At 46.9% G+C, this 72,089-nt stretch overlaps 1 protein-coding gene across 1 annotated transcript; it reads left to right on the top strand.

Annotated features, from left to right (window-relative positions):
* Positions 1 to 12,774: 12,774 nt before the first annotated feature.
* On the top strand, positions 12,775 to 31,426 carry LOC119394374 (antimicrobial peptide microplusin). Its single transcript, XM_037661675.1, has 5 exons — positions 12,775 to 12,933; positions 14,402 to 14,463; positions 21,436 to 21,525; positions 26,855 to 26,881; positions 31,211 to 31,426. The coding sequence occupies exons 1-5, from the start codon at positions 12,855 to 12,857 to the stop codon at positions 31,334 to 31,336; spliced, it is 384 nt and encodes a 127-aa protein (XP_037517603.1). The 5' UTR covers positions 12,775 to 12,854; the 3' UTR covers positions 31,337 to 31,426.
* The last annotated feature ends 40,663 nt before the right edge of the window (positions 31,427 to 72,089 follow it).

Genomic DNA, 72,089 nt, shown 5'->3' with positions numbered 1-72,089 from the left:
TACACGCGTTCTTATCCCACCGTGTGCCTTGTCTGCTCTCTCCCCCTTCACCTCACTAGGGCGGAGGAAGTCGTGCTTAGGAGGCTTCAGGCAGGGGTGGCTGTTATCTCAACATGGAACTGGTCGCATTTACTAGTTGGTGCTACATGCCCGTACTGTTCTGTTCCGGTGATGCAAGCAGATGCATACCACCTCATATGGACATGCCAAGGATTACAGTCGGAACGCTCCCGTCATCTCCTGCAAGCTGGTCTTCGCTACAGTGACACAAACAGTTATGACCAATGGATACATGACAACACATTGCACAAAAAACGTCTTCACTTCATACACAACACCGGCCTAACGGCGCACATTTAACACATATATACACAACAAATATTATGGCTTAAGGGCAAGTCTATGTCGCAATTAAAAAAAAAACAATCACGAAGCAAGTCCAAACTCGAACAAATATATCTATGGCTTTACATGTTCGAAACACGATATGATTATGAAAAACGCCGTGGATGAAGGATCCAGAAATATTGACCATCTGTTGTTTTTTAATAGGGGCTTTGAGCATTTCGACTCCATCCAAATGCGAATGCCGCGGAATTCATACTTCTACGCCCTCACCGAACTACTTCGTCTTCCTTTTGAGCTGGCTCCCCATTACCAGTTCATGTGACAAGTTTTTGTGCACCAGAAGAAGAAAAGTCTGCCACAGGTGCCCCCTCCCCTCCTGCGGACAAGTCATGGGCACTTGAAAAGTGGGTCAAACGGAGCTGTTGATAGTGGGCGCCGGCTTGATCGCTTCCATTGCGATTGTTTTTTGCGCATATTGCGCAAGATTGTAAAATGATGTTCAGAACGTTTCATGACTAGGAAAAGAACGTCATAGCGGGCCTGAAGAGCGCGGCGAGGCGCCTCAACACGTATGAGAATGTCTGTAGGTTTGAGGGCAGAAAAAATTTCACGCCAGGCCTGCGCGGAAAGCGCAGCACAGTCACAGCGAAAGCTGGAAGTGCGGCATTTCTAGAGTCCGTTATAAATTCTGCTGTGGCTACTAATACAGGTATATTAGCAACGTACCCACTACGCCACAAAGCGTAATTTTTGGGAAGTTGGGAAGCACACAGCACGACATTATTCGTTGTTCTGCGGAGAAGCGAGGTACCATATGCAAGCGATTATGTGCAGTTTGTTGATGCGGCGGTTGATGACGATGAATAATTATGGTTGCGCCCTTTGTAATGGGTTGGAAGCTTTAAACGACCCACTGGTTACGTAATGCATATTGTGTGACGCCCGGTCGTTATTTAACTGTCCCACCACGCTTTATAACATACGTTAACCGGAGAAACGTAGAGCGAGAGAGAGAGAGAGAATTGACTTTATTGAGACTCTGAGGAAATGGATCATGGGAGCCTTATGGGCTTCCTTGGCAACCAACAGAAGTGCACATGCGAGGAACCCACTACGCTATAAATCATTGTAATTTTTGAGAAGTAGAGCAGTAGGCACTGTGCCATTTTTCGTCATTCTACAGACAGCCGTGGTACCTGCTAAACGCATGTAAGGCATTATGCGCACTTTGTTGATGCTGTGCGTGATGACGATGAAGAATTATGGCAGAGCTCTTTGTAATGGGTTGGAAGCATTCAACAACCTACTCGTTGCGCAATTCGCATTGTGTGACGCCTGGTTACAGAATTCGCGTTGTGCGACGCTTGGTGCTTATTCTACTCTTTTACCACGCTATATTGCATATGCTAATGTGGTTCGTTCCTGACATGAAACCTGTATAGGACCTTTTTGCAAAGCAGTTTCAAGCACCGGCATGGCTCAGAGGTTGAATACTGGGCTCCCACGCAGAGGGCCCAGGTTCGAACCTCGTTCCATCCTGCCATTTTTTTCTTATTTAGTTTTTTTTTTCTTATTTCGAGCGATACTGGTTACGGACACGGGCGGCGGCGGCGGCGGACAACTACGGCACCAAAAACGGCTGGTGAAATGATCTCATAACAGCTTTCGCTGTAAAACGTCGTGCTTTTTCGCGTGAGCAGAAGTTGGCGATGGGCGCAAGTTTTGCACGAAGATCCGCAGACGCTGGACCAAAGAAGATGCCCCCAAAACAGCCTGCGTAGGTACTGGGTTGACGAGGTCACCTGGAAAGCGGAGTGTGCAGCCATACACCATCTCATTTACTGAGCCGGCGAGTTCTGGTCGGAGTGTTGATCGAAGGCCGACAGCACGATGGGGAGGCGTGATACCCAATATTCGGCTTGAGGCTGAGAGGCGAATGCTGCTTTCAGGTGACGATATCATCTGTCTACGATGTCATTAGATGTAGGATGGTAAGCAGTGATGCGGATGCGTGTACAACCCAGATGAGATGTCGCAGAAGTTTAAAGCGCCGACTAGAACTGTCTGCCTCGATCAGTATTTACCGCTGATGGCACGCCGAAACGGCTAATTCAGGTAGACAGAAAAGTACGAGCGACTGTCTCCGTCGTTATGTGAGGCTCTGGAGCTGCTTCAGGCCACCATGTGTGCTTGTCTATACACGTAAGAAAATACGTATATCCACGGCATGGTGGCAAATGTCCGACGATGTCCGAATGAATGATGTCGAAAAGTGAATCAGGAAGGGGGAATTTTCCCCTTGGAGGCTTGGTGTGTGGTAAAACCTTGATACGCTGACACACTGTGGAACTGCAAGTGCAAGTGGAATGTGAGCGCGTATGCGCGGCAAGACAACGTTGGCTGAGCAGGTGGTGTGTGGCTCGTACGCCTGGATGGCAGATTAAGTGCAGAATATCAAACACAGCACGACGCAGATTTGAAGCAACATAGATGCGAGTGCAGTTGTATGAAACGTCGCACCAGAGCGTGAATTCGTGGCCGGGAAAGTTCACTTGCTCCAGTTGGTGGGATGCAGATAATCGGAGTCGTGGAAGCACATCATATAATGCGTGTGACTCCGCAAATAAAGGCAAGGGAAGGTCGATGAGGCATGTTGTGGCGTTGATAGTAATACGATTGAGAGCGTCCGCTGCGTTGTTAATGCTGCCTTTGATGTAGCGTATGTCTGCGGTAAATCAGGCTATGAAAGCAAGGTGCCGGAGTTCTCGAGGAGTATGGGTGGCATTGCACAAACGTACTTCGGAAACAAATGACTTGTGGTCGGTAAGAATGGCAAGTTCTCGCTCTTTAAGGAAGTACCTGAAATGCTTCACCGCAAGGTAAGCCGCGAGGAGCTCTCACCTGATATTGCTGTATGAGCACTCAGTGTCGCGTAACTTTCGGGCAAAGCAAGAGATGGGAGCCCATGCACCATTAATCCATTCATGAAGGGCGGCTCCAACTCCTTCTGAAGAAGCGCCCACCATGAGGCTAGTGGGAGCAGTCGGTGAAGAGTGGTGCAGGAGGATGACTTGGGCGAGTTCGGCCTTAAAGAGGGCGAAGGCTTCATCAGCGTCCATACCCAGGAAAGTGCGGCCGAATCAGCTTTTGAAGTAGATAGCAATGCTTAGACAGTATAGAGCATTACTGCCGAAGTAGACAGTGTAGAGCATGTAGGGATGAAACAGCGATACAAATTTACGGGTCCGAGAAAACGTCGCCGACTACTTGCGGACTTTGTTGGCCGGTAGTCGATGATAGCCTGATAGCAGGTGGAGGAGTGAGGCCATCTTTGACGATGTGATGTCCGAGGAATGCGACCTCAGAGACCCCAGACTGATATTTTTTCAATAATAATGACCAGATCGTACTCATGGAGTTGATTGAAAAGTTGACGTAGATATGCATTGTGTGTTTCAACGTCCTTGCTGGCGATGAGAAGGTAGCCTGTATAGACCAGGGCTGGGCAGAGATACTCGGAAAAGTATTCCGGAATACAGATATCGAAATGCGTGCGCTGGAAGTCTAAAATACAGATACTGAGATACATTTCTTTTTGACGTAACGGGATATTTCGGAGATACATTTGGGAAAGACGAAAAAATATTCCGGAATACAGATACAGGAATACAAATACAGTTACTGGAATACATTTTATTTCGGGGATGCTGTTACTTCGAAAAATACATTTATTAGATGCAGCATAATATTGTGAATAGTGTAGCAGCGTACTGAAACTTGCCAGTAAACCATATCGCCCGAATCACTAACGAACATCGGTATATTGAGAGAAAGCATAGATTTACTTAACACTGAAGGTCTCTTTAGCTGAAAAGGTTGTTCTGTTCATTGCATTCAGGCAACACCAGCTTGTCAGTCTATCTACTAGACAACGTTGGTTTGGGTTCAACACTCGTGAACTCGCGAAAAGCCTGACCGCCGAAAAAAGTTACGGGTGCTGCACCAGCCTTGAGCGATAGCGACTTTGTCGGCAAGACTGACAACATTGGTTCCGCGTTTGTGCCATTAGCGGCGCCGGGCGCTTTACCACAGGGGTCATTCTGTGCATGTGGGGAAGCCTTGGCCACCCTCTCTGTGTCGCCGAGCGGGTGGCGCGCATTTCCCTTGCTTATCACAAAATAGTGTCCGATTCCATTTTGCAAACACGTGTGATCATTTCCGACAAAAAGTAACGAGATACGAAGAAACTTGTGTTTCCGCGCGAAAAAGTAACGGGATATCCGCGGCCAACGAAGTATCGCGTTATAATCGATACATCGTACAATTATTTTACTACTGAAATACAGATACATTTTTCAAATGTATCTCAATACAGAAACACAGATACTCAATAGTATCTCTGAGATACCATCGCGATACCCTTGTATCCCGATACTGCACAGCCCTGGCATAGACGAAGCAAAACGGCAAGTCTCTGGTGACTTCGTCTATAAAGCACTGAAATGAAGGAGATGAGTTGACTTTGTAGAAGAGTTGTAGAGGAGCTGACTGTGCGCGGAGACGCCAGTCAGTTTTGGAAGCAGGAATTATGCTGACGTCTGCTCCAGTGTCCACCAGCAAACGCAGCCCTGTGGTTCCGTCGGTTATGTAGAAGAGGCGGCTTGATGATTGGCCCTGATCGCCCGCCACTGTTATTGACAATCGGCCTGAGCGTTTCCCATATGCCACGAACAGGGTGACACATCGACGAGCCGCGGCACCAAAACGTCGGCGATAGTAGCATGGGTTATGTGTTGAAAAACTGCGCTCAGATTGGTGAAACCGTTGTTGCATAGATGGCGACGTGAGAGCATGATGTCAGCTAACGTTGCCATTTTATAGGAACACTTTCCCATATATCATGTATGGGTCATTTCTAAAAGGCATTTGGAGTCAGGATTCGAAATGCATCGACACCGATCTGCAGAATGACTGAAATCTGGAAGCCGATTCTGAAATTTTACAGCGAAAGCTGTTATGAGATCATTTCACCGGCCGTTTTTGGTGCCGTAATTGTCCGCCGCCGCCGCCGCCGCCGGTGTCCGTAACCAGTATCGCTCGAAATAAGAAAAAAAAAACTAAATAAGAAAAAAATGCCAGGGTGGAACGAGGTTCGAACCAGGGCCCTCTGCGTGGGAGCCCAGTATTCAACCTCTGCGCCATGCCGGTGCTTGAAACTGCTTTGCAAAAAGGTCCTATACAGGCTTCATGTCGGGAACGAACCACATTAGCATATGCAATATAGCGTGGTAAAAGAGTAGAATAAGCACCAAGCGTCGCACAACGCGAATTCTGTAACCAGGCGTCACACAATGCGAATTGCGAACGAGTAGGTTGTTGAATGCTTCCAACCCATTACAAAGAGCTCTCACGCACAGCATCAACAAAGTGCGCATAATGCCTTACATGCGTTTAGCAGGTACCACGGCTGTCTGTAGAATGACGAAAAATGGCACAGTGCCTACTGCCCTACTTCTCAAAAATTACAATGATTTATAGCGTAGTGGGTTCCTCGCATGTGCACTTCTGTTGGTTGCCATGGAAGCCCATAAGGCTCCCATGATCCATTTCCTCAGGGTCTCAATAAAGTCAATTCTCTCTCTCTCTCGCTCTACGTTTCTCCGGTTAACGTATGTTATAAAGCGTGGTGGGACAGTTAAATAACGACCGGGCGTCACACAATATGCATTACGTAACTAGTGGGTCGTTTAAAGCTTCCAACCCATTACAAAGGGCGCAACCATAATTATTCATCGTCATCAACCGCCGCATCAACAAACTGCACATAATCGCTTGCATATGGTACCTCGCTTCTCCGCAGAACAACGAATAATGTCGTGCTGGGTGCTTCCCAACTTCCCAAAAATTACGCTTTGTGGCGTAGTGGGTACGTTGCTAATGTACCTGTATTAGTAGCCAGAGGAGAGTTTATAACGGACTCTAGAAATGCCGCTCTTCCAGCTTTCGCTGTGACTGTGCTGCGCTTTCCGCGCAGGCCTGGCGTGAAATTTTTCCACGGCTATGTTTCAGCACATGGTGACAGCTTGGGTTGCCTCCTAAAGAAAAATTCTTGATGCCTGTTCATGTCTGTGTAGTTCGTGAACATACTTATTCCGAAAATAAAAAGAAAAAATTCATGAAGGCAGTCATGTGCGGGACGGACTGTTAGCTAAACGTTCGCGGGCCGCATTTTTGAAACCCCTGGCATAGACGGTCTTACCCGCGCAATGAACTTACACGGTTACTTCATTTCACAAATAGCCCTCCCGCCTTTATTAAAATTTTCTGCTTACAAATGGTGTCTAAGAATGATAGGAATGCATTTCAAGGAGAACAGATAAACCGCTATGCCGTGTTTTTGTTCTAACGTAGGCCAAGTTGCTGAAGCTTCTATGGTGTTGTAATTTCTATTACATCGAGCTCCTTCAACTCAACTTGGTAATGTTACCTTCAAGCACATTTGAACAAGCCCAAACGTGTATGCTGAACTAAAGGATTTGCGTGACACTCTGTTGCATTTAAACATGCCAGACATTAGTAAAGTAATGCATTATGAAATGTATTTATTTCTCTTTGTTTTTGCCCTGGCTGCGAGCTTCTGTGTCATAGTGGAAATTATTACGAAGCGTATCTGACAGAACATAAATTTCGGCTGTCGACACGAAGTCATGATAAGGATAGCCGGCCCAATAAAGGCGGCTGCCCAAATGAAAACATGCTTTGAATGTTTCTGAATGCAAGGCAATGAAGAAAGTTTCGTCAGCCAGAATCTTCAATCGCTAATCAGGCTTTTATAAAAGTAGACGCATTCATTGAGCAATTGTGGATTTACTAAGCTATAATTTACGGGTGAATGACCAGTGAAGAAGCACTTCAATGGCTATTACGTACTGTAATTTACTTTTCAGTGCGCAGCGATCTTTAGAAAATGTGGGATCATTTGCCATTGCAAACAGCCCATTGTTATAAAGGCTCAGCTACTGTAAATCAGATCGTTTTACTGTTTCCGTTACAATATTCGAAAATAGCATATGACTGAAAGCATTGTATCGACAATGTACCACACCTTCTTTAGCGTAGCAGTGGTTTCCTCCCACAGCTTATGAACCCTTTCCACACCTAACAAGAGCGGTGCGAAAGGAAAGAGAAGGTACGAGATAGGAGCCTTATAACACGCGAAATGCAACGCTTTAGAAGGAATGTGAATGTGGTTTACAGTAATTTCCAGGGGCATTATGGGCTGTGATCGGGGCGCTAGTGCTTCCAGGCGCAAGCAAAGACTAGCAGTACTCATATCTGGACAGACATGGAGAAAGCAAAAATAAGGAGAGGTTCTGATGTCGCATTCATGAAGCGACCACATCTCAAACACCCGTCGCGCGTCCTAGCTGAGGAGCACCTAAACAAGCAGTGATTTCAGGCACGTTGTCAACAAGTGCGCACGTGCATCTAGCGAAATTCGCAAAACGTTTGTAGTCGTTTTCGCCACTCGGTGAGGTCCATGCGCGCAAGGTCCATTCTGTATGTTTTGTAGGAAAGGAAGGCGAGGCAGCAGCAGCACCAGTAGTAGTAGTAGCAGTACTACCATACGAGTTTCCTTTTAATTTTTTATTTGTGAAGTCCCAGAGGCTAGAGCGCTCAGTCCAGGACCCCATTTGCTGCTGTTATCCGGCTGGTGATGCCACAACTCTTCGCTGGTCATTCAGGGCTGTGCCGGTAAGAAGGCTCCCCCTGACAGGAGGGAGGCAGGGGCGTAGGGAGACATTTTTTTTGGGGGGGGGGCACCACCTTGATCTGAAGGGGGCCGGGCAGGCCGATGTGGTAGAATGTAAGTTTGAGCTCTGTGTGCCATAGCAGAAAAAAATTTCGGGGGAGGGGCACGGGCCCGGTGCTCCCCCCCCCCCCCCTGGTTACGCCGCTGGGGGGCGGATTGGGTATTTTAGGCCGGCAGGGCGGTTCAGGCCACTTCCACGTGGACAGGTGCAAGCTTGGGTATCTGCAACCGAGAGAAAATCTGCAAGAATATTTATTTATTTATTTATTTATTTATTTATCGAATAATGCAGACCAAGAAATGGTCCAAGCAGGACAGGTACAAGAGGCAGGATATAAACAAAAACACATGTGATAACATAAGAATATATCACGAGAAATGGAATCGAAACACATACTAACGGAACGTATAAAAGATAACGTGGCCAAAATATTACATTAAATGGATGCATAACACATATTAACAGTGCATGTTTTAGCTCTAAGCAACAGAAAATTGGCTAAGATCAGTTAGGCAGTTCTACACTGGCACAGTACGCGTAAGAAAGGAAAAATTGAAACGCGTTGGTTTTAGAAAAATATGGGGTTAAAAAATGGGTGTGATGATCGCGTGTATGCCTTGTAGAGAGAGGAGATACATAAGCATACAGGTCAAGGGCTAACTTATGATTAACAAGAAGAATATCATGCAGGGTAAAAATCCACGCATCTCCGCGAAGCGAATCATGGCGAGTAGGCAGAGGTCTGGGTATCTTATGGGTGAGTAGCCATACGCTACCCGAGCGTTGCCCCATTGAGTGACACAGTGACGTAAAGAGTCGACAGCAAATCTAGGTCCTAAGGTCCATAACGTCTACGTTGAAGTCGCCGATTAGTATAAAGGGTTTGTGCTTGTAGGTGTGTTATTATGTTCTGTCACAATTATGATTGACGTTCTTCTATTGTAAACCTTTTTTATTCACATACACACATAAATGTTTCGGCCATAGCAACGGTTTTTTATATACCTTGACAGCGGACAGAGAGAGTCGACGACCAAGCTGGGTGCTAAGGTCCACAATCTGCACGTTGAAGACGCCGATTAGTATAAAGGGTTGGTGCTTGCAGGTGTTTTATAGTGTCTTGTCACAACTATGATTGATATTTGTCTATTAAACTTGTTGTTTCAATTTTACAAGGTGCTTTACACGGTGCTCTGCACTCTTAGGAAAGAAAGCGTATACGCGACTCTTTTCGGAGAGTTTTGACTTGCCACTTATAGGACTTTCTTTAAAGAGTCACGGTGACTCTCTTGGAGGGTCAATGTCGGCGCGCTCTAGGAGAGTTCCTTGACCCACAAGGAAGAGTGGATGGAATCTTATCCGAAGGATCACGTTACCACTTATAGGGAGTCAGACGACTCTTGCCGGTAACACTCCTACGGGTGTCAAGTGACCCACACCGAAGCGTCAAGCGACTCCACAACTATTTTAAGCTACTCATTTGACCCTTCCTTTACTTTAGCGCGACTACTGTTGAAAATAGTGAAGTATTCATTTTAAGCAAGTTCAATAATACTAGCCGTTCTGCTAGGGCTCGAGTGCTACACACACTACTCTGTGCTTTTCAGGCTTCGCGAACCAAGCGAAACCAAGTGGCTTGATGAGCTCGCTCTTTGCATTACTTGGCTTAATTAGGTTGGACATAGCATGTCCGTGCAACGCGCTAGAATGTAAAGGCTCATCATGATGATGATACATGTGTCCTCGACGATAAGCTAATCTCGGAGACCCCGGAACTAATTATTCCAAATAACCTTCAGTGCAGACATTAAACCCTTAAACATGAAATTTAAGAGCCCGTGCCTCTAAACAATGCAATTAGTACAAATTTCTTACAATTGCATGCGTTCACTTCTTCACTGAGTGGAACAACAGACGAATGAAAGAAGAGGCGGCTGGTATGAAAACGTTGCTGAGTTTTAAAGACGATAGTCTTTCTTGGGAACTTAAACGCAGAAATTTTGGTCTGTCTTTCTGTCTGTCTTTCTGTTTGTCGGCACGTCCCTCGATTCAGCCACTCGGCCAAAGTTGAACCACTTGCACAAGGGCCAGCCATCGTGAACGACTCACTAGGTTCATACTTGTGTACATGGTTGATCAGAAAGCAAACATTACGCATATCTGAGGCGCAACATCACTAGGTAAGTATTAGGTGGTGTGTTCCTTTAATAGAAAATACATAGATACGTAATTCTAGAGACCCTAGTTTCTTAAGCTGCGCTGAAAATGCGACTGCGCCGAAACTTGGCTTCCTCCGTGCCCTCTGCGCGAGCTCATTGTTGTGTTTCGGTTTCAGTTCAGTATTGCACTGTACGAGTGCCATGCGGCGCCGCTCTGGCATTCCTGCTTTACCCAGGCGACGTGAATATAAAAGAGTGTGTGGAGAGTACTCGTTGAGTGCGGACGTTTCTTCTGCTTCGGCGCTTCGTGCCAAACCGCGTGTTCGTGCTGGCTGGCGTCTCCGCTGGTCGCGTTGGTCACCGCCGGTCTTGCCTGCTGCTTCGCCGGGACTACCAGCCCGCAAAACAGCATTCACGTTTCCCGACGTATTGCCAGATGGCGTTCATATCTCACGCAGCGCCTCTTCTATCGTCTTTAGACGACATTTGCAGCGAAGCACGCAGATACGCTGTCAATTTTTTCGACTGCCCTTCACGCGACGCCGCGTTCCATCGTGGAACGCGGCGCGCGCTGAGCCCTGGATTTGACTTTTCCGTAATACTAGTACGTTCGAAAGGGGGTGTCGCGAGAGCTCGGGGGGATTCCGAGTTGAGCCAAACTCGGGCTATCCTGCATAGCACCAGTGCTTCCTTTTTTATTTGCAGAATCTTTTCTGTTCGAAAAAGAAACATTAGAGTGCCTTATTCCAACGATCCTGCTTATTTCCTTCCTATATTCAGGGTCTTCATTCTTTGCCAGCAACAAAATGCAAGATGCAATATTTGTCTGTGCGGAATACACTTCTGTTCGCTGTCTCCTCTATGCCAACGGCGGCATATGCAATATAAAGAACACTAAGAACGCCAAGAAGCCATGACTTGTGATGCACAAAGTAAAGCTCTCTGGAGCTGTCGTTTAAACAAAAAGAAAGATATCTCGTGATGTATTTTTTTTTTCATATTAGGCGCATGTACGCATCATATCTAGACTGTCATTTCGGAATAACCGCTATCGCAGACTGAATGAGTTATTATGTGGAAAACTACGCGAAAAACGTAGACGGAGGAAGAAACGGATGACACAAGCGCGTACTAACAACTGAAATTTTATTGAAAAAACACTGAATATGAGGAGCAATAAAACCACGTGTGCAAGATTAAACTGCAGAGAGGAACTACATGTGCACATCAAGATACGCAATCGCCGCCTCGTGCAGTGCCACAGATGGCCTGGCAACACAACTATCTCCAGCTTTGAAGATAAAATAGCCTTCGACGATCTCACGTATAGTACGTCCCTTGTGCCATGCCAGAACTTTTGTTCCGCGGAAAACCGGGCTGCACTTACAATCACGACAGTGTAATGACAGATTTGACAGATAAGGACAGTATGAGTTATGCCGTACCTATGAGCACATCTGCGGCTGTAGGTTAGTGGAGGTCATACATTGCGTTTCAGCGCTGCACTGTACTGCGTTCTTCGTGTCTTTCACTTTAGCAAAAAAATGGGAAAATTGCGTCGTACTGTCGAAAATAATGTGTAATGCGAAGGGATGGATAAAGTTTGGCTGATGTATTCACCTATAGCCAGGCATATTTAGGTACGCCTGATTGAAATTATGGAATAAAAACAAGATCCCTAATTCATGAGCTCCATTGTTTGCACGGCGTAATATTTCGGAAGCACCTCTCGCAGATTTGTGAATTTTCACAGACAATTAGTACGCGCATTCCAAATCAGCAGAAACAGACGTGTGAGATACAGCAGAGTTTCGACGATATTAATGATGTGAGGGATATTCGAAACCCTAAAAGTGTTTCGGGTATACAACCGGCGCATTACGAAATTGCGTTGCGTCTTGCACGTTGTAAATTCACAAATAAAACTCTGCCCTGTTCTTTCAACAATACAATATTTCTGCAAAGCAGGAGATATAAGGATGGCTTTAACGTTATTTTAACAAGGGAAATACATTCATTTTGCTGCTCATAGCATATTTACTGAATGACGTACCGTCAAGGTTAACCCGATCGTACCCACTTAGGCGAGGCTGTAACAGTATTAACTGGGCAGGAAGCCGCCCAAGAATACGCTGACGGAAAAAAATTCAGCATATTTTTCAGTGCTCGTTTATTGTACCGCGCTTCTCTTGTTCAAATCGTACAGCGCTGCGTTCCTGTCCGCTTTTTTACTGAAAAAATTGTCCAAATCAATGTCCTGCTTTTAGCAGTGCGTCTGAGAGGCCAAACAACGGAGCGAATTGCAGAGGCTGAGCGCGGTCTCGTTTGTCTACGCACAAGAAGGTAAAAAAAGGTATCTTGTGTAGTTATGTAGGCATTGTTTTTTTTCTAAAGAGCTGAATTATTTCTTTTGTTCTACATCCTACATTGTTGTCTTTTTCTTGATGCGCAGACAGCACCACAGGTAAAGGTATATAAGACATTGGGAAAACAAGCGTCGTGTCAGTAAGAGTTCCCTTGTTCATCACTCAATATGAAGTCTGTATTCGCCATCTGTTTTCTCGTGGTCATCTTCGTGACTGCGGCTTCGGCCCATCATCTGGAACTCTGCGGTAGGTTACGTGGTTATGCATCTATACCTCTTCAGCGCAGCTGTAGAATAATGGGTCTTGCGCAGAACATGGACCGATTTCAAACTACAAACTATTTTGTTCCTAATCCTCTTGTGCTGAAATCTTATCAGGCATCACAACCTAATAACAAGCTGACACATTGTCTAGGTAATGCGCATATGTAATGCGCAGGTAATGCACAGCCCCTATTCATGCTGCAGTTACATGTACGCAAACACGCAATACTATTTGTTTTGAGAGTTTTTAAGAGCTCCTTCTTCGGAATGTTGTGCTTAGGTGCGGCGTACTTTGAAGTCAAAGAGAGAGGTCGTAAAGCATACGCATACAAAGCACAAAACGTAAGCCACACGTCCGTGTATGAATATGTCGGGTTCGTCCTTTCTGGACCTTACAAGCGCACACCACCTAAGCTATTGTTTTCAATTGTCACAGAAGCCGTCTCACCGCAGAAGCACTAGACGCGTGGTGCGCATGAACGTTACCATTTTGCTTGATGCGCAGCTGGAAGGCATTCTAGCTCCATGATTACACATGTGCACAAGGTGTGACCAGATCCTGCCTATAATAGGCGCGCATCTTATGGAAGTCAGTAAAATGCACAACAAATATACCTCTCATGTGTGCCACCACACCCTCTTATGCCACTTTTGAGAGCGTGGAACGAAAGTAAAAAAGAGTTCCGTCGATATCAGTAATTTTGCTTTAAGAAAGCTCCTAGCTAATGCGTAGTTGAATCACGTTTCTTTATTACACCAACAAACAACCTTGCATTGATATATGTCGCTGAGAAGCAGCGAATTTTTATACGAAGTCAGCGCTTTCCTTGCAGGAATCTAGCTAAGGGCATGTCAGCGTTATATTTAGTAAGGTCGCCTTCGGTATAGTGTTGTGTTGCCAGTTCTCAGCTCATTAAATGTGAGACTAGGATTTCCTTCAATCAATTCACCTTACAATAATGTGTCCCATCAGCGAGGGGGCATTCACATAAGAATTATTCACTGCTTTGCTTGAGCGTGCTTGAATGTAGTATATTAAGTGATTAGCCACTCTTAATACTGATCATAGTTTCAATGCTAGTCGGTATGTCAACAAGGACGCGGAAGTCGCAACCCCGAAGAAAGGACGAAAACTAGCGAGAGACACCAGCGCTCATTGTTTAATGATCACGGGTGTCTCTAACCTTGCCACATACACGAGAAACAATTTCCTTTTAACTGTCAGCTTCCTTTTTTTCGTGCCGCAATGACATATTATTATTCTGCTTCAGGCCTGCAACATTTAAAATTGGGAGATTTGCTTCACAAATTAACAGTTACTCATGCACTGGGTTTGTCGCTCGAGTAGATCGTTGATATGGCACTGAAAAAAAATGGTGCAATATCATGTCACATAGCAGTGCTATTTGAATAATGTATTTCTTCTTGTGTTTTACTCTTGCGTGTCCCAGGCAAACCTGACTGGCAGCTAGTGAGGGAGCTGAGCTGTATAACCAGCCGTCTTTCACGACGGGTGAGTATTACAGCGAAAGCTGTTATGAGATCATTTCACCGGCCGTTTTTAGCGCCGTAGTTGTCCGCCGCCGCCGCCGCCGCTGCCGCCGCCGCTGCCGCCGCCGCAGCCGCCGCCGCCGCCGGTGTCCGTAACCAGTATCGCTCGAAATAAGAAAAAAACGAAATAAGAAAAAAATTCCAGGATGGAACGAGGTTCGAACCTGGGCCCTCTGCGTGTGAGCCCAGTATTCAACCTCTGAGCCATGCCGGTGGTTGAAACTGCTTTGCAAAATGGTCCTATACAGGCTTCATGTCGGGAAGGAACCACATTAGCATATGCAATATAGCGTGGTAGAAGAGTAAAATAAGCACCAAGCGTCGCACAACGCGAATTCTGTAACCAGGCGTCACACAATGCGAATTCCGCAACGAGTAGGTTGTTGAATGCTTCCAAGCCCTTACAAAGGACTCTGCCATAATTCTTCATCGTCATCAGGCACAGCATCAACAAAGTGCGCATAATGCCTTACATGCGTTTAGCAGGTACCAACGCTCTCCGTAGAATGACGAAAAATGGCACAGTGCCTGCTGCCCTACTTCTCAAAAATTACAATGATTTATAGCGTAGTGGGTTCCTCAGACGTGCGCTTGTATTGGTTGCCAAGGAAGCCCATAAGCGCATGATCCACTTCCTCGGGGTCTCAGTAAAATTACACTGATTTATAGCGTAGTGGGTTTCTCGCAAGTGCATTTGTATTGGTTGCCAAGGAAGCCCATAAGCGCATGATCCATTTCCTCGGGGTCTCAGTAAAGTTCTTCGCCCCCCCCCCCCCGTCTCTGTCCCACGTCAACGTATGTTATACAGCATGACGGGAGAGGGAAATAGTGACCGGGCGTCACCCAATGCAAATTACGTAACTGGTGGGCCGTTTAAAGATTCCAACCCATTACAAAGGGCTGAGCCTTAATTCTTCATCGTCATCAGTCGTCGCGTCAACAAAATGCACATAATGCATTACAGACGTGTAGCTGGTGTCTCGCTTCTCCACAGAATAACGAATAATGGCTTAGTAGGTGCTTCCCAACTTCACAAAAATTGTGATTTATGGCGTAGTGGGTACCTTTCTAGTGTACTTGTATTGTAGCCCCAAGAGAGCTTAACGGGCTCTAGAAACGCCGCTCTTCCAGCTTTCGCTGTGACTGTGCTGCGGTTTCCGCGCAGGCCTGGCGTTTTTTTATTCGTTACTTTGCTGCCCCAGCTGTCCAGCCCGTCTGGTTGCTTAAAATGAAACACCATTGTTCGTGAACTTTTGCGGAGTCGGAGATCCCGTTTGATATTACAATGTAGATTCCAGGAGATAAGCGTCGTGACTATTTTTCAGTGTGAGGCTACAAGAATTTCCGAAGGGATAAAATATAGCCGGCTGTTTTTGACGTTTTCTGTTGAGCACAGGCGGGAATACGTATATCTCAAGATACTCATTGGAGTCACTTAGGAACGGTGTCGAGACGCAGCACGTTCTTCAGGCGAGGAGCAGAGTCGCTTTTTTTACACAGTGATACATTCAGGAATTTCTTGATGTCAAAGCCTTTTTGGCCAGCGCGGAAGCAAAGCAACTTGTTCGACAGTGTTCTGCATAGTGTATCATACTACTTTCTTAAAAAACAAGAAAACAAACGAATAAACACACGCAAAACTTATGCGGGGACGGGTGTTCACAACCACACTGTACGCCCCTTCCTAGTTAAGGAATCAGAGTGAAAACAGCACGTATGTCGCGCCCGAATAAAGTTGGTGAAATCAGCCTAAAGCAAAACAAAAGTCTGCCTTATACTATTCTACCATCTGTCGGCAAAATTCCACATAAAGCATCACGTACCATGTGATAAAAAGCCATGAAACTGCAAGGCTGTTTTCTTGCAATTCTATGATTCTTACATAATCTGAGGGTGAGGGACTAAGTGCCTTACTGGTAAAATACGTCACGTAAAAAAGCGATAACGGAATAAACTTAACAAAACAAAAACTTCAATAGATTATTTAACGAAACATAATATAGCTGCATCCATCAGGAAAACGCTTAGTGTTCTGGAATAACGCTGAAGCAAAAAAGAATTACCACGTTGAATTTTTTATTACGCAGCTGGCAATATTATATCCATCAGTGTACATTACGCGTCGGGATTTCTTTGCTATAATAGTTTGTCGGATGACTTCAAAATTCTGAAGCAATTTTTGGGGTCAGCGTGACCATTTATAATTTTTTTTTCTAATGATGTGTAATAATACCCGCTGCTTCATCCTTTTCTATTTTTTTTTCTCATTTGTAACACTTTATCTGATACCATCACAAAGCTTGGGTAATTGAGAGTTCATCATCTAAATTTTAACTAATTAAGCAAATGAATCAAGTAAATTATTTGCTACGATTTGATGGGCAAAGATGGCGTTGGTATTGAATATGTTCTATCTAGACCATGCCTTGCCAACTCAAGATTACGAGGGCAAATAAAAATTTCTCGGGGAGTCTGATGAGCCGCGATGTCCCCTGAGGAGGGTTTGGGAGGTTAGCTTGGACAAGGGCACTCTACGGTATCACTGGATTTGTTTTCTGGTGTCAGCACGTCGGGCAAATCACTGTCAAGTATATCGGCTCACAGCATGCAAGTGCTTCCAAAAAAGGCGTAGTTTAGCCTTCTGGCGTCACGAAGAAATGGGTCGCGAGAAATATGGTTTCTGTAGTTCTTATTAATTTCCAGGCGCCTGCAAATATTAATTTGCAGGTGCTTCTTCAAGTTCTTGATTTCGACCCCGAGAAGTTCCTGAGGCTCAATTGTGAGTCTTGCCAAAAGAGATTACTCGTCTTTCGAATAAAAAGCTTTGTCTGAGCTAGACATTAGCCAACAATGAAAAATGCCGATTCAAAATGACGGTGCGCGACGTTGCGGCTTTCGTCGTTAAAATGGCTGAAAAGTGCATGTACGTATTCAAATAGTGTCGCAAGAGTTGGCTCAAGGACTTGCGAGGTAATCAGCGGGACAATGTTTGGTCCCGTTATTGCAAACTTTTGAGCTGTTTTATCACAGCCGGACACTCATGAAATATTGTAATCACGATTGTTTGGAATTATGCAATGAAAATTTCTTTGTTTGAGAGAATATGCAATGCGACAAGCGGTAAATACAATTGAATTCCTAGCTTGACAACGTCACCCTCATTGAAATTCGCATAAATGTCAAGCAAAACACAGCTACTCTGAGTACATGTACGACACCGAAATTTCAGCCGCCGAGTTTTTCATTACGGTGTATTTTTGCCTCGTACATCGTATCGCTAATCTGCATCCTAGATGTATCGCAAGTCTGTCGAATGCAAAAGGAAAAGAAAAACACTCTATATGGCATTCAAAGACTACAAAAAGGCATTTCAGTTGGTGGATATACGCCCGGTTCTAGACGCGTAGGGTCGATTAGGGGTACTTGAAAGATAAGTTAATAACATAGCCAATGTATACAGAGATTGCACATCTACTTTGCTGTTCTTAAAGAAAAGCAGGAAAACCCTGATCGAGAAACGGGTACATGAAGGACATACGATCTCTCGAATTTAACCGCTATGATTGGGGAGAAATCGCAATAAAGATTACCGGGGAATATCTTAGCAGTTTATGGTTCGCAGACGACGTCGTACTCTTTAAGATACGGCGTAGAATTGCAAAAAAAAGATTGAAGAATCAATTCATAAAGCGTCAAAGAAGGGCTGAACATGCAGACGACAAAGATAACACTAGGTGGGCAGGCAATAAACCGAGAGTTAGTGATAGAAAACCGGTTTCTTAAATAAGTAAAATATTATGTCGATCTAGGCCAAATATTATTAGGCCAGCATACTCATGTAAATGAAATTCACCGAAGAATAAGGATGGCATGGTGCGCCTACTGTAGACATTCCCATCTCATGCACGGTAACTTACCACTGTCATTGAAGTGGAAAAAGTGCAAATACAGCATTTTGCCAGTACTTATATATGGTGTGGAGCATAACAATGAAACTAGAGAAGAAGCTATGGACCATTCAGCGTGCGATGAAAAGAAAACTGATAGGCGTAGCTCTAAGAGATATCAAGTCAGCAGAGTGGATCAGAAAATAAACGCGTGTAGCCGGCGTCCTAGTAGATGTTGAAATGAAAAATTGAACCTGGGCAGGGAACGTCATGAGATGAAAGATTACCGATGGTCACTTAAAGCATCGGAATAGATGCTAAGATATTGCCACATGCACTTCTATTTCTATCTTTATTTTATGTAACATGTCCATTCCAGGAATAGCCACCGCCTTGCGCAAACCGCGTGTAACGCGAACAGTCGAGTTTGTTCTCGAACTAACCCGGCCACCAACAATAACTCTGGGATGTTCGATGCAGCAGTTATAAAATGCCGACGCGCTTCAACGCTAACCAGATTACCGACGGCCGACGACAGTGCTTGCCACTATCAGCGTACAGCTTGCATTGGTTGTGCTTTAGCTTTTCATTTCCTGGTTACAAATTCGTCCGAATAGTAGAGTTTCGTCTTGAAAACGCCGACTGCCGCCTTGTTCAACGTCATGACCATGTAACCATATGGAAAACTGTGCAGAGTACGGCAGCAGGTTATGGGAAGCGACGAAATTTAAAAAAAAATTGATGCACAACATGGCATCAGCTCGTACAGGCCTGGTTGGGTTAGAGATCCCTGGGATAGGCCTTCCTCGTGTAGTGGACGTACGATAGGCTGGTGATTATTCAATGCGAAGCATTTCTTAGCGAACCGTGGGCACTTTGAGCGTTTCTATCTATCTATCTATCTATCTATCTATCTATCTATCTATCTATCTATCTATCTATCTATCTATCTATCTATCTATCTATCTATCTATCTATCTATCTATCTATCTATCTATCTATCTATCATGATCCCTTCCTTAAATTGGTGTAAACCAAAATCGGCATGGGAGGATAAGAGGATTTGACGAATCAGACTGTCGGGCCACGACATTGATAACATGAAAATCCCGTCGCGTATGTCGTCAAACCCTTTCTTCCAGACACGTGTGGCATATACCCGCATACCACGGGCCGTGGTGTATGGGTATGCGCCGCAGGTGATTGACAGTTTATATCTCCCCAGGAACAGAGAGATCAGACATGGGTAATTTAAATGCGAGACCATTAAGAAAACCCGCGTTGACCCGACGAATGTAAAGAATTAAAATTAGGATCCCAGCAGGAATGGAACCCAAGCAGTCTGTGTGGCAATCAGGTATTCTACCACAGAACCACGCCAGGCCAATAAGGGGAGAAATTCGGCCTTGTTGGTAAGACATTAGGAAAATTTTTACAGCGCAAAATAACACAGGGACGAGAAGGGAGGACACAACACGTGCGCTGACTGCTTTGCATGTTAGCGCACGTGTTGTGTCCTCCCTTCTCGTCCCTCTGTTATTTTGCGCTGAAAAATTTTTCCTCAGGCCAATAAACTAGTTTAAAAAAAACAAAGCAGCAAAGACAGGCGCAATGTCGGTGCAACGTCAATTGTGGTTGTGATGCTGGCTATCTGCTTTCACAAGAAAGCAATAAACACTATCAATATGTACTCCTATGATAGAGGTGTCATATCAGAATAACGTCTGTGGTTTCAGTGTTGGATCTGCTCTTATAGCAGTCTAATAAAGGTTACATTTGTATTCCTATGATTGAGGAACCTATATTGAAGCATTGCTCGAACCCGGAGGAGTACAATAACGAAAGTTACGCACGTATATTCACATGATTGCGCAACAATGTCCACTTAGTTTCGATAATATTGGCGTATGTACTCTAACGTGAGGGCTGACGTTAGGTCGCACCATAAGTTACCCTTTAAACGCCAGTGTTGTCGACATTCCCGGTAAGCCAACGATGTGCACACAGCTACTACACTTGCAAGAACACGTCGATCCACCTCGTAACGCTTGGTTAAAGCAATAAAATACAGCATAGAAGTACTCGCTGACTGCTTTGCATGTTACGGATTCCCACAACACGTGGTATCTACCCGAATTTTTATTTCTTTATTTGTCTATTTATTTACATCATGCTGCAAGCTATATGGCCCAAGCAGGAGGGCAAGGTATAACATAAGAAATACACGTCCAAGAAACGAAGGAAGGTAAACAACAAATAGCGCAAAACTGAAAATGTTAATTTCGAAATAGTGAGAGCCTAATGCTGAATTGATGCAGCTGAGTTCAGATGATGTAAATTTATTTTGATTCCTCAACAGCTCGGGGAAACAAGGAAAATCTAAAGAGGTTAGTCCTGGGAAGGTAAGGGGGGTAATGACGGGTTTTTCCGGTTTAAGAAATGTTTTTGTAAGGTCGGGAACCTAAATAAAATTTACGATTCATTAGGGAGTAAAGGGATTTCAGTTGTGATATTTTTCCCCTCATATGAAGTGTTTGAAATTCGTTAGAACGTAAAAGCTCAGTTATAGAGTCAAATCGGATGCAGTGGGAAAATATTAAAGTATGGCTCTTCTCTCTATTCTTTCAAGGGCAATAATGCTGGCTCCGCTTTATTGGCGGTGATGATGATGAATACTGAACTAACTGATGTTTAACGCGGTACAACGAAAGTTCAAACTACCAAATCAAAACAAAAACAAACGGCAGGAATTGGGGTACAATAAAAGCAAACGAAAGGATTTGGCATGCTATTTCGCATTTCGCATGCCCCAGAACATTGTAGGAGCTTTTATGAGCGTGGAGATCCTACGTTATTATGTCTCGCTATGTGTGGTCCTGGTACGTTGTATGCTACTTCTCCACAACACCTTTAGCCTTCTAAATTCGGGTTATTGGTCTCACGGGAGCCCCTTTGCCTTGCAAACTGACGCATAAGCCTGTAAACACTGTGATAAGAATTTTGCGTTTATTGCACGTTTGCTCTTATAAACCTGTCTTTTTTTACAGACACTGCAAGCTTTTTCTAATGCTGTTTGGCATTTAAAATGCCCGAACTATGCTTGTGCTATCAGGAGGATGTGTTTTTACAACGACCTGGTACGTACTTTCGTTCGCTTTCATCCGGTGCTCTTCCTAAACGATGGCGCTTTTGTAGCGTTAGCTACACTTTCCTAGCCGGAGCCGATTTCGCGTGGAGCGTCATGAGCCGTGCTGCGCATGCGCGAGGATCAGTGATGCCCCGCAGCTGGGTCACCAGAGATGGCATCTTACGCGCTCTCCGACACCGCCGCGCGCGGCTCGCCGCTGCTTGTCTGCGGGTTCAGGAGGAGTGGCATCGTAGCCGCGGCAGACACAGTGGCGCCGGCGCGCGCGCAGACTCCGCCACCGCCGCGCGCGACTCGCCGCCGCCGGTCTGCGCTTTAAAGAGTGAAGTCGTAGCCTTGGCAGACGTATTGGCGCCAGCGCACGCGCAGCTATTCGCCTTCGCTGTGCAGTCGCCGTCTGATACTGTGCTGGAGCCTCTTGATAGCGCCTCTGACTGGCGTTTGCAGGTGGGTAACGCCATGGAGAAGGAGAGCGCAAATGCTACTCAACGGCGCAGAAGAGCCGAGAGGCTTTCTCATCGGATCCCGAAGTAGTTGCCTGGCAATTAGCGGTTCAGCGTACGAAAAAGGAACAGAAGAAGGCTAATAATCCTAGACAATCTGGAAAGCTAAGAATAATCAGCTGAACCTTCGCTAACGCTACGCATATCCTGGCATAGAATTTTTTTTTATGTGGCGGTTGCATAGACTTGGCATTCTGATGTGTAAACATTTTTTTGGCAGAGCACCCCATCAAAATTAGTCTGCCGCGCGACGCCTTATAAAACCAATTGTGACGGCGTTTCGGCTAACATAATAAGTTCTCACTTTATAACAGTCATGAATGCCATAAAAATAAAAACAAAAAACAATAACCACTGACAACTCCGTGGCCTCGTCAAAGTCGAGGAAACAGAGCAAAAGAGGGACAAGTTACAAGGTAGCAAAATGGGAAAAGCTCTCTGTAGCGGTGTTTCGGCTAAGTTGATACAATCGCTTTGAGGGTGACCGATGTGTCCAGATATATTCTTCCAAGACCTCCAAAGAAACGAGAGGCTGATGAAACAGAGTAGCGGCGTCACGAACTTCCAGGGACATATTGAAATTGGAAAAGAATTTGATCATCGGTCAATTTATGACATTCAAATAAACGTTTGGACATTGAAATGTTCCATTGGCAACTTCAGGGCGGTCCTTAGGCAGCACAAAATGAAAGAAAAAAATCACAGTTTCACCGCAAGGGTGAATTCGATAGCAAGAAATTGTAATGTTATAATAAGTGAGGCTAGCAGCTAAGTCTTTTGGATACGGTCTCGCGTAACCGTACAAAATGCTGGTGTAAGAGAGAGATGCTCTTTCCGCACAGTCTCTTCAAGTTGTGACCGCAGCACGTATAAGGGTATACGATCCTCCACTCATGGATGCCAAGATAACGCGAGTGCCAGAGATCACGGCCGTGCCCGTAGAATCACAGTTGAATGTTGCTGCTGGAGAAACACCCCTAGCCCCCCCCCCCCCCCCCCACCCGCTACCTCGCGTCTTTTCATGCTCGTTCACGACGGGCGGACCGTTTCCTCTCTGCTTCTACGGCAAGCCTCCGGAGCTGGGTAATGTTATCGCACGCGCGCTCCGAGCGAAGGAGATGAGCCGTCTGGTTTGATCTCTGCTTCAGCCTCGTTTGTCGCCCCCGCTCGTGCGCTGTTACCCGCGGTAGAACATACAATGTGCGGGGGATGTTATCAATTTGGAAATTATACAGGCCATGACGACCACGGCGACAGAAAAACCCGTCGAGTATGTCGGTATAATTGCTACCGCAATAAAAGAAAAAGCACCTTCCAATAGGAAGGCAGAGTGCTCCATAGAGACTACGCGAGAGACATATATAGTGGTATACAAATTCTATAAATAAACCATTTCTGACATACAGCAAAATTAAAGATGAGTGATGTCCAAAACTTGCAGCTTTTCGATGATCATAAAAAAAGTAAAAAGAACGTCCCATAGGAGCGCAAAGGGATTGATAAAAATACATATTCAACATATAGTTATATGTAATTAATGACGACTGCAACCCATGATTTAGTAACGGTGACGCTACTAAATCTTTCGCACGTCTAAGCATGTAGGGTATCGAGCTCTTGAGGTAGGAACTGGACTGCGCCTGGAAAAGCGATAGGCAGGCATACAAAGGTTAGAAAAAAAAGGAGCAAGCAAAAGCGATATAAAAATCGAGCCAAAGATTGCTTACCAATTGAAAGACACACGATTTTCTTTATCGTTGGGAATGGGCGAGTGTTCAGTGAAGCATGGTATCCTGGAAAAAAAAGTAGAATAAAAAGCGTCTCATATCTGGTGGAATGCACCTCCATGCAAAGCTTGGTGTGAATGCGGCTCGCTCAAAAATGGCGCAGAGCTAGGGCGGGATGCGCGCTTTTGTACAAAGGCTGATGCTGAAATTAGAACGTGCCAAGTCACGTGACTGAGACACGGACAGAAGGACACAAACCAAGAAAAATGAAACAATTTCATTTGGAAAATAGCATGACATTTTGCACTGATTTGCAACACCTATAACTGTGCTAATTGCGAACCATTTCCTGGCGAATCTAAGACACTTTGAGCTTTTCTGTCTACGTATCTACGTATATATCTATCTAGCCGCCTAGACCTGGGCACTCTCTGTGATCGCCTTCTTAACTAGGTGCAGACACAAATTAGCATGGGAGCGGGCGGGATTTGACGAATATGACGGTCTGGTCATGACACGAATAACGTGAAAATCCTGTCGTGTACGTCGTCAAACCCTTTCCTCCAGACACGTGTGGCACATACCCGTTTACCACGGGATGCAGTGTACGGGTATTCGCCACAGGTGATTTACAGTTTGTATCGACCCAGGAATGGCGAGAACAAGCATTGGTAATTTAAATGCGAGAGCGTTGAGGAAAATACACATCGGCAGCGTTCACCCGACCAATGCTAAGAATAAAATACAGGATCGCAGTAGGAATCGAACCCAGGCATTCTGCGTGGCAGTCAGGTATTCTACCAGAGAGCCACGCCAGGTCTAGAAACTGCTTTGGAAAAACTCTCAATGCAGGCTAAATGTCGGTGCGACGTCAATTGTGGCGCTGATGCTGGCTATGTAATTTTATAACAACGCAATAAACAGCAGATATGTACTCCTACGATACAGGCTTAATGTCCGTGGTTCCAGTGTTGGCTCCGCTTTTATAGCAGTCTAATAAAGATTACATTTGTTTTCCTATGATTCAGCAAGCTATATTCAAGCGTTGGTTGACCCCGGATGAATAGGCTAACGAAACTTATGTACAGTATTCCCATCATCGCACCGTAAAGTGCACTTCGTTTCGATAATACTGACGTATCTGCTCTAACGTGAGTGCTGACGTAACGTCAGACCATAAGTTACCCTTTAAACGCCAGTATTGTCGACGTCGTGCCTCGTAAGTCCTCGATGTGCACACAACTATTAAGCTTACATATACACGTCCATCCACCCGGTAACGCTTGGCTCAAAGCCAAAAAATGCACAGAATTACTCGCTGACTGCTTCGCATAAAACCCATTCGCACAAGGCATAGGATCTGCCGAACTTTTTTTCGAGGATCCACGTTAAATACCTATTGAAGAGTCGCGCCTCCCAGAACTCAGCGAAGATAGTGCAGTAATATCTAAAATAGAGTTAACGTGTACCTTTAAAGAGAGTTACATTGTTTGCAGGCTAGTACTCACCAAAAATAGATGAATCCATCGTTTTTCCTATCACTGCACATGTTTTTTTTCAAGATGCAACTGCTGAAAGTTCGCGCATCGTGTGTCTCAACGTGTCATCCTTCTGTCCGAGTGTCACTCGCGAGACTTTGCGCATTATAATGACGTACAGACAGGCCTGAATTGCTACCTTACTGATACTGAAGGACCCAGTCAGCATCGTAGATGGGTGCTCAGTAGTTAGTACCCTGAATTAACATGTTAACCGCCGTGAGGGTAACCTCCTTGTATGGCAATTGATGCGGTTTTCTATCCGCGAAGTTATAGGTAATCAGAAAGCTCAGAATGGCGGCCAAGCTTTTCCTTTTATTTTTTTTTAAATAGCCGCGCTATAAGCGCAGAGAAAAAAAGCCATTTTACTCTTTCGGGCAAGTCCCGACTTGCCACATATATAACTGTCTTTATGACTCACGTTAACTCCCCCTTAGAGTTCTTTGTACTCTTCGCAGTGTCGTTTTCAGAATGGAGCTAACTTGTATCTGCAAAGAATGTTATACGCGTGGCAAGTCGGAACTCAACAAACATAAAGAACGTGCCTATTAGCTGGGTTGACGGAGTGTATTCGTTGTGCAGCCTTCTCTACTGAACATAATTACTTCCCAGTATGCGCGAACCGTTAAGAACTCGAAAGCCTCAAGTGTGCAGCGGCAAACAGTTGTGTTGTATAATTCATAACATCGATTCAGTCTTCATAATTTTTGACAATCGAAGGGTATAGATTAGCTTGTTAGCTGCTGCTTTTCTATAACGCAGTAATGTGGGCGTTCAGTAACATTTTATATAGTCTTCGTCCAACACAGCCATTTGAGCGGACGTGCGCACAACATCGGGATATTTTTCAAACTAACATACACAGGAGCACTAATGAATCGCTCAAATGAGCTTCCCATGATTGCGCCTGTCCAACCCTTTGGGGCTATAACGTCCTGATATTGACATAACTTAATACATGTGCTTGCGTCGCTGTCAGTAAATATGGTTTACTTGGCAGAGGAAACTGCACATTCCAGATGGTGAGAGTGCACCCTATTACTGCTAGCCAGCTACTTAGTTTAAATTATAGCCGAGCACTGTTCACCAGCGCAAGCTGGCTCTCCAGCTGGTGTTCGCTGGGTGCTAGAACGAGCGTTGTCTATGAGTTCTTGTTGCGCTTCCGGACCATGTCGTACAAGGTTTTCCGTGCATTGAATTAGTTACACTCACTAAAGGACAACCTTAGAGTACTGCGCTTCAATGTAAGGCCTAGTTGCCATATACCACTCGAGAATATCTACATATAGAGTAACGTACACGTAACGCGACAAGTGCGAGTATACGCCGGCTCATTTCGATTATTCAAGTACGTGTGCCGAGCTCATCTCTATCAAAGTAGGGCGACAAAAGGGACGTTTTAATGCAGGTAAATATTCGCTTTCTTACCTTGATCCTCAGACACCGTTGTTCTTTACGAATTATTCTTTGTGACGGTCTGGTGTTTCAAATGCGTTTACATGTGCAATATCAGAGGCCATAATGAAATCACACACTTTTTTATGTTGTTTCAGGAGGGAGCGATGTCCTATTTCTTCAATGTAAGTATTTTTTGATAAGACGTTGGGCGAGTTTTAGTGCATTTCTCATTACAAGGTGTCGGAGCATGCAAATATTCAAGTTGGGCGGTGGCATCGGCATTCTCTTTAACGATCTCGATCGCTTAGACCACCGCACGTGATAGCGTTTTGTGCACGACATCAGAGGTTTACATGCCTACTACACGGGAATCGGTTAAAGGTTTTTCTACATTAATAGAATACCATGTAATGCAAATACGTATCTTGAAACAGCTTCATTGCGATATCTAGCAACGTTCCTCTCATCTCCGGCTCTACTCCGTCTCACTCCCTCCAAAGACAAATATGCTAGATTAAAACTTCTTCGCGCAATGTACTGAACAATCAACGTGGAACGTGAAAAATCAACGTGAAATCTACGACGAACACAAAACAAGCATGTCTTCGTGTACGTTGCGCGTTTACCCGAGGACCTTAAGTCGTTCGAGGTAGCGCTACTGCAAAGCTCCGATCATATGTTTACGATATATTTACGGATATGTACAAGTAGAAACAATGGCTGACACAATGAGTAGAGTAGAGTAGAGTAGATCCTATAAGTTTGGCACACACCCACGCTGGGGGATTGACCAAGAACTGGATAGTTTTTAAAATGTAATTGTTAAAGTAAAGCGTAGATTTTTTTCTATTTAAGAGGAAAGATGTAAAATGAAAAAAAAAAATTAAAAATAGAAATTGAAAATCATATAAACTGTGAAGCGGAGAATTTGAATAAGAAAGAATAAAGAAATTTTGAAAAGTAGACAAACAAGAGGAAAGATTGATTCTATAGCCTAAATCTCTGTGAGCCTTTAAGAATCTCCTGCAGGATATCGGCAATCTTCCCATCACTGTATCCAAGAGACAAAGCCCCGAATGAAAGTAAATTTGGTGCACTTAACTCCAATCTAAGGAGTCGGAAGACGGTACCTAAAGTCAATTTGCGCAAGGTAGAGTATCTGTTACAGTGAATCAGATAATGTTCTGTTGACTCACGTACTCCGCAAAAGAACAATTAGGGGAAGCTGCCAGACCAGCTCGGTGTAAATAAAAATTTAGGTATGGAGTCTGACAACGTAGTCTAGTGATTGCGACTTCAATTGCTCTTGTTTGACATATTTTACTATTCCAATAATGATTCAAATGCTGCAATGGCGGGCTGGAGCCTGTTCTTTAGCCCTTCGTCGTTTTCCCTCTTCCAGAGAGGGTCCCACTTCTGCCTTGTGAAAGCGCCGACTGGGCGCTTGTCACGGAAGTAGTGAGGTGGATGGTACATACGGTTTCAGTCTACGACGTGTACAACAGTGGATGGCTGTGGTGTTGACTTCACTGAATCAACGACTCGCTCTCTTTCGTATGCGAGGTCAGTGACCTTGTGCAGGACATTGTATGTTCCGTCATAGGGAAATAACCTTTCGTAGATACCGATCGTGAAGGCAATACAAGTTGAAAGAAGTGCTTGGAGTCGCAGAACTCAGACTATCAATGATGGGACGAAAAACGGAGTCGCGGTGTAGCTCACAACCTATATAGAGGAAGTTTGATATTGAAAATATCCCAGCCTCAGTGGCTTTCTCTGTGGCGTAGGGTGAATCCACTAGATACCATGAGAGATGATCGGCGTCCTGATGAAGATGGCCAGATTTTTAAACAACCGAGAAGGTGTATTCTGGAAGGCGGAGAGACCAACGACCGAGGTGGCCCGTGGGATCTTTGAGCGAAAAGAGCCACCAAAGGGCATGGTGGTCAGTTACAAAAGTAAATCTGCGGCCATACAGGTATGGGCGAAACTCAGCAACAGGCCAAACTAAAGCAAGGCACTCTCTTTCGGTGAATGAATTGTTTTTCTGCACTGAGGACAACAGTCGGCTGGTGTAGGCGATGACGCAGTCCCGTCCGTGTTGACGCTGAGCGAGAACGGCAGCAATCCCATGGCCACTTGCGTCGGTGCGAACCTCTGTTGGGGGGTCAGATCAAAGTGGGCTAATACTGGAGTAGTTGTGAGGGCAGTAACGAGCGCCGGAAACGCGGTAGCTTGAGGCAAATCGCAAGTGAAGGTGACGTCTTTCTTTAGTAGCTCTGTGAGAGGACGCACAATATCGGCAAAAATCCGGACGAAGGGGCCAGGTCGTTCATGCAGCGTTACCTCCAGGAGCTGCATAGACTAGTTTCCCAAGGCCGAGGGACCAGGCCGTGTAGGGGACACTGACATATGTGTAGGCTGGAGATTGGAACGAGGAGAAAACCTGCGCGAGTTGCCTTCAAATCGACGCCATGTGCCGGAGTTCCAGGAGGAAGTCGACGACCACTGATTGCGACAGTACACTTGGATCTGGTTTACGACGGCAGGAGTGCTCTCGGGAGTTGCCGAGAGAGCAAACAGCTGCTATGCAACGATTCGCAATTTCCTGGCGTACGACTCCTTGTATGAGCAATACAGTGGACGCGTTAGCCTGTGGAACGTCTGCAGGAACCATTGCTTCCAGTTCACGGCGGACGATGCGGGCGACGTTTTCTGATGACGTAGCTTGCGTGAACGTGGGGGGGGGGGTGTTCTTCGCAGGTCGATGTGGCTGAAGTATTAGGTAGTCATACAGACTGGGGGCTGATGCGACGACTCTTGGCCTGCTCAAAACGCTGACATTCCTTCACCACGGCATCGTCGGCGGTGGAGTCCTTCACGATCAGTAGATTGTACGCATGGTCGGCAATCCTCTTCATCCTCTTCAAGATATGCGCAGTCTCCTCAGCTTCGGACATGTTCACGTCAGCCTTTCGGCAAAGACCCAGTACATCCTATATGTAGCAAAAGTAAGACTCCGTCGATGTCTGAACACGGCATTCCATATCTTTTTTTAGCGGCCTGCTGCCGACCAAATCCCCTGCTGGACAACTCAATGAGCTTCGACTGAGCACAGCCGTCGGTCATAGATAAACCGATCTTTTGTTGTGCGCACCGGGTTTGATACAGCGTTAACGACTTATTGTACATTTCATCTTTTAGATGCGAGGTATCTTAAGGCGGAGCTCAATCCGGTGGTGGTGGTGGTGGTGGTGTGCCGCGTGACCACCCTTACTGCGTATGCGCATACCCTCGCCACACACCTCCTCTCCACTCACCATCTCCCATTCCCCTCTCCACTATGCCTCTCCCCTCCCCCTCTCTCCTCCCCCTCTCCCATCCCCCTTTCCACTCTTCCTCTGAAACGCGGGCTAGACATGCTGAAATTTTCTCCTGCGCAACTCCGCGATGAGCTTGAGCGCATGCGCGTCCCCTCTTCTTCTCTCTCCTTTCCTACACTACCCCCTCTCGCCCGCCTGTCGACCGCGTTCCCCGCTCGCCCTGTGAGAATTAACGACCAGGCTAGATGGAAGATACGACGCGCGTAGCGTCCCTCTTCGCGTTCCACGACGCGAGGTCGGTAGCATGCCCAACGAACGCCAACGGAACGCGATCGTGCAAGTGCTCCGGCTTCGCATCGCCTCCTGGTCCCCTTTAGCGGGAGATGGTGTAATTTGTTTCGATGGCGCTTGTGCACGTTCCAAAATGCGCTCAAATACAAGTGCCGCGCACGCAATCTGAGGAGAATGTTCTGAAATGTTCGACTGGATTACCGTACAATTATACGCATCGCTCGCCAATTGATAATACTTGAAGACGTGTTAGACTGTGACTCGCAGTATTCAAGGTGAAATCGAAACAAATGCGCGTGTCAGCATGGTAAGAAAGTGGTTCATTCTAGCGCATTTATTACGTAGGGGAGAGAGAAATGTTTTAATGAAAAGCTGGAGATGTTTGCCTGGCTATTCGCCTGACATGCTACTCCAGGTGCTCCAGGGTGATGATTATGATATATAGACGATAATTTCTATAGCCTTACTGGGTACAAAGTGCATCACGTTTCATTTGTTTGAAATAATTTCATGCTGTTTCCACTGTCATAGATTCAGTTTGTAAATGCTAGGTGTTAAGAATGCCCGCACGGCAAATCAAGATGGGCATCGGTATTGGGACTGCTGCGTCTTAAGCAATTGCAGCTCTTTCTCAATCGCCAAGACCGGCGAGCAGTAAACAAACCCTTGGGCCTATCTAATTACAGCTACTCCATTAAAATAACGAGTGCGCTGCTTGATGTTCATCCACGGTGAGCCATGATTGCAGTTGTACTGCGTAATCCGTGGATTGCGCTATGCCGCCCACGAAAGGAAAACTCTGGTCTAGCGTAGAATTCAGTTCAGTGGTGTACGCTTATTTGTATTGCAGCACGGCGAACTATGGGAAACTTCATCCGTCTACCCTTTTTCTTGCAGTGGATCCAGATTAAACATTTTCACAGAGTGGCCAGTGTCTGTGCTCGACGATACCAAGGCACCTGGGGGCCAAATTCGTGGCAGTCTACATACCCCACATATGGCCAAGGCCGCATGTTTTTCTAAAAGCTGTACTCAAAGTTCTGATTGATGACTTGGAATGCTACCTCTTTTGGAATGGGAAAGCAATAAACCATCTGTAAGATTTGTTGCAAATTTCTCGTGTTTCTACTTCGCGTGCACCACCTATATTCCGCCGTCGATGCCTCTGAACTTAGGTCAATTTTTTAAGTTATATTAAAACGACACGGACTACGAATACCGATTCATTCGAGGCACCTCGAATTCTGCAGCGAAAGCTGTTATCACATCACAACAGCAGCCGATTTTTGTGGCGCAGTTGTCCGCCGTCGCTGCCGGTGTCCATAACCCCTATCGCGCACAATGTAAAAAGAACAGGGTCGAGCTGGATTTGAACCGAGATGATCTGCGTGGTAGTCGAGTATTCTACCACAGAGCCACGCCGGTGCTTGAAACTCCTTTACAGGCGTCATGTCGGGCAAGAAATGAGCTTGAGAGACATAATACTGCGTGGGATAAGAGTAAAAAAAAATCACCGACGATTACGATACTGCCTAATGCGAATTCTGCGCGCAGCTCTTTATGTATTTTGATTTTGCGATAAGTTGAGACAATTTCACAGAGACATGTGTGTGTGTACAGTTGCATACCACTGTTTAATCGCATTGAGAACTTTCACACTCAGATATCTCAGTGCCTGCGTGTAATACATGTCACCCTTCTCTTTCACAATTTCTTGCACTGCCTAGTTCAGAATACACATACCTCGGTTGGCCTTATTTACATATTCCAGCACGTTAGCGGCACTAGCGTACGTGTTAAACACTATCGGAAGATCCATATTTGAATCTAAGATGGAAGCTGCATATGCGTAGGCGTCAAGTGCTATCTGAAGATCCATGTTTGAATCTAGGATTGGCGCCAACCATGGCTTAAGTTCACCCAGCTTTGCTGCACGATGCGGGGTGGCAAGAGGATGGGACGAGAAGTACCGGCTCGGATAACCGAAATGTACTCTGCTTTGTCCATGGCGCCATGATGTTCCCAGAACTGCGCCATTGAATCATAATGTTTATTCTGCACAGTGACAGCGAAATAGTGCCTTCGACCAAGACAGGTCTTTGCTTGCCCAGTTCCTATGGCACATACTTCGTTTCCGTAAGACACGGAAGCGGGACTTGCCCAATTCCTGTGACACGTACTCGTTCGCGTGGTTACGCCCTCGACGGCGACGGCGACGACGCTCAACGCAGGAAGTGGCGCCTAAGAGTTGCGCTCTAAAGCATCCAGACCTCACACAATGCGATTTGAATAAGGAGTGGGTGCGTTAAAACTTCCCAACCATTACCAAATGGCTCAGCCATAATTCTTCATTATCTTCAGCCACTACAATAACTAAGTTGGCATATGTCGTATATATGTGTAGCGGGTACCTAGCTTCTGCGCAGAATAATGAATAGTGGCATCTCGGGTATTTCCCTACTTCGCAAAAATATCATCATTTATGACGTAGTGGGCAACGTGCAACTGCACTTGCACTAATCGCCCCAAAAGAGTTTACAACCGACTCTACAGAACAGCCGCTCTTTCATCTTTCGCTTTGCTTGTGCTGCGTCCTCTGCGTAGGCCTCGCGTTTTTTCTTGCATGATCCATGACCTGCGAAATTGTTGCAGAACGGCTAAAAAAACGCCAGGCCTGCGCTGAAAACGCAGCACAGTCACAGCGAAAGCTAGAAGAGCGGCGTTTCTAGAGCCCGTTGTATGCTCTCTTGGGGCTACTAATACAAGTACACAAGCATGGTAACCACTACGCCATAAATCACAATTTTTGTGAAATTGGGAATCATCTACTAAGCCAATATTCGTCATTCTGCGGAGAAGCGAGGCACCAGCTACACGTCTGTAAAGCATTAAGTGCACTTTGTTGAAGCGACGACGAATGACGATGGAGAATAATGGCCCAGCCCTTTGTAATGGGTTGGAAGCTTTAAACGGCCCACCAGTTATGTAATTTGCATTGGGTGACGCCCGGTCGCTATTTCCCTCTCCCGCCATGCTGTATAACATACTTTGACGTGGGAGAGAGGGGGGGGGGGGCGAAGAACCTTATAGATACCCCGAGGAAATGGATCATGTGCTTATGGGCTTCCTTGGCGACCAATACAAATGCACTGGCGACGTACCCACTACGCTATAAACCATTGTAATTTTGAGAAGCAGGGAAGCAGGCACTATGCCATTTTTCGTCATTCTACGGAGAGCCGTGGTACCTGCTAAACGCATGTAAGGCATTATGCGCACTTTCTTGATGCTGCGCCTGATGACGATGCGCAATTCGCATTGTGCGACGCCTGGTTACAAAATTCGCGTTGTGCGACGCTTGGTGCTTATTTTACTCTTCTACCACGCTATATTCCATATGTTAATGGGGTTCCTTCCCGACATGAAGCCTGTATAGGGTCTTTTTGCAAAGCAGTTTCAAGCACCGGCATGGCTCAGAGGTTGAATACTGGGCTACCACGCAGAGGGCCCAGGTTCGAACATCGTTCCATCCTGGAATTTTTTTGTTATTTCGAGATTTCGAGTGATAGTGGTTACGGACACCGGCGGCGGCGGCGGCGGACAACTGCGGCGCCGGAAACGGCTGTAGAAATTATCTCATAACAGCTTTCGCTGTAAAACGCTATATGATAAAACTTACACCGCTTTCACATGCTACTGCGGTGACGTCACGGCAATCTGCAGTTTGCTATTGCTCGAGTTAGCACCTCGAGATACGCTTACTGCTGTCAATTGATAACACATTTGCATTACGCAGCAATTACACTTGCAGCGAGTGAGAAAGACGTTCGGCGGCCGACGTGTCCGTGCCGTTCTCGGTACTTTATTAGAAGGCCCTAGTACAAGCAGAGCGGCAGCGGCTGCCGGCGTCCAGCCTCCAGGAGCGTGAGCACGTTCTTAACTGCTCGCGCCTCGAGCTCTGAGCATGAGCTGCGCGAGAGACGCGGCGCGGTGGTTGGAAAAATGAGGATGATGATGAATGGCGATGATGATGACGCTACAGATTACTCCCCCCGCAGAAATGAGCCCGGAATGAAAAAGTATGGGGGCGTATATACAAGAATGTTCATGTCGCGAAACGATAGTGTCCGTGGGCAGTCCAGATTGTCAACGTGAGATGACCATCGGAGACCAGTGCGTCTCTGGCGGGCGGCTCTGGGAGCACCCGCGGCAGTACACGTCGGAGCCGAACCAAGAAAAATGGCTGGGCGCGATGACAGACGCTGAACCGGCAATATCGGCGAAGGGAACCACTGCGCGCACTCCGTGCACGTTGTCTTCGGCGCGAGAAGAAACGCCGTCGTCCACCGTCGGCGTGAGCTTGAGGCGGCAGCTTGCGAAGGAATTGCGATGATTGCGCTGGGGGACATTGCAGGCGCCGGCGCGAATGCGGCCCTCTACAGGTGCTGCCAGGTCGTGTCGTAAGACATCCAAAACGTCGTAGCATTGTGCGAGATACGCCTGTAGTGCGCCTGGTCATCGTTGGCGCTGTGATCAGCGCGCCTGGATGGCGCTCAAACGTTGGGTGGGCGGTGTCCTGCGTCAAGAGCTCCGGAGGAAACCCGTGGTGCAACCGAGCAGGCGTAGTCTCTGCAGGTTCTGACGGTGCACCTGCGCTCGGTGAAGCATCTATGGTAGACGACAAATAAGGGCCCGTGCGCAGGTCGGGACGCTGCACGTCTGCCGTCGTGGCAGGCGTGACATTTGCTTGCTGTGCTGCCTTCGATGAACCAGCAGGCATGTCGTCCTCAGGCGCTTCCGTCATAGTGGCAGCTTCCTGCAAGTGCGGCCGGAGTTGGTAAGGGGCACGAACTTCTGCTGCGGTAGACGTCGAGGGCGACGCTGGTCGCTGCTGGCAAGAGGCGCAGAGCTTGGAAGTCGGTGAAAAGTCGTGCTCGGATACCGTCGACGGCGAAACCACCGCGAGCGAGGGGCGAACAGCGGGCAAGAGGCTGTCCGTGTCAGCTTCCAGGTCGTGCGGCAAGGTAGCCAGCGTGGAAGCTGAGGTCAGGGACGTGTCGAGAGCCGGCGAGGACAGGGACGGCGGGCGGATGCCGGGCATGCCTGATGTACCTTCGGCCAAAGGCGTCGAAGAAACGTGCCTCGTGGCGGACTGGTCGATGGCAGCAGCAACGTCGTCGGGCGCGGGAACCTCGGGCGTGGGATCCTGAACATCGTCGGGCGGGTCGTCAGGCGCGGGAACCACTGCGCTGGTGCCCGGACGAGAGGTGGAAAGAGACGTAGCCGGGGAAGGTAAGTCGCGGTCGTGGGAGGGCTGCGGGCCGGTTGGTACCGCTCGCGATGGCGGAGGGGAAACCCGGAACTCACGGGTCCCCGGTAGCGGGCGGTACGTCTCGCCGTAGCGGGCCAGCACCGCAGAGCAGAGCTCGTCATATGGCTGCGGGCTGGAGGACGACGCGGCGAACAGATGACGCAGCTCAGCTGGGAGGGCGTCAAGAAGGATGTCGTGCATGAGTGGCTGGGCGGTGACGCCATTCACCGCGATGGTGGCGTCGAGCTGCATAAACCACGTTCGGGGGTAGGCCGAGTGAAACGGCGGAACTGGAGGGCAGAGTCGCGGAAGCATGGCAGCGGGCCGCTCGGCGAAGGGCGTGTTCTCCGGGTCACCAATTGTAGCGAACGACGGAGACGTGAGAGACGTGAAGGCGTCTAGCGTGGCCGTGCCGTTCTCGCTGCTTTATTAGAAGGCCATGGTAGAAGCAGAGCGGCAGCGGCTGCCGGCGTCCAGCCCCCAGGAGCGTCCGGGTCACCAAAAGTAGCGAGATCGACACGGCCACGTTGGCCGCCGTCACGTATCTCACGACTACTCTCTCTCGCTACAATTGGTGACCCGGACGCTCCTGGGGGCTGGACGCCGGCAGCCGCTGCCGCTCTGCTTCTACAATGGCCTTCTAATAAAGTAGCGAGAACGGCACGGCCACGCTAGCCGCCTTCACGTCTCTCACGTGTCCGTCGCTCACTACACACTGTTACAAATACCGATAGCCAACACTGCAACCACAAATGACGTTGCGCCGACAGCACGCCTGTGCAGTCTTTTTCCGAAGCGGTTTCAAGCACTGGCGCGGTGCTGTAGTCCAATATACTCTACTGCCACTCAGGATGTCTGGGTTCGATTACGGCTCGAAACGCGATTTTTACTCATAGAGTCTATCAGGATTGTGCGCTCACCGACAACGCCGCCGACGCCTGCACCTAATTTTCTGAGTCACGGGCTCCTTAACGTTATCACGTCAACACTTTCCAAGTTTCTTCTCACCTTTCTCGGGTTGATATATACTGAGAATCGCTTGAGGCGCCACCCGCATTCTACGGGTCGTGTTTTGCGGGCCGTGTTTCGTGAGGGAAAGGGTATCGTGACGTGCGCAAGAGCACGTCACATTGTTGATAAATAGCGTGTCACCTTTTAAGTGCGATAGCAAATATATGGACACTCTCGACTGGTTTTTGCCGTCGCCGTCATGTCCCGCATATGCATGCGCATGTATAAAGTATATATATATATATATATATATATATATATATATATATATATAGAAGCCACAAAGCAAAATAATTCAGAAAATGTTTTTCGGAAGAGCGAAACCGAGCAAGCGACCGCTCGCTCCGCAGTGCGCGGCGTTAGACATCTAGGCCACTAGGCGTATGTCTTTCAGCATGCTAACAGTGAGCTATTTATATACACCATTTACTTCAGCGGGCTTTTTTTGGTTACCAGCGATATGGCGCGAAGGGCACTAGGGGCACGCTTTATTGGTCGTCGCCCCACTCTTTGCGATGCGTGCACGTCTCCTACCACGCCAGGTGCACTTTGCCCTACATGGCGGTCACCTGCATGCGCGCTTATTCGTGAGGTGGGGGGGTGGTTTATATGCCTTGTGCTTTCACCGCGATGTCGCCGCTGATGTTACAGAGCGTATGAAGGTCACTTCGTTCACTGCAGCAGCCGCGTTTGCGAAAGGAGCGCGCTGTTGAAACATAAAGGAATCACAACTGTGACAGCTCTAAGTCGCGCTCATCCTGTGTATACGCGTGCGCTGGTTTCGTGAGTCGCTCTTTATGTTTGAGCACCGCGCTTTAAGTGTCGAGCTGTGACACTTGATACTTCGCGCTCGTCCTTTGTGTGTTCTTTTCTTGCTTACTTTGCGCTTGGACGACGCGCTAGAAATGACGAGCTGATTTCCGTTCTTCGCGTTACATTCAAATTTGTTGCTATCGCATTCATACCTTCGCCACTGCGGCAATACCGTGCCTTTTTTCACCGTACACTGATGTCCTCCTATGCAAATTAATCACGAGAGCACGCATATAGAGGCAGCTAGGTAGAGACAGAGAGATACATTAAGAGAAACGGCCAAAGTAGCTTTGGTTCGCTAACAAATACTTGAAATTTAAAAATATAATTGATTCAAATTGAACGTATATCAATTGATGCACATGCAGTTCGTCTCTTCATCCTCACATTCCTCCTGGGAGACTGCGCTGACTAGCTCAGATCCGCTGGAGCAGCGTCGCTGCTCCAGCGGGCACGTGGTGCGGCGCGAGCCAATGGGACCCCGAACTAAGGGCTCCCACCAACGAGGACGATCCTTTAGGCCTGCATAAATAAAATGTTTCTCTCTCTCTCTCGGTGAAGCAGCGACATCAGCTTTAAATTACAACGTATGGATCTCCACGTCTTTGCTGAACTACTTCAAAGGTGTTCAAAACTCTGTGCCCCAGCATTTTGCAGAGCTGTTAAGAGTTTTCGGTGTGTTATACTAACACATGTCCGCAGGGTCACGCTGATGCTGACATGCCATAGTGCTGTTTTTCAGTTATCAGACTGGGTAAAGTTAGCTTGCAGTTTGGGCTATTGTCAGAGATACTTTGGTATTTTTTACTTTGTCTAGAAAATTTTTTCATCAAAGTATGTCCTTATCAAACATGAGCTCTTTTAATTTAGTTCGCAAAGTAATTTTAGATGTCATGTCGCATAAACGCCCAAAATGTTTGAATGAGCATCATCAAAAATTGTAGGGGCCGAAAACGTTAAGCAGGCGCGTGCATTGCTCAGTAATTTTGGTTTAGTGATGGCGAGCGAAGCGTATTCAAAGGCGAGAAAAGTGTATGCAAGACGTCGGTTGAGTTGACTGATGTTTAGCTTGCTCAGATTATTTTATTCTGCCTTTCGCGATGGCTATTGCTGAAAGGATATTCAAACGAGTTAAGCTATCACTAGCCTTTCCTTCGTGAGTGCGACGACACTAATTCATCCCACAAGCACTCCGTACAGATGTTTAAACATCAAAGATGAAGCGTGAGGCCCCGGTATTAATGAATAGGCTTATCCTAGTGGCTCACTAAATACATTCTCAACGATTGGTTCTGTTGCCCAGAAATCTTAGTTGCCGTTCGCCGCCGGTGTGTTTCCGTCATTTTAGTGTACCAGGAGTGAGTAGTGGGATTTGCCAAATTTCTGTGGCACGTACGTTTTCTACCCGCGAACGACTTCTTAAATTTCAGCGGGCCAGTGGTGAGTAGTAAGGCTTGCCTTACTTCTATGGCACATACGCGCTAGGAGTTGTGGCGTAGAAAGGACGGACGATTTTCGGTTTCGCCTAGCCATCTACGGCTTAGCTGTAAAAGCGGCAGTCATGCCAAGAGGTATCGTGTACAGGTAGCATTTTGCTGTTCATAGGCGTTCGGCATGATGGTGGACGCTGCGTTCCAGCAAACTAATATCTGACACGCTTGAGTGTTTCAATGCCACGGCACGATTTCTTGTTGGCAAGTCAGCACACACACGTTTGTTATTACTATTTAAGAAGGGTTACTAACGTTGCGAAGAAAAGGTTACTTTTCTTAGGTCTTGTTCATTAGTGACGTTAACAATCAAAATGGGCAAGCCCCCAGGGATATACATTTTGCTAATGTTTCGAAGTTGACCTTCGCACGCAAATATTCTTGCTTTTATTTTGATCAGCTCGGCTTACACGGGTACGTCTCATTATGGAATACTGGCTAACAGGTCTGCCTGGGAGCTTCTTGGCGCCATCATGTGTTCGTGAAAGAATCACCCGCGTGGAAGAGGATACGAGTCCCAAGGATACTTTTCGTGTAGTAAATATTTATAAGAAGGTGTACCGCGTGACGTTGCGCTGTCCAGATGTTATTAATACGCATGCTGAACTTCTCTATTCTGTGCGAATAAGAAACTCGGGAAAATAGTTTTATTTATAGAAAACGCGTCTATTGTTTCTGCTGCAGCCTGCTGGTTTCGTAGAAACAGGAGCTTCTGAATAACAAAGGCGCATTTCTTTAAAAGCAAGTTTTCTGTTGCGGCGTCCCGCGGACATCTGTTTCTGAGACAATGCATCACCGTGCATGGCTAGCGCAAAGCAGCAGACATCTACAGAATGGCTGCCTCTGCGCACAGCCATATATACTGACCGTACAAAGTTTCCGCTTTTCAAGCTGTTGCAAGCAATTGACAAAAATAGGAAAAAAAGAAACAACACCAAGGGCGGCATAAAAACTGCCGTATCAAACTGATTCATTCGAGATTATTTTTGTTTTAAAATGAAACAGATATTTACGATTATTTCCGTCGTTTGTAAATGAACATTATTTTTCTTATTGTAGCACCTTTTCGTATTCAAACAGATTTCTCGGTCCTACATTACCAAGACATGACCTTACCAGTGCCTGGCGGACGCGGAGCGGAACAATAGGCACCGCGGTCGGCGCGAGTGCAACCGCTCAATTGGGTGCCTTGATGCGCGTTTTGGGGGCGCACATATCGAGGCACACTACCGCTCACCGGCAGGCGACGCCCCCCCAAACAAGCTTTCTCGGGTCTTTCGGTCGTTGCCCGCGCAACCCTCGCGCGGGCACGGTTGCAAGTTTCGTTGCGCGATTTTCCGAGTTTCCTGATTTTCCGGTTTTTTGAGATGCTGGCAACAATCGGTACAAGGAAGGCCTGCTCGCCTGCTAAACTCTTGAACTCGCTCGCAACAAAATCTAAAGCAATCAAACTTCGCAAAACCTGGAGTGACTTTGTGCTCGGCCGCGGAACAAGTTTATACAAAACGCAATTCAAAATCTGTTTTTCTTTGCCTTCCACTATAAATCATATCCAATTATAGAAACTTGTAGTCCCTGTTCAAAATATCTCGGGAAATATGAAGCCACCATGAAGCGAAAAACTGCGCGTTGTTTCTCTGTTCACGGTTCAACCTACTGCTTAGGCGTAAAGCACTAGGTGACAAGAAAGAACATCCTTTGTTGGAAAAGAGCAACTTTTTCACAGTCTCACGTATATTGGCCTGCTTTAGACACCCATGCATTGCATGCACCCATGCATTTAGACACCCATGCATTTTAGACACCCATGCATATTTAGCGTATGATAGAAAGCTTTGCTGAGAAGAGAAGAGATCATAAATTCCACAAGAAACCAGTGTTTTTCACAGCCTAACGTAAAATGACTTACAGTGAAAACCTTTGCTGGGAAAATAAATATCACATTTATTGCGCAAGGAAACAACCTGTCTGAAAGTGTTACGCACCTCCTTGAAGATAGCTTCTAGGCCAAATATTTGGAGACATTCTACCTGTCAGTTGCCCCGCCACGGTGGTCTAGCGGTTATGGCACTCGGCTGCTGACCCGAAGGTCGCGGGATCGAATCCCGGCCGTGGCGGCTGCATTTTCGATGGAGGCGAAAATGTTTGAGGCCCGTGTACTTAGATTTAGGTGCACGTTAAAGAACCCCAGGTGGTCGAAATTTCCGGAGCCCTCCACTACGGCGTCTCTCATAATCATATGGTGGTTTTGGGACGTTAAACCCCAGATAATATTATTATCTACCTGTCAGTCACGTTACACGCATAGTTCGAGAGGAGTGGCCTGAGGATGTAAATCGATATGACGTTCATGAATCGCACCTTGTGGTCACAGGTGCCATCACTCTGGCACTTAAGGAACCTTAATGCACAGAGAGCTGCAATTGTGCACTCTGTAAAGGTACTGAGTGGCTTTGGCTAGATGGTTGTCTTTGAGGGCACTGTCTGCAATATCTAGCAAAGTATCCAAAAAAATGAAGCTGGTCAGATGAACACAACACACCGTTTCGATTCTGGTGACATGTCAGATGTAGGAGTGGCTGGTTGCTGGCGGACTTCGAACACAGAGAAGGGGATTTTTCACAGTTGAATTTTGACGCAATGTGTTAAAGAGCTCGTTTCGCAGAAATTCCGCTGTCGGCGTCCATGTTGGTGTCGTTGGTTGTGAGAGAAAAATAATCATCTTGTCTGTGACCGAAAAATCGAAAACGATGCAAATAAATAAGTAAAAAAATCTTAGGTCCAAGTGAGAATTGAACCTTGGCAGTCTGCGTAGCACGCAGGTAGAGAGAGAGATAATATTATTTAATGAAAATCCCGGAGAGGTTAGCCTGGTTTGTCGCCTGGCTGGCTACTCCGGGTGTCGGGGGATGACTATGACATATACAATGAATCACATACACACACACAGTACGTACAGTCACATACGCATAAAGTCACATACACAAAAGAGTCATTCACAAACTTTGGTTTAGTCCAGTGTTCCTCAAGAACACCAACAGCGCTTTGGTGTTGCGCATCGCGCAACCGCTGTCTTACCACGGGCCGAGAAGGTGCCGCAGTTCCAAGCTCTCGAGCCGCGTTGCAGCATAAACGCGTTTTGCACGCAGGTGTTCTACCATATAGTCACGATATTGCTTGAAACTGCTTCGAAAAAAAATACTGTATGAATGTTATGTATTGGACGAATGTAACCGATGTGATATTGCTTGGCAGAAGCGTAGAACCGCGCCGGGCGTCAAAACATGTCAGTTGCGCGAAAAGTGGGTGTTTTAGACGCCCACCCATAACAAAGCGTTCAGACATATTTAATCATCATCAGCAGCAAAAAAATCAACAAAGTGAACAACTGCGTAGGATCGCGTGTTGCCTTACGGATCCGTAGTAGGCCCTTCGCTGCTTAGCAAAAGGAATAATTATGGCGTAGTGGGTACTTAACAAATGTATTTGCTGTAGGCATTCTAGGATAGCTTGAAAAGGCCAATGTTACGAGCACAGAATAACAGAGAGCTGAGCTAATTGGTAAGTATTCATTCTAAAAAGACAGGGTGTGCAAACACGGACACAAGAAAGAAGTCAGGACACCACAAACGCCGTTTGTGGTGTCCTGACTTCTTTCTTGTGTCCGTGTTTGCACGCCCTGTGTTTTTAGAATAGTTACGAGCACAGTCGTTCGTTTTTTTACGGCACGGTTGAGACATGCACTGAGAACCTTAGGGAGGCTAGCAATTCAGAAGGCGATGTGCACGGGAGGGATTACGCTATCGCATTCTACTCTTGAAGGCGAAGCTCAAGCGTCCTCCAAGGTTTTGCACCGTTACACGGGCAACGTAGGCCGCTATATGCACCGTGGCCAATATTTGAAGAGATGGCAGGTATAGAGCAAACACGGAAGCCTTCGCAGCACCACAACTGCCTTTATCAGAGAAAGTGGCATATGCGTATCTGTGCTTGCAATAGAGGGAAGCAGCATGGACTAAGTAAACGATTCCTGTGAACATGAAGCATCGGCACGTAGGGGCGTTGATGAAGTCTCAGCGTGAGCAACATGTGATGCTGCTCTGGCCACAGCCATTGCAGTCCTCCGATATTTTGGATGTGAAGCATCTTATAGCGGAGTTCAATCCGGTGGTGGTGTGCGGCGTGACCGCGCTTACTGCGCATGCGCAAACCCTCTCCACTTCCCCGCTCCTCATCTCCCCTGCCCTTTCCCCTCCCCCTCTCCCATCCTCATGCCCTCCCCTTTCCTCCTCCCACACTCCACTGCCGCTCTCCCCTCCCGCTCCTAACTTCCCCTCTCCTCTTCTCTTTCCCCCTCTCAACAGCCCGTCTGCCATCCCCCTTTCTACTTCCGCTCTCCACTTTTCCCTCTCACCCCTCCGCCTCTGAAACGCGGGCTCTACATGCTGAAGCACTGCTTCGCATCGCCTTATGGTTCCCTTTAGCGGGAGATGGTGTGATTTTTTCTAGGCCCGAAAGTGCAGTACGAACATCTAACATGTTATTTGTGCCTGCTGAAATCCGCAAGGCTCCAGACAATGACTATATTGGCTCACTGTTGAATCGGCGAGTAAGAAGTAGTTTTCATCTCTGTGCAAGAATCTTATAAATGCCTATGTGGAATAAGTAGTAACGAGTACAGCCCCATATGTCTCCTTTGTAAGAAATTCCCGCAGACGATTGCACATCTTGTTCAACCACCCAAATACATTGAAAAAATTATTTCAAGCTGCTCCAGCCTAGACCCTCAACGTTGTCATAATGTCGGGCGTCATCAAAATGCTAATATATGTGCTGCATAATATTGTCACGTCGCTTCATAGTTCCAGGCAGGGTTTATTTGACGTAGAGTAGCAGGGCTCTTGCCAAACGCGTCGGTTGAGCTTGTTCGCCAAAAGGGACACTTCTTCCTTTCATGGCCTGTGTCTCTGCCTTTGCATATAACCCATTACTACAGGTGGCATTATTCCCTCCTCCGCGAAAAAGAGCATCGGCTCGATGCTGCAAGGTAGTTGCAAGAAAAAGAAACGAAGCAGCTTACACAAGGCGAATGGACAATGGTGAAATGTTACGCGCGCACAGTCAATGAAAGGTGAGGCGGTGCTAGTGGCACAAATAAAGGAAACAAAATAATGAACGCTAGGAAAATAATGAACGCGCAAAATAAGGCTTCATGCGCACGACATGAACTATGTCGGAGCTCGGTTGTCTTCGTTGCTTTCCAGTTGACGACGCAGTCTCCGGAACCACTTCGTAGTTTACGTCGCTCACGCGGCGTAACACCTTATACGGACCGAAGTAATTGCTCAGGAACTTTTCGGAGAGGCCACGGCGACGAACAGGGGCCCAACCCAAACGTTGTCTCCTGGACTGTAGGATACGCCTCTGTGGCGGACGTTGTAGCGTCGTGCATCTGCCTGTTGCTGCAGACCGATGTGCAGCCGCGCGAGCTGGCGCGCTTCCTCTGCACGCTCTGCAAATTCTTCGGCGAAAGTTGTTAACTGATCAGCGTCTTGGCAAGGAAGCATAGCGTTCAACATTGTCTGAACCTCGCGGCCGTAGAGAAGGCGAAATGGTGTGAATCGCGTTGTCTCTTGCACGGCGGTGTTATAAGCGAGCGTCACGTAAGGTAAAATCCGATTCCATGTTTTGTGTTTGACGTCGATGTACACGGAGATCATATCTGTGACGGTCTTATTTAACCGCTCGGTAAGTCCGTTGCTCTGCGGATGGTAGGCAGTCGTCTTTCGATGTTTAGTGTTGCTTAATCGAAAAACTTCATCCATCAGCTGCGCAGTGAACACTGTGCCTCTATCGGTTATGACTGCAGAGGGAGCCCCGTGACGCAGTACGACGCGGCACATGAAGAACTGTGCTACCTCGGAAGCCGCGGCTCGTGGGACCACCTCTGTCTCGGCATACCGTGTCAGATAGTCAGTTGCGACAATCACCCATTTGTTGCCGTCGGTAGACAGAGGAAAAGGGCCGAGAAGGTCCATGCCGACTTGGTCAAATGGCTTATGAGGAGGGTCAATTGGTTGAAGTAGTCCAGCCGGCTTACGGGATGATGTCTTCCGGCGCAGGCATTCACGACAGCCTTGGACGTACTGCTTGACGCTTGCCGAAAGCCCGGGCCAATAGTAAGTCTCGCCTACTCGCGAGTAGCCTAGGTGGCCACATGTGGGCTCCTCATGACAAGCGAAGAGGACGTTGTCCCGCATGTCCCTCGGAACCACGAGGAGGTAAGCGCGGCTCGTAGAACGAGTGTTTTTCTTGTACAGGACATTGTCTCGGATGCAGAATGATGTCAACACGCGGGATAGATGGCGGGGTATAACTGCGCTACAACCCTCTAAATAATCGATGACCGGTCGAATTTCTTCATCGTCTCGCTGCCGTCTGCTCAAGTCCGATGAGCTAAGGGCGCCCAGGAAACGGTCATCATCCTCTGCTTGTTGGTCGACGAGATGAATGGGTGCACGCGACAGTGTATCAGCGTCTTCGTGCTTCCGGCCAGACTTATAGACGATGGTTACATCAAATTCCTGTAGGCGCAAGCTCCACCGGGCCAGTCGTCCTGAGGGATCACGTATGTTTGCCAACCAGCACAGGGCATGGTGGTCTGTCACCACTTTGAATGGAAGACCATAGATGTAAGGGCGAAACTTGGTAATCGCCCATACGACTGCGAGGCATTCTTTCTCTGTGGTCGAGTAATTCGCCTCGGCACTGGACAGGGAGCAGCTGGCATAGGATATTACTCTTTCCTCACCGTGTTGATGCTGGACGAGCACTGCGCCCAGGCCGATGTCACTGGCGTCAGTATGCACCTCGGTGTCAGCATCATCGTAAAACTGTGCAAGAACGGGTGCTGACTGCATGCGCTGTCGTAGTTCGGCAAAAGCAGCCTGTTGCTCGTTATCCCAAACAAATGGCATGTCGTCTCTTGTTAGGCGTATCAAGGGTTCCGCTATCTTGGAAAAGCCTTTAAAAATTGTCGATAATAGGCGCACAAGCCCAGGAAGCGCCGGACAGCCTTCTTGTCGGTAGGAGCCGGAAATGTTGCTACAGCGGTAAGCTTGTCAGGATCGCTTCGGACTCCTCTGGCGCTCACTACATGGCCGAGGAACTTGAGCTCTTCATAAGCAAAGTGACACTTTTTTGGTTTGAGTGTGAGATCTGCCCATCAAATAGCCTCTAGGACACTTCGCAGGCGGTGGAGATGTTGCTCGAACGCTTCAGAAAAGACGACTGCATCATCGAGGTACACGAGACAAGTCCGCCACTTCAGTCCAGAGAGTACAGTGTCCATCATTCGCTGGAAAGTTGCCGGTGCTGAACACAAACCGACAGGAAGTACTCGAAATTCATAGAGGCCGTCGGGGGTCACAAATGCCGTTTTCTCGCGGTCCCTCTCGTCTACCTCGATCTGCCAATACCCGCTTTTTAAATCCAGGGAGGAAAAATACTGGGCACGGCGTAGCCTCTCTAATGAGTCGTCGATACGTGGCAGCGGGTAAATGTCTTTTTTAGTCACGTTGTTCAGCTTCCGGTAGCCGACGCAAAAACGTAGCGTTCCGTCTTTCTTTTTGACTAGGACGACCAAAGATGACCACGCGCTGTTGGAAGGTTCGATGATGCCGTCCTCAAGCATTTCTCGGACTTGCGTTCGAATCGCTTCGCGTTCTTTTGTTGACACGCGGTAAGGTTGCTGGTGTGTCGGGCGTGCGTCGTCGTAAGTAATTATCCTGTGCCTAGTGATGGAAGTCTGGCGCTCTGGCGCAAGAACTGGCGAAGCATGACTTGAATTCAAGCAAGAGCCTCCGCAGTGCTGTCTGATAATCGGACAACAGGTCAGAATTTATATCGATATTGGCCAGTGACGTATCTGCTGGCTCGACTGCCTCAGATGTGAAGCAGTTCCGAACGTTTGCTATTTCGTCTGCAAACGCTAACGAAGTGCCGCGCAAAAGGTGTCGATGTTCGTTACTGAAATTCGTAACAAGCAGTTGAGATCGGCCATTACGAAACCGTATGATACTCCGAGCCACACAAACACCTTTTGTAAGCAGGTGTTCGAGGTTACTTTCTGCGAGCGCTTCACCATTTCGTAATCCACAGCATGTGGCGTCGACTATGACACTGGCTCGTGGCGGGAGCGTTACACTGTCGGCAGAAACACGAAGAACGTCGGCACGCCGTTGATCATCCTGCCCGTAGATTGCTCGGTCGAGTGAGAAGGTGATACAACACTCTTGGAGATCAATAACAGCCCCATACTCCTGCAGGAAGTCGACACCAAGAATGACGTCGCGGGAACATTCACGTAGCACAAGGCAACTTGCTACGAAGGTAGAACCGCAAATCCAAACTCTACTCGTGTAGGTTCCCAGCGGAGTGACGACGTGGCCACCAGCCGTTCGAATCTGCGAGCCATGCAAGGGCGTGATTACCTTCTTCAGAAGTGTGGCCATTTTTCCGCCTAATATCGAATAGTCAGCCCCGGTATCCACTAACCGCATAACCGTCAATCAGCACCGGTATATCGAGAGAAGGCCGGCCACCCCGATCAATCATATCTGCACCCTTTCTTGTTTGCGTCGATCGGAGGTCTTCAGCATGTCGACTGCCAGCGACCTCACCTCCAAACGTCGCTTTAGTTAGTTTTCCCGGCAGGGACTGGGGGAGCGAGCGCCAGCATATCGCTGGGGCGGAGATGAAAATCGCCTCGGCGACGGTGAGTGCGACTGCCGCCCGGCAGGCGGTGGCACGCGCTGCTGAGTCAGGTAGTCCTCAATGTCCCGGGGTCGCTGGCCATATCGGGGAGGCGACGAATATGCAGAAAAGCCCCACAGTCCAAGGCGCCGGTATGGGCACTGGCGGTACAAATGATCTGCTTCACCGCAGTGGAAGCGCAGAGGCCGGTGATCTGGAGTGCGCCAAACAACGGATTTCCGAGGGGACGGGCGTCTAACGTCGATGTAATGTACTGGTTGTTCCGAACGATGTGCAACAGGACCGGCGTAAACGAAAGGTGGCGATGTACGTGTATCTTCGCAGTACTGTAGCTGCTGCGCCGACTGGAGGGAAACCTTGGGAGGTGCATGTGCGAATAGCGGGGGAGAGGAAGCAGGGCGCTTCAAGGCTTCCGCGTAGGTCGCACGGCGACATTCAGTCGGCACTGCCGTGGTGTTATCGAGAGTCACAGGATCCCGGAGGGCTTGGTGTAACTCGTCTTTTATGATGCTAGTAATGGAGCTCACCGTAGGTAGGGGTGGTGCGGCAGCCTTTTGCAGCTCCTCGCGTACTACAGAGCGAATGAGGTCTCGCAGATACTCGTGTGTTGCTCCCGATAGCCGTGAAAACCTGAGCATCGGACGTACTGTTTACTTGATGCTCATACAGGGTGGACCGATGCTGAACCATCTTTTCCATTGTGACGGCCTCAGATAAGAACTCGGCGACCGTCTTCGGAGGGCTCCGTACAAGACCAGCGAAAAGCTGCTCCTTGACTCCTCGCATCTGATGCCGCAACTTCTTCTCCTCCGCCATTCTTGGATCAGCTCGGCTGAACAGGTGCGTCATATCTTCGACTTAGGTCGTCACAGTTTCATTGGGCACCTGGATGCGGGCCTGTATCGCTCGTTCCGCTCGTTCGTGGCGATCAACACTGGTGTAGGTGTCTAGCAGCCGATGGCAGAATTCGCGCCACGACATCAGCTGTTCCTCGCGGTTCTGGTACCATGTACGTGTTCCGTCCTCCAAGCAGAAGTACACACGTCGTAGTTTCGCTGCGTCGTCTCACGCGTTCAAGGCAGCCACGCGCTCGAAGTCGACCAACCAGTCTTCGACGTCTTGGAGCACGGTGCCATGGAATGGCGTCGGAACTTGTGGGCTCTAAAAGTGTGTAGCGATTCACCATCGTGCTTTCCGTACCGCTTGGGGTGGTTTGAACGGAAGTGCTGGTCATACCGCTCGAAGAGGTACGCACCGTAGAGTCCGCTTCGGCTTCGGGAGGTAATCCCCTGATCCTGCGGCGGGCCCGATGCACGGGAGTATTGACTGGCACTGGGCTTGTGGTGCGACTTCCAGGAGGGGTCTACAACATTCGTGAGGGCTACGCGCACCTCCACCACTTGTCACGTCGCTTCAGACGTCCAGGCACGGTTTATTTAACGTAGAGAAACAGGGCTCTTCCCAAACGCGTTGGTTGAGCTTGTTCGCCAAAAGAGAAAGCGCGCGCACTTCTTCCTGTCGTGCCCTGTGTCTGCCTTTGCATATAACCCATTACTACAGGTGGCAATATTTCTTCTGTCGTGGGCACAAACCAGCGGTAAAATTTTAGAGCACAGCTCCTAAGGCCTCAGCACACGTACGCATTGCAGCGTGTCAGCGCGTGACTTTTCGACGCGGCGTCGTGCTCTCTCCCTATGGGGAAAGAGGGCGCGCAGCTTCGCGTAGCCGCGCGCCCACTCCTCCCCTAGGGAGAGGGCGCGACGCGTGTCAAAAAGTCACGCGCTGACGCGCTTCAACGCGTACGCGTGTTCAGGCCTTTAAAGGTACCAGCGTTACCATATGGTCACGCATATACCCACCAAGCGTTTCAATTTACGCGGGTTTAAAAAACCGTGTCAGAATCAAGGCAACGTGCCTCTCGTTAGCTTAGGATGCCCCTTATCGACACCAGGTGGCCGAAGTTCTCGATGTTTATTTGAAAGCCGCCAAAAAGGCGCGAAACACTGGTTCTGCATTTCGGCGCGTCGACATGCAACGCTCCCGCGGGTAAGTGGATTTCTTTATAATATTCTTTTGTCATATAACATGATATACATGTTCCTGCAGAGTACTTGTAGCAAGGGACCTACGGTGGCAACTTGAGAGAGTTAAGTTGATGTGTTCATCGTGAAAAAGAGTGCTATTTTACGCGTTGCCATATGGTCACGCTGGGTCTTTAGGTTCCGTATTTTGCTTAATTTCGTTACTTCGTTTTACGCTCCTTGTGGGGTAATTCCGCGGCGCTAATGCGTCACTCTATTGTGTGCCCATATTGACTTTAGAAGACATAACCAACATACTCGAAGAGGACGATGAAGATGTGTCGGCTATCTATATTCAGCCACCGGAGGCTACCATCTACTCAGACGAAGATTCCGCTGATAATGATTCTGGGGGCCTCATAGACAGCCCCGGTAGTAGGCAGCTTAGAGCAGGTGCTGAAAACGTCCTTGCAGACGGCCGTCGTATTGGTGGATGTGATTCTGATGAAGATGATTAGAATCTCACCTAAATATTCATCTCTGTCAAAATGTTATAACGTCGCCTACGCGAGTTACGCCAACATGTGAAACTGCATTAGACTTGTTCTTGACTAACTTTGATGTGTCTTCTGTAAAACCTGGTGTTTTAGTACACGCAATTAGTGACCACTTACCTGTGTTTATATTCATTGTTACCGCAGTTGAAAAACAAAAACAAGTATGTCAAGCGTTCTCTTATCGGCTCGTAAGTACTAACGCATTGAATGCATTCCGAGAACGTTTCGCAAGTGCCACATGGGATGATGTGTATAGAGAAAGAAATGCAGATACGGCTTACGATAAGTTTATGCAATTATTTATGGAAATATACTACGCATGTTTCCCGGTAAAAATTTTAAAGCAAAGAAATATCGCAAACCGTGGATAGATAAGCACCTGCTTAAGCTTTTGAATAAGAGAGATAGGTTGTACGGCTCATTTATAAAAACTAAATCACCGGAAGCATTAAAAGCATTTAAAGAATATAGGAACTACATCACAAAACAATTAAGGGTTGCTAAGAAGCACTATTACTTTAATATCTTCAACTCACCTGCAGGACGCCCTGATAAAATTTGGACGACACTTGCTTCAATAACTGGGACTGCGCTTGAAAAAACTACCACAGTCATAAAAGACGGCAATGAACTAAAAGGGGTTGATCTTGCTAATGCTTTTAACGATTTTTTTTGTCCCTTGGTCAGGCATGTGATCGTATCGACCTTTCGTACATTAATTCACCTAATAAGCACTCATTATTCCTAAGGGGTGTTACAACGCAAGAAGTTATTTCTTCATTCTTGTCACTACGTAACAGCAGAGCCACTGATGCATTTGGTATTCAAACAGCGCCGGTAAAATTCGTCATAGACATAATTGCATCTTGCCTAGAGTACATTTTTAATCTGTGTTTGTCAACAGGCGTTTTTCCTCGTGACAGTAATATCTAAAAAAGGCGACAAGAATAATCTTTCAAATTACCGCCCTGTATCAGTGTTGCCTGTTTTTTCGAAAGGTTTAGAGAAGGTGATTTTAGCGCGGTTTTGTTCGTTTACTGACCCCTTTGGTATCATAAGTCCTGCACAGTTCGGTTTTCGTAAAAGCAGGTCAACTGAATTAGCCCTAATGACCCAAAAGGAGTTTATATTGCAAATATTTGAGGAAAAGAAAACAGTGCTTGGAATTTTTCTCGATTTTTCTAAGGCCTTTGACCTTATCAGTCATGATGTTTTGCTTAAAAAACTTGATCGCTATGGTATTCGCGGCGTAGCTCATTCTCTTATTACGTCCTACCTTCAGCACAGATCACAGTTCGTAGCTATAGACGGGGACCAATCGGACTTGAATTCTGTAAGAACAGGCGTCCCACAGGGGAGCATATTGGGTCCGTATCTCTTCATATTGTACATCAATGACATAGTCAATGTTGATCCATCTGCTAAGTGCGTAATTTACGCAGACGATACAAGTCTGTTTTTTGATGGTGACTTAGGTTCTGAAATGTCAGATCGAGCCAATAAGACGCATGCAAGTATACAAAAATGGGCGACAATAACTGTCTTAAGATTAATGTAGAAAAAACAAAGGCGGTGATGTTTCATCCACGTAACAAACAGTTTCAACTAACCCCCATTAAATTAAATAACCCTGAAATAGAAATACTGTCGTCTTTCAAATCGCTTGGCGTATATTTCTCTGAAACTATGTCGTGGGATTGCCAAGTGAATCACTTAGTTAGTAAATTATCTAGAGCAATAGGTACTATGCGTCGCCATTGTAACTATCTTCCTACATAAATTAATATGATGTTATATAATTCACTGTTTCTTTCCCTAGTTCAATACGGAATTCTAGTCTGGGGGACGACTTCAGCTGAGAACATTCACAAGCTGATGGTATTACAAAAAAGAGCAATAAGCCTTGTCTCCAGGGTGCCATATCTTTGGCATACTGCTCCTTTGTTTACAAAGCATAGAACTATAAAAATTGAATATTTGTACACATATAGGCTTTGCCGCATGTATAGAATGGAAAAAAAGTAAGAATGATAACACTTTAACAATATTGACATCCTTACAGCAACATAATTCTTTTTATAAATTTCGTCATTTAGAACCTTGGATCGTTAACAAAAACAGAACTGAATACGGTGACCAAATGCTACAGTTTTGTTTACCTACTGTTCTAAATCAATTATACAAAGAGAATGGTCTCAGTGTATCAACTCTGTCGTTAAAAAGGCTACGCGACGTATTTATGTGATTGCTTGTGCTGCCATGGGCCAATTTGTCTTTTTATATGTCTTTAACACTTCGCCTAACTTATTCCCCTTGTTTTCATACGTTTCCACAATAACCTTGTTTATTTATTCCGACGTGGACGTTTACTGGTTTTCTGTTTTGGTTAGTCCATTCATTATGTATATCGTGTGTTTGACCGTTGTGAAGCCGCCCAGTGTATGAGGTGGCCAGGTTCCCCTCAGGCTGAGCAATGCAGCTCTTTTGCCTGGTCATCCTCGCAACCTTGTTTTGAATAAACACAATTCAAGATGAAGCAGAGTATGAACAACAAGGCGATAAACCACCAAATATTCCTTCAGGTGCAGGAGATGAAAGCGCTGACGCGAATTCACCTTCAAGTATGAAGTGGAAGAACGGTGACCTTGTGAAAAGTACCGCAATATTTCCAGATCCAAATTTTTCCGCTTACAGGAACCTTTCGCCTGTAGAATTGTTTGAGCTCTTTTTTGATGATAGTCTCATAGATCTCTTGGTAGAACAAACATGAAGCTATGCTTTATTTTTGAATATGCCACACCCTGAGGTCACAAAAAAAGGAGATCAAGTGTTTCCTTGGCGTGCTGGTTCTTTCCGGTTACAACCGCTTGCCGAGAAAGAAGTGCTACTGGGACAGTGGAACCGACATGCGTAATGAAATGGTATACAACGAAATGCGAAGAAACCGTTTCCTGCAAATTATGAGGTTTCTCCACTGTGCCGGCAATACGAGCCTCACCCTGAGCGACAAACTGACAAAGTTTTGCCCCCTGATGAAACTTTAGGCAAAGTTCCTGCAGCACTTTCAGCCTGCGCGTCAATTGAGTTATGACGAAAGCATGATAGAATATTATGGTAGTCATGGCAGTCAATTCATACGCGGAAAACCAATTCGCTTCGGTTACAAAGTGTGGTGCCAGAATGCAAAAAACGGCTACCTTGGAAACTCTGAAGTATATCAAGGAATGCTGAAAGACACCGCAACAAGCACGCAGTATGAAAATGTCTTCGGAAAAGCAGAAGCACCTCTACTTGAAATGGTGCATGAACTTCCGGCCGAAGTTCGTCATCTGCCATTCCACTTTTATTTAGACAATCTCTTCACCAGCCTGCACCTACTCAGGCACCTGAAAGAAAAGAACTATGAAGCCACGGGCACAGTGAGGCAAAACCCTGTGCCGAAGGAATGCCCCATCACTCGGCCTGATTTCATAAAACGCAAGACCCGTGGGTACGAAGAGCACGCGCTTTCGGATGACAGGATAATCATTGTGCGCTGGAGGGACAACTCTGTTGTAACAATCGCAAGCACCCTGCACGTCGTAGAGCTCATGCCATCTGCCGACAGGTATTCCCGCGCACAGAAGAAGAGGATCAAAGTGCCTCGACCTGATGCCGTTACCCAATACAACTGCTTTATGGGAGGCACTGACCAAATGGACGCGAACGTAGGTCCCTACAGAACTGCAATTCGCGGCAAGAAATGGCGGTTGCCGATATTCACTTGGCTTTGCGACGTAGCCATAAGCAACGGTTGGGCACTTATTCGCAGCACAGAATCCAACATTACTCAACTTGACTTCAGGAAGCAAATCTCTCAAAGCTACCTGACACGATGGGAAATCAAGCCAAAGAGACCTGGCCGTAGAAGAACGCCGACGCTTTGTGACAGTGCGCTTTGTGGCTCACGGTATGACAAAACAGCCCACTTCGTTGGAACCGTGCCTAACGGCAAAAGGCGCAGGTGCGCTGGAGACAGCTGCAACAGCTCGGTGCGCACACAGTGCACAAAATGTGATGTCGGCATGTGCGTTCCGTGTTTCATACCATATCACAATAATTAAGTGACTGACAAATCAGGAATTACATTTTTCGCAATGCATCAAGGCCTCGAATAACATTTCTCACTTTGCGATTCTTGCTGCAGCCTAAGGGCCCAGCGTGACCATATGGTCACGGGCCATATTTTGTAAACTGAAAGCACGTTAGCAATGAAAGTTTCAGTGTGACTTATTTAGACGCTTATACGATAAAAAATGACATCTGTTTTGACAAATCTCATAAAAAAAGAAACCGGTCCCTAATGGGTTAGGCGCCGGTTCCTGCGTTGAGCGGCGTCGCCGTTGGTGGCTGTCATCGTCGGCGTAACCGATTAAGTGAACGAGTACGAAAGAGAGCGAACGCGGAGTCTGTCCATATCACAAGCCATTGGCCTCTAGCCTCACGTTCCTCCAACGTCCCAGGCGCTGGTCCCTCGGTCGGAGCTCGTGCGCATGCAGGGCTGGCCCGTGCTCTGCGGCTGGCTTCGCTCATCGTAACAGGGCTGTCGGCATTTCTTTTGGTTCGCGACGCCTGCAATGCACAGTGTTGTACGTAGCACTCGATCGCTGACGGCGTTTCGCGTGGCTCGCGGCGCCTGTAATGTACAGAGTGGTGAGCGTAGCACTCCAGTGCTGCCAGTTTCTGTGACAATATGTAACGAGTGTTACGTTGCTACAGCTGCTGATATCCAAAGCTTCAAACACAGTTGGCCTTGCCCCAACGCGAAGCTGCGCTCAGAGAGAGACAGAATTTATTTACAGAAAGGCAGAGAGGCCGGCAAGGGCTACAATTTGCTCTGGTGACGATGGCAAGGTGGGGAGATAAGAATATAGTCCCGCTACGCTGGGGAAAATCCAAAAGACGTGCATCCAGTCCAGTGGCTTGTAAGAAGGCTACGACTGCTTTTCTAACCGCATTTCGCATTAAGGAATATCGCAATCGGTGGTGAGCTTTCTTTATCACATGCTTTGAAAAATTATTACGATCATGCATGCTCAGCTTGAACTTTCAAGTACTCTAAATCTGCTGCCAAGCTTGGTGACAGGAGCTGAACAGCTCTGCCAACATTAATTAATTTGTATATTGTTTGGGAAAACGTGCTTCGGACTCAAATGTCGGACAGGTTTTACTGTTAGGCATCTGCGCATCTCGTACAGGTCTTTGAGTCAGGAAACAGCAATTTCACTTTTCGGCCTATTATTATTGGAGAACAGTAGCGACCGGACGTTGTTTTATGCATGACACGGGTCAAAACGCATGAAAAGTAGAGTGTCTGGCTCACACGCATGTTTGTAGGTTTCCACTCTATTCCCAGGAAGTTTGCTGGCATTCACATTAACTTTGTAATTGTCGGTTACTCGCCGTACAGTCTTAAACTCACAGGCTTCCACTTTCTTCATCACAAAAATAATCAATTCATGAAGTTGGTCGCCGGTAAGTCCCATCGCGATGATATTCGGAATACTGTGGTCGTTTCGCTGATCACAAAATAAAGAAGTGAATTACCTCTGAACAGGGCTGCTGATATGCTGTTCTAGCTCAGCATCTACGTGCCCAAAAAGGCAATCCCTTTGCTCGTGGCACTGTAACTGCTATTTTATCCTGCTTTTGTCAACGATGAGGGAGGAGACCCTTGATTAAGGCTTCGCCAATTTTTTTTGCTCCTGCATACAACCATGTTTCAACCAGCTTGCTAAAGACTGTCTAGACTGTCCCTCCGATGGCAGTCCCAATGTAATTCGTCAAGGCTGTTCGACTTGAAAGTTTTAGAAGCGTTTCAGGTCGTCTGCGCTCATATGATTTTGTTGATAAATGTCGAAGGAGGGTGAAACGACCCAGCCCAAAATTCGACCATCAGCGATTCTATTGAAGAAATTGAGCTGATAGGTAACTGTAAGAGGGTGATTTTACTAAAGTTTTTTCGTTCAGTAAAATCACGTGGTCACGTGACCGCCCTTCGAATGTGCCGGCAAAAACGAAAAGGTAGGTGGGAATAAATTATGCGTATTCAACCTTGATATTGGGTACAATGGCGCAATGTGTTTTGAAGTATTCTGTTGCCATTGTTCTTTCACTTGACGTCACAAGTAAAACCTTATATTATTTTCCGGCCTAAATAGACTTAACAAAGAAGCAAGAAAAAATGCTAATTCAGGCAATTTTTGTAAAAAGAGCGGCGACGTTTCAGCAACAAATTTTTTTTTGCTCGTTTATCAATACATATAATATCTGCTAAAAATATTTTCAACTTATAAAAACCAAAGTTTATTGAGAAAAATGCTTCGAAAGTTGACAAAAATGACTTTTGGGGGAGATTTAATCGCAAATTAAGCATTGAGGCCCTCGCGCTAAAGATACACAAGATAGTTCATTATATGCCCCCATGTCTTCTCTGTTGATGTGGAAAATTTTATTCCTATAAATTTTGTTTGGAGCGAAAAAATAATTTTTGATGTGCACAACCAACGTCACTGGTAGGCATTGGCAAACTGTGTACATACGCGGCTGTTAGTCTCCTCGTCGTCTGCTGAAAAGCAGACGGCAGCAAGTATGTAAACTTAATTTGAAATTTTCAAGACATTTTTCATTCGCTTTTGTGTTGTAGAGAAAAAAAACTGCCTTGTCCTCGTTTTGGGTGCCTTTTTGTTTTTTTCCGATTACACGTGTGTTTTCGCATTTGGCAGTTCAGCGAATTTTCTTCAACTGGTGAGTGGACAGTCAGAGAAGACAGTAGGCGAGGTATTCGTCGGGCTGCTAATCTTATTATAAGCAGAGTTAGAGCTCACGATGCCCGATATGCTGTAGTAGCAGACAGGACTTGGTGCCACAACTTGAGAGTGGATGAAGAAATCGAAACTCCTCTACAAAGCGTCCCTGAATCTCCACCCTCGGAATTTAAAGGTAAGAAACTGGTCCTAGAATTTAGTAGTAATTTATAGGGGCGCCACAATTCAGCAAGATTGCTTGTATGAATCACAATTCGATGTGTTCTTTATAGTTTGCATCATCCATAAATATGCATCGTATATATAAAGAGTAGGCAGAATTTGACAGGTTACTGATGTTTGCTTACATTTTCATTTATAGCGTGGTATGTGTCTCATAAAAGCCGAAATATTTCACGCGGGGACCTAGAGAATCAAATTGGAGAATCAAATACGGTTATTGCTAGAGATTGAGACATACGCTGGGAACTGTTTTTCAGGAAACGAACTTCAGCCATGCACTTTCGGGCCAAGAAACTGCCACAAGACGTACTACTGCAGGCGGCGACAACTGACAACTGTTAGTACTTTGAGTGACACGGATCACCGTCTTCTCCTACTGCGCTCGAAGCTTAGTTTGCATGAGGGCGCGACGATTTGTGAACACCACAAGGAACTTTATCTTCGCCGATATGCTCCGAAAATCGCTTCAAAGTTGTGTTCGAACCCATTTCTTCGACATACAATGCACTGTCACGGGTCGACAGTCATCACAATAGCCCTTGCTGACGCCCATCCTTCCCATGGCCTTGTTCCGTGAAGTCGAATTTGTGAAGCATGCAGGCGTAAGTTATATATTGCTCAAAAGAATGATCACACTGAATAAGAACTTGCTGCACTGTCCACACGAAATGAAGGCGCGCCTGGAGGGTCAGCTGCTGAAACAGAAGAGTTCTTAGACGTAGCTACTGGTAGCAAAAGAAACTGGTGCAGCATGGGCGACGGAAGCGTGGAGAGGTAACCTGGCAGAAATTACTAAGAGGACGCCTATTGCCAGAAATTGGTCAGTCATCTACCTGTGACAGACACGAGGACCTTGGCCTTGTTTTCAGTTATAGCACACTGAAACGCGGTTCCGAAAAACACAGCGCGGTTTATTAATGCATCACCGCCATGATGATGATGATGATGTGCCTCTACACATGGCTCATACCCACACTGGGGGATTGGCCAAGAATTGTAGATATGAAGATTTAAAGCTATAACTACTGAGTTAACACAAAAGACAAGCAAGCATAAAAAAGAACTAGTGCAATAATTATTTCTACATTCAGCCCACACTTCTCATCCTAACTAGGAATTACAATAATCAAATTCATGTGGTACCGAATGTCTTCTTTTTTATTGATTTTTTTCTTATTGTTCCGACTACTTCTTTCTCCTCAGCAGACTACCCACTACCAGTTCATGTCTCAAGTGTGTCGTGCCAGAAGAAGAAAAGTATGCCACAGATAGGCACCCCATGCAGGCCAGTGGCTGTGGGCACTTGAAGAAAAAAAAATGATCAGACGGAGCTTGTCAGAATGGGTGCCGGCTTGATCCTTGCGATGTTGACTGTGTCTTCATGCCCATTACGAAGGATTGTGAAATGATGTTGAGAACGCTTGATGACGGACGAATGATCTGCAGCTGTAACATATGCTCAGACTCGTTGCGAGCAATTCGAAGTTTATCAGAGCCAAGTAGGCGAGGGCGGCAGTGAACAGGTGGGCCTGTGGTAACGATGCAGTGGGTCACAGTGTGCTTGGGGGTTTTATCCATTGGAGACTGCGTTGTAATCTCTGGAAACTCGTTGAGCAGAGCTGTATATGGTGACATAGGCGGTTTCACGAAAGTGGGGTATAGGGCCGTAGCGCGTGACAGAAAACCATTGACCGATAAGCCGGTATAGTTATCCACCAGGCAACAGCGGTTCATATCCACGAGCAGATGAAAATGACTTAAGAAAGCGGCGCCTAAGATTGCGTAGCATACGTCTGCTATCCAAAATAACCACTTAAGTTTCCTCTTGAGACCGCGATCAAGGGTCAGATACTTGTGTCCATAAGTTGCGATGACCGAAGAATTGATCGCTTGTAAATGAGTTGACTTCTCGCGGAGACGCCGGTCAGTTTTGGACGCTGGAATTATGCTGACTTCAGCTCCATTGTCCAACAGCAAGCGAAGACCTGTGGTTCTGTCGGTGATGCGGAAGAGGCGGCTGGATGCTTGGCCTTGATCGCCCGCCGCAGTTATTGACGATCGGCCGGAGCGTTTCCCATGCGCCATGAGCAGGATGGCACACATCTGCGAGCCGCGGCACGAAAACGTCGGTGATAGTAGCATGCGTTCTGCGATGAAAAGCGGTGTTCGGGCTGGTGGAGGGGCCGTTGCGGAGCAGCCGACGTGAGAGATGGTCGGTGTGGACGAGGCTGGTCATTTAAGTTGCGAATGCTCAGCAATTGCAGACGCAATTTGGCGACTTCAGCTGCGAGACCTTTTACCGTTTCTCGAAGGGAATCTGCTTCGGAAATCGGAGAGGTGTGGGCAGCGTTTATGACTGCCTGAAAAACGTCCATCATGTCGTCGGCTATTTCTGCCAGCTCCGTCAGAGTCTTATCCTGAGCTGGGACAAGAGCCATCCGCGCGGTAGGTGGAAGACGCTGTAGAAACGACTCACGTAGTATGGACGTTCAGGAGCCGTTCGGCTGGTCCCCAAGCAGGTGTTGCAGGTGACGTAGAGACGGTGTGGGACGGCGGTCCCCGCGCTCTTCGTTGCACAGAAGGTGCTGAATGCGCGGATGCTTAGGCGGAACGAGTCGGTGAAGAAGAGCCTGTTTTACTGTCGTATACGTAGTGTCACCAGGCGGGCCCACGAGGATGTCGCGTATTTCAGGCATTGCCTGCGGCGGCAACGCTTCAACGAGGAGCTCATGCTTGCGAACTTCTGACGTGATGCGATGAATGCGGAACTTGTTCTCGACTTGAATGAAGCTTAAGGAGGGATCGGCAAGCGACAGCTGTGGTAGCGTTTTGGTAGTAGTACCTCCAACAACACCCGAAGAGGGTACATGGCCGGGTGCAGTGGCAGCGGTACCAGGGCTGAGGCCGTCTAGATGCTCAGGCTGCTCCATGGAAGGTCGCGTTCGTAGTCCGGGTTACCAATAAATATAGCACTCTGAAACGCGGTTCCGGAAAACACGGCGCGGTTTACTAATGCTTGGTTGGATGGTTGGTTCCTCAGTACTTTGGCGCAACCCACTCCGGGGGATAGGCCATGAAGCGGACGGTGCCTTGCTTAGGAAACTAATTCACTTACTGAAGGAAAAGTTGAAAATGAAATGTTTAAGCTTTACATATTAACTCGCAAGATTAAAAAAAAAACGAAAAAAACGCCTATATGGAAACAACAACACTTGCATATACAGTTACATTTTAGACAACTGAATTCAGCTACACGTAACATTCAAGTCTTTAAGATTCTCGTAAAAAATTAGAGACAGCGTTGAAAACGTTCCTGTGCCTAAAACAAAATATGGTTGCCCCAAATGAAAGAATCACCAGAAGTGACAAATTGAAGCCCACCTTCCTTAGGGGTTCTTTTAGTAGTCTTTTCCTCTGTGTTTTAAATCTTCGAGACGTCAAAAAGAAGTGCTCCAGAGATTCCCTCTCATTACAGTGAAGGCATAACGGTGACTGAGCCATACCCGACCTGTGAAGGTAAAAGTTCAGTGGCGGGACTCGACAACGTAACCTTGTAATAGTAATTCTTCCTTCCTAGATGAACACCATCTGCTCTTCCAAGGAAACTTTAGCTGTGGGAAATCTGATAAAAACAATGGAGATTTATCGAAGTTATTGGCCGTGGTACGCTTTTCAAATCTCGCTGCTGTGACATACACTCACGTGGGCAACACAGACAAAATAGGCCATCATGGGATGATATTGACAGTGCATCCGTATATTCATTGAGTACTATACCTATATGGCCTGGTACCCACACTAATCGAACCAGCTGCACATGTCTGGGAATCAGCGAATAGAATGTCTGTAAAGTACTCGATAAATTAGGTGCACTTAAGGCAGAACAGACAGAGAGGCAGTCTGTTAGAACAACCACAGCTGATAGACACTGGGGCAATTTACTCAATGCTAGGATTATTCCCAGCAATTCAGCCTGGTAAATAGGGGTGAAGTCCGGTAACCAAATTGAGAATGACCAGTCAAGAGATAATGATACAATTCCCACACCTGCCTTCTCTTCACAAGCGGAAGCATCAGTCGCTATCACAGTGTTTATTTCTAGATTGGCGAAATGATCTTCCAAAAAGCAATTTAGATATTGATATAGTAAATTTTTCGCGTTCTTGGGATATGAATGCATCTCCGACATCATTCCGACTACTCCTTCTTTCTCCTCAGCAGACTACCCACTACCAGTTCATGTCCCAAGTGTGTCTTGCCAGAAGAAGTAGAAAAGTATGCCACACAGGGATTACGTGACCTTGATGCAAGACCTCAAAGAGAAGTTTTCGCGAGAACAAAGCCGAGAAAAAAAGCCTCAGTACCTTACTTTAGCCCCCAGTTTTGGTCTCGTGAAAAAACCATGTAGTTCTTCGGCGCATCGGAAAGACAAGTTCGCGAAGCCTTGAAGATCAAGGCTCGCGATGGGATTCTGGGTACACGAGAAAAAAAAACATGGCCACTCAACCAGCGAACAAATAAAATCATCAATCAGGGGAAATTCTATGAGGATGATTCGGTGACATATTGCTTACCGGGGAAAAAGGACACGTTGCATGGCAAACAGAAGCGTCTAATTTTAATGAATTTCAAAGAGATGCACGAAGAATGGAAAAGGACGTACAATTTAAAGTGCGGGTTCTCGACATTCGCCTCTCTCTGTCCTCGCCACTGTATCCTGGCTGGTGGGAGTGGCACGCACACAGTGTGCGTGTGCATGAGTCACCAAATCTTTAAGTTAATGCTTCATGCCAGTGGCCTCAAAGAGACAACTGAAGAGCTCTTGGCTACATCGGTATGGAGACTTAATAATGAAGACTGCATGTTTAGCAAGTGTGCATCCTGCCCCGGTACAACTGCTGCAGTGACTCTGCTTCAGCGAAGTGTCGCCCGTATTGTCGAGAGCAGAGACAACATACATGTCCAGCAATAGATAAGCGGAGTTCGCTGCTCACTCGAAACCATTGTTTTCACACAAGAATAATTTTCTGAAAGATTTGCAGATATGTTGAATCAACTGAAGACCCATCATTTCGTTAGGGAGCAGCAGTCCAGGTACTTCCGAGAAATTAAGTCAAGATTAAGTCCTCAAGAAGCTGTCGTGGTGATGGATTTTGCAGAGAATTGCAGTTTTATAATTCAGGACGCGCCTCAGTCATACCACTGGGTTAACAGACAGGCTACAGTGCACCCTGTAGTTGTCTATTTTATTGAACAGCAAAGCACCCGTACAGATGTGTCTGTGAGATGTTTTGCCATTATTTCAGACTGTCCGGAGCAGGACACAGTCGCAGTACACGCATTTCAGAGCGCAGTACTGGAGGTTGTGAAACAAGATCTGCCACAAGTGAAGATCCATTATTTTTCTGATGGAGCTTCCCCTCAATATAAAACCAAAAAGAACTTTTTGAACCTGTGCTACCATGAGGAGGACCACAACCTGTCAGCAGAGTGGAACTTCTTTGCCACTTCACATGAGAAAAGTGCATGTGGTGGTGTCGGCAGCACAAGAAAACGTCTGGCAGCAAAAGCAAGTCTACAAAGGCCATATGGTGCTCAGATTCAGACACCACACGATTTGTTTTTCTGGGCCAAAAGCAAGGTAAAGGGAATAAAAGCAATTTGGGTGCCGCATTTCACAATTCAAGAAAAAAGAACCGAGCTCGCTCCGAGATTCGCCATGGTGATCGCTGTCAAAGGGACCCGACAACTGCACCACTTCAAACCGTCCACTCCTACACTTCATGGTGGTCTTACATCCTTCTCCAAAACTCATGAAATTCAAGCGAGAAAGCCAGTGTGAATGACAATGTAAGGTACTTTGATATTACCGATTAGGGTGTCAAAACTGTGAACAGAGGACAACACAACAGAAAGCAAGAGACCTGAATGACAAGAAATTTACGTGTCAGAAGCCATAATTTCCTTTTGTATGTTTTCGTAAACCATGAAGCACTGTTTTTCTGCTAGTATCAACCAGCCGAGAACAAGGAACCATGTGATTCAGGAATCAGCGTGAGATAAAATGAAGCAGCTTCAGCAAATAGATGCCATTGCCAAACTCTCATGCCCGTGCTGTGTTCGCCAGCCTGACTTTTACTAGTGCCAAGAAGGACAGTTATGAAGGGAAAAAAGTAAGCTGGTTCCAATATATATACACTGATGCGAAGGAACACTGCCGGAATTTGCTTGAGCAACTGACGTGGCACCTCAGACAAGGCCGAAAAGTCACAAAGAACAAGCACGCGTTCTACAGCGAAGACAGACATTGGTACTGCCTACCAGTGACGTTGATTGTGCACATCAAGAATTATTTTTTCACTTTAAACAAAATTTACAGGGAAAAAATTTTTCACATCAACAGAGAAGACATAGGAGCATATAATGAACTATCTTCTGTATTTTTAGCGCGACGGCCTCAATGCTTAATTTGCGAATAAATCTCCCCCAAAAGTCATTTTTTGTCAACTTTGGAAGCATTTTTATCAATAAACGTTGGTTTACATAAGTTGAAAATATTTTTATCACATATTATATGGGCTGGTAAACGAGCAAAAAATTTTTTTGCTGAACCGTAGTCGCCCTTATTACGAAAATTGTGTGAATTTGTATTTTTTCTTGCTTTTTTACTGAGCCTATTTAGGCCAGAAAATTATTGTGTAGTTTTACTTGTGACGTCACGTGAAAGAAAAATGGCAACGGAATGCTACAAAATACATTGAAGGTAAACATTAGACAGAGGTCTGTCTGGTTGGGTAAGTAAACTGGGATAAGTATTATTTATTCTCCAACCAAAGTTACGAAAAACGTAAGAACCCGACGTTTCGGAACCAGCTTGGTTCCTTCCTCAGGGGGGACTGCGGCGGCTTGGCAGCGGCCTCTTTAAGGCACTCTCGCGGCGGTTAGCGCTCCCACGCATTACCGCGGAGCGTAGCCCATGCGCATACACCGGGGGGAGGGTTCCGAGGGAACGGTTGATATTTTGAGTGGTCCTCTGTATGTGCCACGACTCCAGTAGTAACCTCCTCCTCCACTTGGTTTCACTTTCCAGGATGGCCGTTCCGTTGAAGTCTATTTTGTGGTCAAACGTCTCGGCGTGCTCGGCGACGGCGCTGCGTTCTTTGTTGAGTTTACGGACTTCGTTGACGTGTTGCCTAATTCGTTCAGGGAAGTTTTTGGTCTCGCCGATGTATGACGAGGGGCAATCGGCGCACGGTATTTTGTAAACGATGCCGGGCGCTCTGTCCTTTGTTGGTCGGTCTTTCGGGCGGGGAAGGAAGTGGCCCAGCGAGCATGAAGGCACGTGCGCGATGTGCACAACTTCTTTGCTAAAAATCCGGGCCAACGCCTCGCTGGCTCTCTGGACGTATGGGACCGACACGCGCTTTGGAGAGCTGTTCGTCAATGCTGGCTGGGAGTCGCGTAACCTCTTTTGCTCTGCGCGGCGGGCGACGGATCGAATGAAATTTCTCGGATAACAGTTTTTACATTGTGCCATTGTACCCAATTTCAAGGTTGAATACGCATAATTTATTCCCACCTAACTTTTCATTTTTGCCGGCACATTCGAAGGGCGGTCACGTGACCACAATTGTTTTGGACTAAAATACTTTAGTAAAATCACTCTCGTACAGAGACCTATCAGCTAAATTTTTTTCAATAGAATCGCTGATGGTCGAATTTTGGGCTGGGACGTGTCACTTGGAATGACCCAGGACTAAGCACCGACGATTTGTCTCTCAAGATCATGTTGGGCTTTTGAAAGCAATGCCTTAAGCCCTTGTGACATGGGTCGTCTAACCACAGTTAAGTACGACGGCCGTTACGCCAAACGGCTGTAGTACCTTGTGACACGACCACCCTAACCGCAGTTAATCCGCTAATGACCGTTTTTGTAAACGGAGATAGGCAACCCCTATTGACGCCGTAAACTGACATGGTGGTCCCCATGTCGGACGCGAGCAGCTCAGCTCCCAGCTAAATATCGAGCCAAAAGCGTGTCATTTGGACTGTTGCGACGACGGAGGCGTTGATACGCATTTGGGAAGATACATTACCGGCTTTGAGGTCCATTACAAGAAACCTGCAGATTTATGGATCCATAGTGGAGACCTTGAACTTCGGCCTGCCGGCGGGCGAAGGTCCTTATAGCGTGAAGAACAACGGAAGACTTTACATTTTAATTAGGCATCCACCTTCACGACGCGGTAGCTACCGAGACACGTAGCTACGCGTTGGAAACGAATCGTTTTTGCGCAGGAAGGCGCAGTTCTTGAACTTGTGCAATCATTTGCTACTAATGGGGCTATGCATTTTTAACGTCTGCCCTGACCATAGCTAAAACTGTGTTCTTTACACGCGTACAAGCTCGTCCGCGCTGCAAAAATCTCTTGTGCATTGCACGAGATTGATGCACGGCTGCGTTCGTTCATTGAACAGGGCTTCACGCTGTTTGATAGACGCGCATGAAAACACGCTGCTGGTGTGTCCATAATCGAGCGTGAAGCCCTGTACAAGGCGGCGTTATAGCGGTGTTGCACGAACGCAGCCATGTATCAACTAAAGACCGCTTGGAAGAGCTATAGTAGAGGGGCACAAGCGCGCGTCTATTTAATGTTTGCCGTGTTTGGCGCGCTTTTGTTCTTCTTCGGAAAAAACAACCAGACAAGTCTGACAGCGCCTCTGTCTGGTTTACGGTAACTGTTGTTACTTCCGTTAACTGTAGTTGGGTATAACAGCGGTTAAGCTTACCCGTGTGACAAGGGTATTAGATGGCGCATGAAACAAGAAAATTGACCGGCGTCCCGCGTCGACGTTCCACGTCTGCAGCGTCAACACACGTGATGCAAAATATCGCCATCACGTGATGACGTCACCGTATGACGTCATCACGACGTCGGAAATCGCCACAATTTGTGACGTCAAAGTGACGTAATTATGACGTCATAGTGCTGTAAGATAACTTCACGTCGTCTGGCGACGTCATCACACGACAGCATTGCTTGGTCAAAGCTACGCCCATCCGGAGGCAGTGCAAAACAAGAGAGGAGCAGAAAGCTCACAATGTGCCCGGTTCTGGAGGCATTGCCAACCACGTTAGTTGTAGAAAGCTTTTGGAGGGTAGCGCGGTAGGTTCAATACACCGACTTGGAAGAAAAAAAAAAGAAGTTGGCATCTGCCATCGGGTCGACTCAGGCGAATGCATAAGGGAACCTGTGAGTTCTTTCGTAAAACTTGTGAATTGATCTAGTAGAAACAGCGCTGCAGGATGTTGCTTTCTAGCCTTTCCTTTTAACACGACAGTGTTTTATGCCGGGCTCCACCGAGACTTTCATGACGCATTTCCGTCATGGAAATACATCAACAAAATGAACGCTATCAAATGGGAAAGAAAAAAAAACTATAAGAAAAAGTACCGTTGACAGGAGTCGAACCTATCACCTCTCGATCCGCGATGATGACTGGCGGGCGTGAAGCCTGCTGCGCTACCACCAAACACATGGCGAAAGCTATTTCAACGCGTCTTTTATCTCTCACACTTTTCTCTCACAGTGCTCTTCGATGAATGGGTGGGTGCTATGAGCGTTCCTTTTATAACGGGGTGGTGACACATGTGCCACCAGGCTCGAAAAAAAGATCACAGCATATCCACGCGTTGAATGATGACGAGTCGGGCGAAGCTCCGGAGGGAATCATCGGTAAACCGTGAAACTCTTCCGTGAAATTCGCCCAGTACATCATATAAAAAGTGTGAAACACCGCGGTGAGGTTATTATCGAACCAAAGTCGATCACACAGGTCGCAACTATGGCCTAACGAATGAGCGAGAAATTCCCGCTCGAACCGCGCGTCGGCTCCTTGAATGTGCGACCACTGGCGCTGTTTGGTCGCCGCTTCCCGCGCACGAGCATCATGAAGGTATACCAGGCGCCATGCTCGGTTCGTCACCGCTTCTCGGGCTCGAACCGCGGGATCCTGGCGACGAGCACGAGCCGCCGAGGCCCTCCGCGCCCTCCGCTCCGCTTCGTCTATGCCCCACCAACGATCCGACACGTACGGCGACGATCCAGGAGGCTGAGAGAGGCACTTGTTCCCCGCGCACCCAGGCACAGCCCGCGCAGCAGCCGATCGGAGAGTAGCGGCACTTCCACCGCCATCTAGTGGCGATTCACACAAGCGCGCTATTGCACACACTTCTATTGGACCAACACAGATTGTGTACAGCGCCATCTAGAATATCATCAGTCAACTGCAGTTTGTATGTACTACTATGAGACAGCGCCATCTATTATACTGTTCGGGAGATACTGCTGACTGCCGGTTACGCCTGACATGGGACAAGGTTAGACTAAGAGAAGCTACGCCCCTAAAAATACGCCGTTGCTACGACCATCCTGTTCGACGCGTTTCCAATAGAAGTGTAATTTCTTCAACGCTTTGACACACCGTGAGGTTGTGGCTTTAGCCCAAGCATCACTCATAGCATCCATCTATATGAAATGATAGCTCTGCGACGCTCGCCTGGCTGTCGGACAGCGTTCCCCGCTCGCCCTGTCAGAATAAACGGCCCGGCCAGAGGGAAGACATGACGCGCGTAGCATTTCTCTTCGCATTTCATGACGCTTTGCAGGAGTGCATATTGAGTATCAGTGTTTATTATGTGCTTGTTGATGCTATGTTTGTGCGGGACTCACCATATGCGATGCTCACGTATATTTTAAGCACTTCAGCTAGTGCAAGGGTTAAATCATGATCAAGGGCGTTCGCCGTCGGTACGGAGATGTGCTACTAGGCGTCAACATGGATGCGTCCACCATCCAGCGGTGCTATATCTGCCAAACAACAATATGCATTCTACAAACTCTCATATACCAATGCACTATAAAGAATAATCTACACCTGTGACGACGCTATAACGACACGTTTCAATTTCGTGTTATACCGATTGCTATGAACGAGGGATCAGCAATCCTTTTTCCTGCGCCTAACATTCCGGGCTTAAATTTTAATGATACTACATTACTGGGCAAATTAAAAAAAAAACCGTAAGCCACCTGTCTGCGTTTATTTGGTTGCATATAGAGACTTTATCAACCAGTTGAATTGCCGGGCAGTTGAAATGCCGGGTAGGGAACAGGATTTGATGGGACGAGACTCACTTGCTTTATACAAAAATATATGCTCCGATTACTGTGAAATCTTTCATGCGGGTTGGGGCACATTAGTTCGAGTTTCTGGACATGCGGCGCTTTTGAATAAATCTAAGTTGCCATGACAAGTAAATTGTTGTACTCAGTCACGTGTAAACTATCGTAATAAATATGACAGGCCACTCTGTTCAGTGTTAAGCCTGGCTGTTCACCTCAAATGTTTTGCCCAGTGTCACTGTACTCGTCGCGTATTATGATTGCATGCATTTGTTGTTGAGGATACCCGCAGGGCACCGGTCATTGTTTAGGGAAGTCAGCTGTGTAAATCGTACCCATTTTTTATATTACCGTGAACCTTGTGTGATCACTCTTCTATCAGCTCGTACATGCGACGGTAGGTTTAGCCTTTCCTCCTGGTGAGTTTCATAATCGTATGATCTCAAAAACTGATGCTATAAGGTTTAAAAGCCCTCAAATGGTAAATACTTCATACTGCCTTGTTTTTGTCAGCAGGGGTGCGATTTCAGCTGTTCACAGGCGGACACTGGCATATGCTATTGGTGCCGCCATATGCGAACGATCCTACGGCGCCTGCGCGATTTCTGCGTTCGCGCGCGTATTTTTTCATCACTGATAATTTATGTGGTTATACGAGCCATAACCACGATATGATTTTGAGGCATGCCATAGTGGGGGGCACTGAAATGTTCGGCAAACTAGGATGCTTTACCGTGCGTCTAAATCTAAGTACACGGGCCTCTAGCCTTTCGCCTCCTAGACATGCGACTACACCGGCCTGGCATGAAACGTGCGACATTGGGGTCGGTAGCCAAGCATGGTAACCACAGTACCACCACAGCGGCTGCGTTTCTCCAAAGTTGTGAAACGTATCTATCCTTATGGACATACCGTTCTGCTAATGTTCTCAATTTTGTTCTTAATTTTATTTTTATTATTCATAAGTAAGTTCATAGATACTTACAGAAAATATTTTTTGTGCCTTCACGGTCAATTTAAAAATAAAGTTAGGATAACTTTTTTGGAAAAAGTTCTCAAGGTCAATATGTAATAAACATTTGACCATAAGGAAACGCACTTGTCAAAGCGTGGGAAAGCGCCACCTCGTCCAGGTGACGATTTCTCACGCTTCAAAATGCGGCCAAAGAAATAGCCAAGAGCGGATAGTGCTTCTCTATTCATGCTCCCCCCCCCTCCCTAAAAAAAGGAAAGCACTGTGCAGATAGTCTTGAAAGGGTTAAGCAACTGTGTTTCAACGAGCCACTTCTTACACAGACTAAGAATTAGCCTCCCTTATACCGTATTTGTCTGCTACATCCTTCTGAAAGCTTTGAGGTAACGATATACTGGACCCGTGATCACGATTCCAAAAGAACTTGACTCTATTCTTAACCGTGATCTAGTTCTCTATGTTTTCTTACAGTGGTTGTGGCACCTGGCCCAGGCGTAAACAAATAAGACCAGATTATGTGAGGTTGCATTATATGTGGTGCGACAAGACGAAGAAATTCTCGTTACGAAAACGAAAGAAGGTTATCCTATTGAGTGTTGATAGACACTGTCACTAAACCAGGAATTCACCTTATCGGTAAAGTTTTTAATCACTACCACCCAGGCACGTTTACAATTACACCGTTTTGATGTTGAATCAAAAAATTAAAAGCAAATTAGAAGCAAGGATACTATGTTTTAATGTACCATAGTTTAATTTAATTGTAAATAAGTGACGTGACACCTGGAAATAAACGGTAAAAATGAGACCCATGAGAACAGCAGTTCAATAGTGATCATTTTTTGTTGCGTATCCGAATATTTATGGCGTCCGCTTAGTCCGTCCAGTCGAACAAAGAATTGCTGTGAGGACAAAAAAACATTTAGACTTATAGTTACGGGGCACGGACCAATTCAATAAAGACAAGTGGCTATCCGCTATCAAGAGCCCCGATGTCGGGGCTCAACTATGGGCTGTCCAAAGGGCCCACGATGCGGTGGTTGGGCTTGGCCTCACTGTCCCAACATGGGAGGGGCCCGCTGCGCGTTCAGTCGTGCACCTCAGGACTTACAATAGGTCCTGTAATAGGCATACAAAGACAAAAGAGATCGTGTGAGACGTTCCAAGGATCGATTTAGTGCAAAGCACACGTACTTCCTCGATGCGAATCATTTCTCTTACATTCGTGCTTCGTGCTTACATCGTGGTACGTGACGCGATATCCTTCCTGCTATCTGTTAACGAGATATCATTCCTGCTGTTTGTTGATGAGTAGCGAATGTGAGTCTGCTGTGTACGAACGGACACTTGAGGTGATCTTCCGCCTGCCTGCCAAGAGGCCTCAAGAGGCTGGCTTCGTCGAGGAATTCGTTTGGCGATAATCGGACGATGAGGTACCGCACAACTTGGTTATGGTAGCGCGGGAAGGGCAACTTTTTTTTCCTAAATGTTGTTTTCCTGTACTTCCGCAGGCACTTTCGCGTGTCGCGACGTGTAGCGCAGCAACTCATTGCGAGATTTGCTGCTTCACCTACGTGCCCATCAAGCACCCAAGGCGGAGTGGCCGCAAAGTCCGCGGAAATGAAACGCACGGAATGCTAAGATCATGCAGGTCCCCTCTGGCTTGGTGCCCTCACGATGGATTTCCGTTTGCCGACTGCTCCCGCCGAAGCGCATGCATTCCATTGGCAGATATGGGGAGAGTGATCTCGCTCAGAGCTATGCACTCTACGCGCGATGCGGCTGAGCGCGGCAGCATCGCGCATAGCGCCGCGCGCTCAATATCTGCCATTGGAATTCAACATTAGCCTCTATCAAAATTGTTCACTCACCGACAACGCCGCCGATTGTTGCAAATGATTTTCTGAGTCGGGCTCCTTTACGCTATCGTGTTAACATTTCCGAAGTTTCTTCTCACCTTTCTTAGGTTTATATATGCTAAGAATCACTTGAGGCGAGCCCCGGCACTTATACAGATGGGTCTGTCACAGATGGATCATCTGCTGTAGGTGTGTGGATAGCGTCGGCGAATGTGACCATCAAAGCCATTCTCAGTCGCCGCACTTCCGCCGCTGCCACTGAGCTGGCTGCACTGCGGAGGGCGCTTGCATATATCAAAGATCAGAGACCCGACTATTGGGTGGTATTCTCCGACTCACGAGCAGCACTGCAGTCCCTGAAATCAGCACGTACGTAAGATCAACTAGTCCTGGACATGAGGCGCCTAGGCAATAATGCTCACGAACTACACCACGATGACGTACTGCAGTGGCTGCCCATTCACTGCGGCCTAGAAGGGAATGTTTATGCTGACTCCGCTACCAGAGCTGCACATGACACGGCATCTGAGAAAATCGAAATTCCTTTTTCAAAAAAAAGACGCAGCGATTTTGGTATCTGCGTTCGCGCGGAATCTGCAGAGAACAATATGGTGCGATGCAAATAACCAGTACGTCCCGCTGCACAGAATAGACCCGACGTGTAGCTTATACATGCAACAAGGACTAACCACGCAAGATGAAACTTGCATTCACCGACTGAGACTCGACGTTGCCTACACGAAATACTTCAA

Source organism: Rhipicephalus sanguineus, chromosome 5 (assembly GCF_013339695.2).
Source record: "Rhipicephalus sanguineus isolate Rsan-2018 chromosome 5, BIME_Rsan_1.4, whole genome shotgun sequence".
Lineage (NCBI taxonomy): Eukaryota > Metazoa > Arthropoda > Arachnida > Ixodida > Ixodidae > Rhipicephalus > Rhipicephalus sanguineus.
Note: the sequence above shows the minus strand (reverse complement) of the source record. Positions and strands in the feature narration are given on the sequence as shown.

What these genes read in the sequence shown, in the direction of transcription:
- LOC119394374 (XM_037661675.1), top strand. Translation starts at nt 12,855, where the DNA reads ATGAAGTCTGTATTCGCCATCTGTTTTCTCGTGGTCATCTTCGTGACT. An exon ending in CCATCATCTGGAACTCTGCG is followed by an intron (nt 12,934 to 14,401) that starts GTAGGTTACGTG and finishes TGCGTGTCCCAG; the next exon opens with GCAAACCTGACTGGCAGCTA. An exon ending in CGATGTCCTATTTCTTCAAT is followed by an intron (nt 26,882 to 31,210) that starts GTAAGTATTTTT and finishes TTTTTCTTGCAG; the next exon opens with TGGATCCAGATTAAACATTT.